The following is a 72089-nucleotide window of genomic DNA, read 5'->3' on the forward strand; positions in this document are numbered from 1 at the left end:
GAGGCCAGTGCTAATATTAAAGTTTTAAGCTGCCACAAGTCTACGGCTTACCATGTCTGCCTGCTTCACAAATTCCGGTGTCCTGCCCCGCTTCTCAGATCTGCTGAGCAAGACCCCAGGCACTGAATGCGAAGGCCGAGAATTTGACCTTGTCCTGAGTGCGCCTGTGATAGGTGCTGTGCATGGTCTTGTTCACAGAGAAAGACTATGTTCTTTGTTCACAACTACATTTATCTTTCTGAGGAATTCACTCCCTTTTTCCCATTCCCACAGCCACATCTGCGACTGTCTCACAACCTAGCCTGGCATCACACTCCCAGAGGCTAGCACAGATTAGGCGTAGGAAGAAGAGGACACGGGAGGACATGTTCTCGGAGCTTATGGGCTGCTCCCGAGCCCAGGCAGCACAGCAGACCCAGTGGCGGGAGAACTTGTCCCAAATGCACCAAGCACACATGGAACGGGAGGAGAGGTGGCGACAGGAAGACCAGCAGGCGACTCAAACTCTGCTTGGACTACTGAGGGAGCAAACGGACACGCTCCGGCGCCTTGTGGATGTTCTGCAGGAACGGAGGCAGGAGGACAGAGCCCCGCTGCAGTCTATCTGTAACCGCCCTCCCCTGCCACCAAGTCCCATATCCCCCTCACCCAAAGTGCAAAGAAGGAGGGGTGGCAGAGTCCGTGCAAACTCTCACTCCACCCCTGCAGAGAGCTCTAGTAGTGGAAGGCTCTCATTCCCCAAAATTTGACAAGTTCTTTCCTTCCCGCCTCACACAAGCCCCCGTCCAAGTTTCACCTCCCAGTTCCATGTGTAGTTGCTAATAAAAAATACGTTTCTGTTAATTACTGTTTCCATCATGTTCTTTTGGAGGAGGGGGGGAAGGGGGTTGGTAATTGGACAGGACAGTCACCTTTGGCAAGCTACATAGGCGGGGGCAGGTCCAGCAGCAGGGCACATACACAGTGCAGTCACTAGTTACCCTGGTCAGTCTGGGAGGTGGTTTTCATGTTCTGTGGTGGGGGGTGGGTTGCTCTGTGACTTTGTGGCGGGGGAGGGCAGTTACAGATCTTATGCGGCGGTCCTTATCCTGGATCACAGAGCCACGCAGCAGGGGATCTGTAACCGTCCTCCCCCTGCCACAAAGTCACATAGCCCCCCCATACACACAGTCCCGATCAGGAGGGGTGACAGGCTCCGTTGAAACAACCAGTCCACCACAGCGGAGCCTGTCAATCCTGGAGTTTAGAAGCGTCATTTGCGTCACTACACTACACCCGCTCCCCACCACAGTCTGCGTCCCAGGTTTAAAACATTCCCGCGAAAACAGTAATAAAGAAAACGGTGTTCATTAACAAAGTAGAAGTGATTTTATTTCTAAACGTGTGTTGGAAGGGGGGGAGAAGGGGGTATGTAACTGGAGAGGATAGTCAACATAAACTGGGTAAAGAAACGGGGGCAGGTTCAGCTTCTCTGTACACTAACTTAAAAATCACAGGTTACCCTGCTCAGTCAGGAACCTAGCTTTCAAAGCCTCCCGGATGCACAGCGCGTCCCGCTGGTCTCTTCTAATCGCCTGGCTGTCTGGCTGGGCGTAATCAGAAGCCAGGCTATTTGCCTCAACCTCCCACCCCGCCATAAAGGTCTCCCCCTTGCTCTCACAGAGATTGTGGAGCACACAGCAAGCTGTTATAACAATGGGGATATTGGTTTCGCTGAGATCACAGCGAGTCAGTAAGCTTCTCCATCTCCCCTTGAGACGGCCAAAAGCACACTCCACCACCATTCTGCACTTGCTCAGCCGGTAGTTGAAGAGTTCTTTTTCACTGTCCAGGGCACCAGTATAGGGCTTCATGAGCCAGGGCATTAGCGGGTAGGCTGGGTCCCCGAGGATGACTATAGGCATCTCCACATCCCCAACAGTTATTTTGTGGTCTGGGAAGTAAATACCTTGCTGCAGCCGTCTAAACAGACCAGAGTTCCTGAAAACACGAGCGTCATGAACCTTGCCCGGCCATCCGACGTAGATGTTCATAAAACATCCCCTGTGGTCCACCAGTGCTTGCAGCACCATGGAAAAGTACCCCTTTCTGTTAATGTACTGGCTGGCCTGGTGGTCCGGTGCCAGGATAGGGATGTGAGTTCCATCTATGGCCCCACCGCAGTTTGGGAATCCCATCGCTGCGAAGCCATCTATGATCGCCTCCACGTTTCCCAGGGTCACTACAGCAGTACATCAACGATTGCCTTGGCTACTTGCATCACAACAACCCCCACGGTAGATTTGCCCACGCCAAAGTGGTTCGCGACTGACCGGTAGCTGTCTGGCGTTGCAAGCTTCCAGAGGGCTATGGCCACTCGCTTCTGGACAGACAGGGCTGCTCGCATCCGGGTGTCATTGCGCTTCAGGGCAGGGAACAGCAACTCACAAAGTTCAAGGAAAGTTCCCTTCCGCATGCGAAAGTTTCGCAGCCACTGGGATTCATCCCAGACCTGCAGCACTATGAGGTCCCACCACTCCGTGCTTGTTTCCCGGGCCCAGAATCGCCGTTCCACGGCATCAACATGACCCATTGCCACCGTGATGTCCTCGGCGCTGGGTCCCATGCTTTCTGAGAGGTCTGTGCTACTCTCAGACTTCAGGCCCTCACCGCGGTGCCGTAGCCTCCTCGCCTGACTTATCTGCATCTGCCTCAGGGAAAGGTGGATGATAAGCTGCGAGGCGTTGAGAACGGCCACAACTGCAGCGATGGTCGCAGCGCGCTTCATGCTCACAGTGCTGTGGCGTCCGCGCTGTCACTGACTAGAAAAGTGCGCGAACTGATTTCCCGCCGGCGCTTTCAGGGAGGGAGGGCGGGAGTGATGGACGGATGACGACAGTTACCCAAAAGCACCCTCGACACATTTTTTTTACCCAGAAGGCATTGGCGGCTCCACCCAGAATTCCAATGGGCGGCGGGGACTGCGAGAACTGTGGGATAGCTGCCCACAGTGCACCGCTTCCAATGTCGACGCTTTCCCCGTTAGTGTGGACTCACAAAGTCGAATTACTATCCTTAGTGTGGACACACACGTTCGACTTTGCAATATCGATTCCAAGAATTCGATTTAAGTAAAATCGAACTACTCTCGTAGTGTAGACAAGGCCTTAGAGACTAACAAAAATATGCATCCGAAGAAGTGGGCTGTAGTCCACGAAAGCTTATGCTCTAATAAATTTGTTAGTCTCTAAGGTGCCACAAGTACTCCTGTTCTTTTTGCCCAAATAAATGTTAGTCTCTAAGGTGCCTCGAGGACTCCTCATTGTTTTTGCTGATATAGACTAACATGGCTACCCCTCTGAAACAAGTGAGACAGTCTCTCTGCACTTACTTCCAGTGACCCACCCAGCAGCCAAGAGGAACAATTGCAGGGAAATTCCTGCTCAGGCCCTGCAGACCAGGGCTGGTGAACGCTCAGTGCTCCCAGATCTGTCTATAATTAGGCCTATAGTTTCCATTGCACTGTAACAACAAGGAGTCTGGTGGCACCTTAAAGACTAACAGATTAATTTGGGCATAAGCTTTCATGGGTAAAAAACCTCACTTCTTCATGAAAGCTTATGCCCAAATAAATCCCTTAGTCTTTAAGGTGCCACCGGACTCCTTGTTCTTTTTGTGGATACAGACTAACATGGCTACCCCCTGATATTGCACTAAAAGCATTCCAAGTTTATTTTGACTGTTTTTTTTTAATCCATGCCATGATGTTGTCTGTGTAAGAAATACACTGAAACCTCTGTTATGATATACAAAACGAGAGGTATTTTCTGAGTAACATTACTACTGCATGCTGAAGAAGAGAGCTGTGTCTCTCTCACCAACAGAAGTTGGTCCAATAAAAGATATTATCTCACCCATCATGTCTCTCTAATATCCTGTGACTGACACCAAGTCTTAAATTCTCAACAATTATTTCCCAGAGGCCCCTCCCATTTGGGGTTTCAGGGTTTAGCCATGTCAGGGGGAGGGGGCTCATGGTGGGGTAACTCTGAGACCTTGAGAGTCCTCTCATCAGAACCCTGTGTATACTTTGCCACAGTAGGACCAAATTTCACAACAACCATCACTACATTTTAAGGCAAGGTTAATTGCCTCGCATCTCTCCCCCTTCCCAAACACACACAGCTATGGCTTATAGCTGAACATGCTTGATGATGAACAATTTGTCCATGCTTATTTTCAGCAATCATTATTTTTAACAATGGGCTTTTTCACTGTGTTCTCCAGTGGGCTCTGCAGTCCCAAGGTTGCTGTGCAGCTCAACTCAGAATCTTTTCCCCCACTCCCATTTCTCTGTCCAAGTGTGTCATGGGTAGTGGGGAGGAGCTTGTAGTCTGCTTCAGTAGTTCATCTTTTCAGTTCCCTGAGTCTCAGCTGTTGTTTTAGTGGATAGAACAGTCTATAGAACAGAGCATGCAGTGTAATCCAATTTAATTCCTCCTGTGAGGAAAGGTGCAAAGTAAGAGGCAGCTGCATGAGGGTCCCACCTGAGCAGGAAGACAGAAAAGAAAATACCAGGTGCCTGGCTGCAGCAAACTAATGAATTCTGCACCAGAAATGCTGAGTTCTGTTCTGTCTTGGGGAAGGTGCCAAATCCCATGGGTGTGGAATGTCAGAATTCATGTAACCATGAGCAAGATGACTGGGACACTTCTTACTTCTCAGAACCATTGTTTCAGCTCCTTCCAGATTGAGAGGGGCATCAATTCGCACTCCGTGCATGTTTACGAGGTTTTCTGCACAACCATAAGGGCTGGGAATGGAATAATATTTTTAAATGAGAGCTGAGATTCTGGAGCCCAACTCTATGGCTAGGGGTGAATTGTGTTGCAAATTCCACAGCTCCAGAATAAAAGGGACTCTGTTCAGTGCCCATCACTATAACATTTCAATGCTACTTCGGGGATCAAAGTGTACAAAAAGACCAAGCTCCAGAATTTAGAAACAGACAGTGGGCAAACTCATGTACTACAAAACCAAGCTCTCTACTCAAAATAGAATTTCTCTTCCAAGTGTAAGTAATTGACTATTACAAAAGATTCTTTTGGCACTGCCTGATGCAAGGTTGATAGAAGCAGAGCAGTTGGGAGTTGGCTATTATGATTGCCAGTAGTGCAATGCCTCTATACTTATAAATAATGTCAAAACAGTCATTCTCTCCTTTCAAGACAGTTATATTATTGTATCCTTTTAATTGAACATATGAAATCAATATCAACTTAACAGGGATCTAAGAATCCATGATTTGAACAGCAGGAATTTGATGTGAACAGCAGGAATTTAATGAATACCCTTTTTAAGGTAGATATCCACAGTTCAAATGTTTTTAAAACAGCATGCAACAAGAGACAAATGCACTTGCGGAAGGTAGAGACAAAAAAGGTCCTGATTATTGCTTTCTTCACTAAACCTCAGGTCCACAATTTTGTACCCATGTGATTGAAATTGCTGTGGAAACTTGTAAGGATAAACAATATTGAAACTTTCAAGCATGATTTAGTGTTACCTAGGTAACCATTTGTAATTAATTTTAAGCACCAGCTGGTTTGTGATGAGCATGAAACCTGACAGGTTCTCAGAAGGATTGTTTCCCATTTCCTTAGCTGCACTAATAAGAGTATTAGAATTTTCTTTCAATGCCACAACAACAAAACAAGCAGTAACCTGTACATTGGTTAACTAATGAGATCAAACAATATTTTCTGCACTAACAAGGTGAAATGTGCAGGGAAAAATTGGCCTTCATGAACCAGAACTAAAAAAAAAATGTACTAGAGTAAGGGACCCTAATATTTAGTCTATTAAATTGTAGTTTGTATTGTGCAAATGTTGTACATCACTTTTAATTCATGATTTATATTTAACTGTATATAGAAATGTTCACCAGGTTAGTTGATATGCAGGTTGTAGAGAATTTGTATTAAATCTTATATGAAAATAGGTATAATTTTTCTTAAAGAAAATGAATCAAAACTCTAAGGCCTAGATCCTCAAAGGTGTTTAGACACTCAACTCCCGCTGATTTCCAAAATACTTTTGGGAATCTGGGCCCAAATCCTTAGTGCTCACTAAGACCTAGAGCCTACAGTCTGATCCCCACACATGGATGCTTGTGCCCACAAAGAGCAGGGTTCACGCAACCACAAGGGTTCAGCTACATGTATCCTATTAAAATATTAGGGCTTGTGTCCAAACTTGGGGTTAGAGTAATTGAAGATGGTGTAGAGAGGTGTCATTTATGCCAGAAGAACCTGCTGACATTTCTCAGGGTTTTTGCTGGGGAGGGCAGCTTTTCATAAGTGGTGAGGTATGCGCTGAATCAGTGTAATCTCTGCTTATGCCTCTTTCCTGGTTTGCATTAGTTACCTACAGCTCCCCAAAAGACAGGAATTTGGAGTACTTTCTACAACTCCATGTCCTTACCCTGGCAAAAGGTATCCTAGATGTAATCTGAATCTAAGCCCCAAATTTACAGATTCACCCAACGTTTAATACATTCTGTAATTCGGAAGCAAACAAGCTTTTCCTCTTTTGCAGTGTCTATTTTCTTTTTATATGAGTGGTCTGACTTGTAAAAATCTTAGGAATCACAATTTTTCAATTTGCACAGCCAACAACATTTTCTGAAACAAATTTAAAGAGAAGTTGTTCTACTCAGAATTCCCTTTTGATATCTCTAAATTCTAAATGACCTCCCTGGTCAGAAAGAAAATTAAGCATGTGTATGCAAGCTTTAAAGAGTAATTAAAACACAGTCTTGTAAAGACAATTTTGCACATGGTATATTATCCTTAGCATAAAGCACTACCTCCTCCCCTCCAAAGAAGGGTCATTGGGGAGAAACACATTTCAGACCTTGGGAAGTATTCACAAAACAATCATACATCAATGTCTTTGCACTGTGTGCTGTTATGTATGTCAGATTTAGTTATGAAGTACATTATAAAATTAGTACAATCAATTATTAAATAAGTGGGTTCAATTTCATTAGGGTGGTGGGTTTTTTTTTATAAGCTAGTTTTCACACATTTTGCTTTCTAACTAATTAATTAGACTCTGGGGATCATCATCTAACCTAGAGGTAATAACTAGCTATTATATACCTATAAATGAAGTTTATGAAAAATTGCAGATTGTTGTGAACCACCTACTCCAGCAAGATACACCTGTCATGCAGAACAGTGGAGAACAAGAAAAAAATACAAAACAGTGTAGGGTTTTTAGCAAAAATGATGTGTGGTTATCCAATCTGAACATCCCTGGCATCCCCAAAAATCCTTTAAATATATTTGTTGAATGAATAGTGTTATTTTTGCATGCATCCAAAGAAGTGGGCATTCACCCATGAAAGCTTATGCTCCAATACATCTGTTAGTCTTAAAGGTGCCACAGGATTCTCTGTTGATTTTTGTTATTGTTACCCACAACTTCTAGGTGCTGCCAATGTGGGCATTTTTATGGAAAAAAATCTAGTTTTCACTCTGATGTACTCTATATAAAATCTGTAAAACACTTATAGATTGTTCTAGCTGTTCAGAGCTATGTAAACATAAGGTTTTAAAGCAGTATTGCCATCCACAAGTGTTCAAAAATGAGTCAGCCCCCCCAAAATCATGAAATTGATTTAAAAGTTACAGGGGGGGTTGGGGAGAGGGGCGGAATTGGGTATTTTTCATCTTCTGGATTTTAAGTTTTACGATGCACTGAGGTCACATTTTCAAGCTTTTCTCCATGAGAGCCAGAAACTCAATTTTTAAAATGAAAGCTGAGATTATTGCGTAATCAGAGGATCCAGCAGCTGGAACTTGAAAAAAAAACACCAAATATTGCAAGAATTAACAATATTTTTAAATCAACTATTTGTAAAGTGTGAGGGCAGGGGAAGGATAAATGCCATATGTGTAGCTTTAGTTAAGATTACATCTAGGATGGATGGTAAACAGCCAAAGCATTAGAAATGGAACACAACATCTTGCTGATCTGTACCTTGGCCATTCTGCTTTCTGAGAGCAAGACTCCATCTGAAAAGCTCGCGTCATTCACATGGCAGGATAACACCGAGTCAAAGCACCAGCAAGCTAGCTTTTCCTTGGCGTTTTTAAAAGGCAAGGTGTTTTAATCCAAAAAAAATCCAATATTTTATGGGAAAATAAATATCCTTTCTTAAATTAAGAAGTTATTAAACTCTAATAAGTAAAGTCACTCAATTTTTCATTTGGTTCTGGTGCTGAACTACTTAATCACACCTGAAGGGTTGAGATTAGTAAAAGCTAAAACATTATTGCTGTTCCAAATGAATGTCTATAGAAAAGAAATTTATTTTCCAATTCTACAAATGCAAGCACTGCTGCATGGTTATATATCCAAGTCACAATTTAAAGCTTTAACTTGCTGTGGGTGAATAGGGCATGCACTTTTTTTTTTTTTAAAAGCCCCATGCAGTAAATATCCCAAGCTGCTTGAGATGGGCCAGATTCTGATCTCTACTACACCAGTATAAATCTGAAATAACTGAAGTCAATTTACTCCAGAATAACAGATCAAAACCTGTCCCATTCATTCAAGGTCTGCATTGACTTTTGCTTGTGCAGACCTTGGAGCAGGGCCCCAGTGGTGGAAAGTCCATTAGGGACATGAGGTGTTGGTATAAAATAAATAGGCACTCACAACCATCCGCTCTGTAGGGGAGCCTACCACCGAACAGTACAGCCCTAAATGTAGCAGTACTGCCCGGGAAGGGGACGTTGTTAAAGTGGTGGTAAATGAGCTGATTCGCCACCTCCCCCAGGCAGTGTTGGCTGGCAGAGCTCCTGACAGACTCACTCGCAGAGATAGAATCAGATGTGCCAGAATGATGCCAGGCAATTCTGAACCAGTTTGTCCTCCCTTTGGTCAACTCCCCACAATGTCCCAGGACCCTGGACTTAGGCTCCATCATTCACCTCAGCCTCTGGCTAGTAACTTTCTTATAAATATGAAACACCACATCCCTCTAACTGCTGGAAGGGAGAAGTTTTGTCTTTTTTTCCCCCTCTTCCAGAGCTGACTAGCTGTTGTGAGGTGGAGATGTTGTCTGCTAATATACTCCTCCCCAGTCCTTCCTTTTTTAATGTTTTATCCTCTTCCCCATCAGTAATGGCAGTGCCTATATTTGTTACAGCTGTTGCTAGTAACTTTCCCAAGCAGCAGCAACAGCAACAGCAGCCTGAAACTAATATGATGATTAAAAGTGTAATGCTCCCCAAAAGGATCTGAATAGCAGTAGCAAAACTGATCAGTTTTCCTAAATTTACTCCGCTGTTAATGACAAAGCTAGGAGCAACAACAGGGGCACAGCACCTATTGATACAAGTAAAAAATCAGCCTGTGCATTTCTGCAGAATTATGCAAGACACCCTTCCAGAAACCCTTTTCAATGCACTCGGGGACTTGGGGCTTGATCCTGCACTGATTGAAGTCAATGGTAATTATTTTTAATGCTGCACGATCAACCCCTTAGAAAATAAATGCAAAATCCACCCTAATGGGGAGAGGCCTGAATGGCTAAGAAGCTGAGTTCATGTGGTACCCATGGTGAAAGAGAACCTTGCAGATGCTCCTCTGCAATTCAAACCTGCTTTTCAAACGCATTCCTGTGTTTCTAAACAAAATCATTTAATGCCTCTTAGCTAATTACAATTATAATCTTGAAGTGTGTGGAAATTTTGCAAATTAGATTTTATGAGTGATTTTTATATCTTTTGTTTTTAGTTTTAGAAGAGCATGGTTCTCATCAGCAAATTAATTTGTTCCCAGAATTAATTCCTGCTACAGCTCTTAAAGTGATATATTATCATAAATTAAGACAAACCAGAAATCTATTATCAGAAGTAAAACGGAGCATCTGCAGGTAGAAATTTCTTACCACTAGAATTGCTTAAGTAGGTGTAATATGCAACATACCTCTCAACATCCAAATATTCTCATGTTTGGAGATATCCATTCATAATGCAGCTAAACCATGTATTGCTGGATTTGCTAACCCTAATAGACTTAAATAGGACATATTATTAGCTGGGGTAAGTCCACATATCTCCACTGATATGGAGCTATGCTGCTTTATACCAGCTGAAGATAAGGCCCTCAATGTTCAGCAGTTGACGATGTGTCTAGTTAACAATGAGATGTGATCAGCACAGTACATGTTATATTTTCTGTAATGTATAATTTTAAAAATTTGGATGGATTGTTAATTATTGGGAATACTCAGCTGCTTGAACCTCAGTGTGAGAATCCATGAGGTTGCTAAACAAAGCATTGAGATACTTCTACAAATTTTGAAGAATAATGTTTGAGGACTCAGAGCATTTGCAGCCTTAGGCTATGCCATGAAACAACCGTGGTATTACTCTGTCTAAAAATCCACAAAACAGTTTTAAAGAATCATTGAGGAAAGTGTGTGTGTGTGTGTGGGGGAACATACTTAGAAGAGTTTTTGTGTTTTCTGAATAATTATAAGATGAAAATATTAAAATAGACTATTACCATACTAAACCAGTTTAGTTTCAGCATTACAAAATCTCTTTGGGTTTCTATAAAAGAAACAGCAATGAAAAGATCTAGGGAAAAGAACACTATTTTAATATTAAAACATCCTTAGAATAGAAAACTAGTTATGGATGATTTTAAATTCAGTAGCATGTCCAAGTACAGTAATAAAGAATCTCTAATAGGTTACTTGCAAGTTTAACGATACATACTTAATAAAATCACATATAGGTAAAACAGAACATTAAGTTTTGTTAGCCAGAATTTTATTTCTGTGTCTCATTAATCCATGTGGCTGAGTTGCATTTTCTTCATAGTTGTGTCTGTTCAGTTTTAAACTGATTCCTGGCAGCATAGTCTCTGTGTCACCCAAGAGGCTTACTTAGAATGATTGCCTCTTAATAGCCCTTGCATTGGAGTTGTTTACTGCCAGCAGTTGAAATTAACCATAGTGCCTGGTAGCCCAAGAGAGACAAAATTTCCAAATTAGAGGCTCAGCACTTTTCATTTCTCAGGGAGCCTTTACATCAAATGTACTCAGAGAGCCAAGTCATTTTAGTAATTTAAATCTGAGTAAAGGATTAACAGAACATCATCAGTGATTTACCACAACAAATAAGACACATAACAAAATCAGTATTAATATTAAGTCCAATATAAGATAACCTACATTAGTATATGTTTGGTGTTTGTATATAAGAAACTAATAAAGCCAATCATAATGTGAGGAGATGCTGTATAAGGTTATTTGTGCAGATTTGCTGATGCTTCTCAATCCTGACATGCACTATGGCTGTTATTACTGTCCTCTGCCTGTCATGAGGAGAGAACAACAGCTGTGCTTGACTGCTTACTGATTGGTGCTGTGAGCAAACCTCTGCTATGGACTGTGCTGGAACAATGGGCTTAATTCTCCTCTAATTTAAACTGATTTTACAACAGTGTAATTCCATTGACTTTGGAGTTGCTCCTGATTTACACCAGCACAGCTAAAATGACAATCAGGCCCTTGAAGCAGTCTTGCTTGCAACCTATTGTCAGTGGAACTGAAACTCTCATCTTCATACATGAAAAGCTAGTGCTTTAATCCATTGTTTTGCTTCCTCTCGAACTCCAATAACTTATTTTAAAGCATATAGAGGAAAAAAGTGCTCTAGGTATATGTATAAAAAAAAGTTAAAAATCAAGTTGAGCAAATATTTACCACCAACCCTTTCATCTAAACAAAGTTGAAATTTTCCTCTTCACCTAGCACCCAGCCTCACTCGGAGAAATCCATGGCAAAATTCCCCTTGACGTTAGTGATGTAGGATCACACTCCAGCAAAAAGATAGATAATATAGATCAGGGGTGGGCAAACTACGGCCCGAGGCCCACATCCGGCCCTCCAGCCTATTTAATCCGTCCCTCGAGCTCCTGCTTGGGAGTGGGGTTTGGGGCTTGCCCTACTCCCACACTCCAGCTGTGGAGCGGGGTTGGAGGCCACTCTGAGCGCAGGTGCCGAGGCTCCCAGAAGCAGCAGCATGTCCCCCCTCTGGCTCCTACATTTTGGGGTAGCCAGGGGGCTCTGCATGCTACCCCAGCCCCAAGCACCACCCCTGCAGCTCCCATTGGCTGGGAACTACAGCTAATGGAAGCTGCAGGGGCAGCGCCGGTGGACGGGGCGGCGCGCGCAGAGCTGCCTGGCCACAACCTCCGCATAGGAGCCAGAGGGTGGACATGCCGCTGCTTCCAAGAGCTGCTTGAGGTAAGCGCCACCCAGAGCCTGCACCCCTGACCCCCTCCCATGCCCCAACCCTCTGACCCAGCCCTGATCCGTCTCCGGCACCCCAGAACCCTGCCCCAGCCTGGAGCCCCCTCCCACATCCTGAACTCCTCATTTCTGGCCCAACCCCAGAGCCTGCACCCCCTTCCTGCACACTAACCCCAATTTTGTGAGCATTCATGTCCCACCATACAATTTCCATACCCACATGTGGCCCTCGGGCCAAAAAGTTTGCCCACCCCTGATATAGACATTCCACCATGCCCTGAAGTTCAGAGAATTTGGGTTCTTGAAAAGCATGAGAAGTGGGCAGTGAATTCTGCAGTCAAGAAAATATGCGAAAGCATCTTACTACTATCTGGCCACTCCTAAATACATATATGGTGTGAAAAAGTACATTGTAGGTAAAGGGTATTTACAAATAAAATCAATCCTCTTAAAGATAGGGCTTTGTTAAGGTTTCTGTTTATGTCAACTAGTCTGTTTTACCTTAACCTACTTAATCTATTATATTTATAAACACAAGTTGTCTTAGTCTCTATACATAGTATATCAACTAAACAAGAAGCCATTTAGATGAGGAACAGAATACTTGGTCATCAAGAAAAGGAGGCATTTTAGTCTGTTCTCTGTCTTAATAATTAGTAGGTACATTGTTTTTCAATACATAATATATAGGCTTACCGGGATATAGTCTGATGGCGTATGTAGCTATGTAAATATATGAAGTTGATGCTATGGGCTAGAATCTGTGTGGGAGACAGAACATTCTTAGGCGGCAGGTCTGAAGCTAAAGAATGGATTTCCCCAGGAACTAAGGACCATCACAAACTTCAACACATCCTATTCCAAGTACAAGGGGCATTTCTTTCACCTTGCCTTCTGTAACATAAATACATAGCATCATGTATATTTATATAACTACCCCCCAAAAAAACAAACAAAAAAATTCCCTACCAAAACAAGACACTTCACTGCACACGCTTCTCCGCCCAGGGAAAGGAGGAGAGAACGAACACATGACAGATGTTAGTCATATTGTTTAATGCACTACTAGAAGGTGCTCAGATATGACTAAGATAAATGTGGTGTAAGAATCCATATAGAATAGAATTATCCTTGAGTTAGAGCAGCTTTTGCACGGTAGGGCGACCAGATAGCAAATGTGAAAAATCGGGACGGGGTGGGGGTAATAGGAGCCAATATAAGAAAAAGACCGAAAAATCGGGACTGTCCCTATAAAATCGGGACATCTGGTCACCCTATTGCATGGATTCATCAGCCCAAGGATGCTGTAAAGCCAACTTTACATGGCCAAAGGATGATTTCCTCTGTATAAAGGGAGGGGAGACCTAGACAGTTCAGTGCTGCCACAGGGTAGGGTTACCATATTTTAATATTCTAAAAGGAGGACACTCCACGGGGCCCCGCCCCTGCCCCCAGCCCCACCCCCAGTCCTGCACCAACTCCGCCCCTTCCCCGCCCGGCCCCTCCTCAACTCCGCCCCTTCCCCAAAGTCCCGCCCAACTCCGCCCCCTCCCCTGAACGCTCCACCCCCCCGCTTTTTCCCCTCCCCTGCTTCCCGCGAATCAAATGTTTGCGGGAAGCCTGAGGCAGGCAGGCAGGCAGGAGGTAAGCTGGGGCTGGGGCGGTGGGGGGCGGGGCGCGAGGAGGCGTGGCCCAGTCTGGCCCCCCTAGCCGAGCGGCTCCCTCCGGTGGCTGGCCCCGGCCAAGAGGCTCTGGCCCCGGCGTCACTGGCCCGGCTCGGGCCCTGGGGCGCTGACCCCAGTTCCGGCCGAGCGGCTCCGGCCCTAGTGACTCCAGCTAGGCTCGGGCCCCCGGGCCCTGGCTGAACGGCACCAGCCAGCGGCCGCACCCCCAGCCCTGGTCCCAGCGGCTCCGGCCCGGCTCGGGCCCTGGGCGAGCGGCGCTGGCCAGTGGCCGAGCACCCCCAGCCCCGGTCCCAGCGGCTCGGGCCCCGGTTCCGGTCGAGCGGCTCCGGCCCGGCCCCGGCCCTGGCTGAGCGGCGCCGGCTGGCGGCCGAGCACGGCCGGCCCCAGTGGCTCAGGGGCTTTTGTGCCAGACCTCTTGGCTGCAGTCAGAACAGAGGGTGTGGCTGGGGAAAATGGGGGCATGGCCTCGGTATTCCTTAGCGCCAGCAATCCCCAGCTACCACAATGATTCCCTAGTAGCATAAGCTACCAGTGCAATTTAGAACAGCCCTCTGACTGCTCTAATCAGTATAGGGGGACTAGCCCAGTGCCGGGAAATACAAAAGTCGTCTCATTTTGTTTTCTGTGCATTGCACCCTTAAATCTAAGGAATTTGCTTGCCTGTCTCCCTGGGTGGGCAAATGGTGTGAGTGAATTGAAAATGAACAGTGAAATTGAATTGAATTTGTAACAGTGTGAGCAACACATATTGCTCCCTAGGGGACTGATACACTGGTCTACAATTTTTGAGAAGTCGTCTGCTTCAGAGATAAAATGTGCTATTTATTATGTATTTTGATGTGCTGAATTCAAATATGACAATTAAACCAACTGATTGGCTACTGTTTCTAAGATATTTAAGTTTTTACATTTTATGTCTATGTATATTGTGTAGATAGAGTTTTAATCATAAATTGTAAACCTAGGTCTTTTCATGTGTTTATGGTTGCTTTACATGATAATATTTCACCTGTCCTGTTTATGTAACACTTTAAAATCAGCAAAAGGGTTATATAAATAAAATGTATTATGAAACAAAAGGCAAAAAACTATTACGTACATAGTTTAGACCTATTCAGTGTCTACTCGGCGCTTCTTGGCTTGTCTCTTGTATTCATTAAATGGAGCATCTCTTGTCACTGTCCAGCAATAGTCTGGAAGCATTGATGGGCTCCATTTGCCCTGATAGCGTTTCTCCATTGTTGCAATGTCCTGGTGAAATCGCTCGCCGTGCTCGTCGCTCACTGCTCCGCAGTTTGGTGGAAAAAAATCTAGATGAGAGTGCAAAAAATGTTGCAACCAAGGCTTTTGTATGCCTTGAGGAGGTTTTCCACCAACAACCTGTAGTTATCTGCCTTGTTGTTTCCGAGAAAATTTATTGCCACTAACTGGAAGGCTTTCTATGCCCTCTTTTCCTTGCCACGCAGTGCATGGTCAAATGCATCATCTCGAAGAAGTTCACGAATCTGAGGACCAACAAAGACACCTTCCTTTATCTTAGCTTCACTGAACCTTGGAAATTTTCCACGGAGGTACTTGAAAGTTGCTTGTGTTTTGTCAATGGCCTTGACAAAGTTCTTCATCAGACCTAGCTTGATGTGTAAGGGTGGTAACAAAATCTTCCTTGATTCAACAAGTGGTGAATGCTGAACACTTTTCCTCCCAGGCTCCAATGACTGTCGGAGTGGCCAATCTTTCTTGATGTAGTGGGAATCTCTTGCATGACTATTCCATTCGCAGAGAAAACAGCAGTACTTTGTGTATCGAGTCTGCAGACCAAGCAAGAGAGCAACAACCTTCAAATCGCCACAAAGCTGCCACTGATGTTGGTCATAGTTTATGCACCTCAAAAGTTGTTTCATGTTGTCATAGGTTTCCTTCATATGGACTGCATGACCAACTGGAATTGATGGCAAAACATTACCATTATGCAGTAAAACAGCTTTAAGACTCGTCTTGGATGAATCAATGAACAGTCTCCACTCATCTGGATCGTGAACGATGTTGAGGGCTGCCATCACACCATCGATGTTGTTGCAGGCTACAAGATCACCTTCCATGAAGAAGAATGGGACAAGATCCTTTTGACGGTCACGGAAGATGGAAACCCTAACAACACCTGCCAGGAGATTCCACTGCTGTAGTCTGGAGCCCAACAGCTCTGCCTTACTCTTGGGTAGTTCCAAATCCCTGACAAGGTCATTCAGTTCACCTTGTGTTATGAGGTGTGGTTCAGAGGAGGAGGATGGGAGAAAATGTGGGTCCTGTGACATTGATGGTTCAGGACCAGAAGTTTCATCCTCTTCCTCTTCCTCGTCTGACTCAAGTGAGAATGATTCTGGTGCATCAGGAACCGGCAGTGCTTCTCCGTGGGGTACTGGGCGTATAGCTGATGGAATGTTTGGATAATGCACAGTCCACTTTTTCTTCTTTGACACACCTTTCCCAACTGGAGGCACCATGCAGAAGTAACAATTGCTGCTATGATCTGTTGGCTCTCTCCAAATGATTGGCACTGCAAAAGGCATAGATTTCCTTTTCCTGTTCAACCACTGGCGAAGATTTGTTGCACAAGTGTTGCAGCATATGTGTGGGGCCCACCTCTTGTCCTGATCTCCAATTTTGCAGCCAAAATAAAGGTGATAGGCTTTCTTAACCATAGTGGTTATACTGCGCTTTTGTGATGCAAAAGTCACTTCACCACAAACAGAGCAGAAGTTATCTGCACTGTTCACACAAGTACGAGGCATCTCTGCTCACTTTGGCTAAACAGAAATGTGTCCCTTTGCAAAATCAAACACTGACAAAGAAGAGAGCATGACACTGTATGATTTCTAGAGCTGATATAGGGCAATTTGTTCAGCAGAGTGATATAAGCTTCGTTATGATTGCATCATCCATGACTTCTAGGAATAACATGATGCAATTCATATCCTGTATGACGCAATACCAGCTTCAGATTGCATCATTCATTGTTTTGCCTAAAAAGCAAGTACTGTCCAAATCCAGTTATAGATTTATTCATAGATCCAGTCAAAGATGTATTTTAGTCATTTCTGGTTTAAATTGAGATCCCTTCCCTTTATAACTCACTTATCCTCCGCCATTCCCAAGTCAAGGGTCGTATATACTGACCCAATAGCATATCTTGAAAACTAGAGCCAATCAACAATTTTAAGCATCATTTTCGTTCTCAGTGACCCAGAATTAGTAAAGTTTGCCTACATTTATTTCAGAAGCATTTTGGCTGTAGAGCAGTGATATTTGTTTGTTCTGTGTTTGTCATTATTTTTACTCTGAAATAAAATCAGCCATTCTATAGGAACCTTTTCCAGGCTTTTGTGGTCCCTGGCCCTTTAACTTTGGGAATGATGAGCAGCTGCTGCCCTAAGGTGCTCATTTTGCATTTGAACTGCTGCAGGCTACACCTTCCTCCCTTCCAGCTGGTGAGTTTTCTTTGCTCCTGTTATAGCTTTCTTTTTTATTTATTCTTGAGGCGCTGGCACATCCTAACAATCTCCGTGTTACCCTAGCAAGCTAAAACATTTGCACTGCATGGGGGACTTGCCACTTCGCTATATGCCAACAACAATGCAGGAAGCAACTGGAGGTGGAAAATTTTTCATTGTGTGGTATTCATCCATTTATGCAGCTGACTGATCGCTTTGAAATGATTTGCATAATCTGGCAGAAGTGGGAGGTATCTTGCAGACATGTAGAAGTGAATCAAAGTTAGCTTGCTGTAAAGGCCTGCTCAAAATGATGTGGTATTCTTAAAGCACAGCGAGAAATACCCAGCTCAAAAGTATTCCATGAATAGTTTCTTTCTTTCAATACAATCCTTGAAATTTAAAGTGTCCAGTCTTTCTGGCCTGAAGTTTGAGTGTCCATCAAACAAAATCCATCTAGCCAATTCAAAATAAAACAGAGCGGTCAAACAAGCTCAAGGACCTTTAGATATTATATTCTTAAACTCAAAAGCAGGACTTGAGAAATTAAAGCACAGATTGTGTTCAAAGATTTTGTAAAGTAGTGTGTTTGTGTTATGTTTTCAGGTGTTCTCAAAAATGACATGATGATAAGGATCATGCATTGTATGAGTATTCTCAGGTATTTGTTGTTATCATGATTATTTGTACAAGCTAGCACCTCAAGGCCCCATTGAGCTAGATGGTGTACAAAAACGTAGTCAGAGACAGCCTCTGCCCCATTTGCTTACAATCTAAGTAGTGAGTGGGGGAAGGAAGTGGTTTTTATCCCTCATTTTACAGATGGGAACTGCAGCATAGAGAAACTAAAGGTCAGATTTTTCAAATGGGCTTTGCATCCACATTCAAGGTAAGATTTAAAAAAAAAAAAAAACCTCTGCTCCCATTAGGCAGCAAAATAAATGGCCAAATATTAGGTATTGAGCTGTTCTGAAAATCCGATCCTAAGTGGCTTATATAAGATCACACCAGCAATATTGGCAGAGCCTGGAACTGAAGCTAGATCCGTTGAGTCCCCGTCCAGTATATCCGTCACAAGAGCATACTTCCTCTCATACAATTTTGGATGGGAAGGGGAAAGTGATCCTGAATCTTTACTTTACGACAGAGAATTTTATTCAGAAACTGAAAAATAAGTGTGCCTGGTTAAGATGTATATGAAACAATAATAATGTTTTCAGTAGTATCTAGGGCTGTCTGGGACCAAAATACTTAACCCACTTGGCTGCATGATCATCATATGATTTGTCTGTTACCTGGGAGGAAAAGAGCAGGTGGGGAGACCTTGCTAACTTTTAAAAATGGCTTTGATCTATTTTTACACCTATTATGCTCACTAGTTTTAGTTGCTGTTAAGGTGATTCAGGAGACCTTTTGGTCTTTTGTTAACTTTCCCTTTTATAGTTCTTAGATGTTCATCTGCTCAAAAAAGTCTCTAAAGCTGCTAGTAAAAATAATACCTGAATATCTACCGTGCAAAGGTTCAATGTGGGATGATAATAATTTGCCACTTACAAGCATACAACACTTTTCATCTGATGATCTCAGCATACAATGCAGTATTAAAGAGCTATCATCTTACCCTTTAAAATTGCTCTTTTCCTTGCAAGTGATGTTCCATAGGCTCGCAGTATGTTGACAATACATCTGAAACTGAGAGTAGTGAGTCAAGAAGACGGGAATAGTAGAATCTAGTTTTGTTGTTTAAATATATCTGAAAATTCTAACTCACTGCTTTGCCTTATAGATGTCTCTGTGTGTGTGCAATTCTTTATATATAATATTATTTGCTACTTTCGTTTAATTTTTTTAAATATTAAAAAAAGAAGAGAATTTAATATCTAAGCTTCCCCACATGGGGGTGGGGGAGAAGCTTAGAGTCTCTCAACCATGCAAGTATATTTGGGGTGGGGTAGAAATGGTAAGATTCTCAATTATGTTTTCAATGGGGCTCCCCAAAACAGATTGTTCATGTTCATCCTTTCTCTAATATGTTTCCTACTAGATGCTAAGGTGTTGGCCTTCAAAAAGAGATCTGACCTGCATTAGTTCGTGCCATGCATGAAAAACTATGGAATGCATCATCTACCCACAAAAAACTAAACTCTTCAAAAATTAAACTAAGTTCCTTAAGTTTCCTGTGATGGTGCTTTAAAAACAGAGTGATTCTGGCAATGTGAGGCTGCTCTAGAAATGATAGCGAATAACTGGACTTTAGAAAGAGATAATATTCTTTTCATGCTTAACAAAGTAATGCACCTGGAGATTTATTTCTCATCTCTAATGCAGTTTTGACAGAATAACAGCACATTTGGTATCTGCTCTTTTGCTTTTATCAATTTCCTAGAGCATAGCATGAACATAGACTGATACAAAAACAAGTGCCAAAGCACCCTTAGAATTTAAATTTCACTGTTCCCTCTCTATAAAGCAGGCCTTGCCCAGCCACACACTTTGGGAGAAGTCTTTGCTGTAAAAGAGGCATTCTACAAAGGACTACAGTGGAGTTAGAAGTCAGAGAGCACTAGTAGCCTTATTGAAGGGAAAAGTTGCAGATAAAATGAAGGAGCATTGCAATTCAATCCGGAAGAGACTGTGAGAGAGGCACAGTCTGTTTCAGTCTTTTACTCTCTTGGCATGGTACAGGACTGTGAATAAGAATAAGGAAATGGAAATAACCACTCTATCCTGATTTCCACTCAAGGGAGAGACTGGAGCACTGATCATTAAGAGATCTCTGCAACTGCTTCCACCTGGGTATATTTATAAAGAAAAATTGTTACATGCAGGAGAGAGAGCATCGTAATGTTATGAATTCCTAACAGCTCGCGGTGAGCTGAAAGGCAAAATGTCTGGTAGAAAAGAGAAGCCTAGAGTCCCTTTGCAGCAACAATATGGTAGCATTGAGAGAGACAAAGAATAAGCTTACTGTAGATTGTATAGAGGTATAAATGAGAGACTTTCTCATCCCTCCCACCCACCAAAAATAATAGTGTAGACAAATGTATCCTTATTTAGTTGCTTAATAGGTCTAGAAATATATTCCTACTTTCAAAGATAAATGAACACAAAGTGCGTGTGAATCTTACTGTATCATATACACTTTTTTTTTTTTTTTGAAGAAACATCTGCCAATTTTCCCAGCTATTAGCAAAAATGCATGTGGAGCTGTAGCATTTCAAAGTGCCTGGGGAAATCCTAGAACCTGCATATAGTTTGTGTATATTGGCTGTAAAGAAGAGTGATCTATTAAGGATTTGGGATGTGGGGAAGGAACTAAATGTTCCCCTTTATCCCCACCAGTTCCAATTGTCCCTAAATATCATGCCCTAAACATAGCCAGGTGTGCTGGAGCGGAACATACACGGGATCCATAACCTCTTTCTAGGCTTCTTAGAACCTGTCCCCTCTTCTGTGCAATAAGAAATACACTGGTTTTGGAAACATGGGTTCAGATGAGAATCTAGGCCATGCAGAGACGTAATATTTTTGGCCTATCTGAAAGAGGTTGCTCTTTTAGTAATTCTATAGGTCCAGATTGTTAAAAGTGCTCATTGAGCAAAATTCCCATTTAGGCGTCTTAAAAATAATAATAAAAAAAAATGGCCAGGTTTCTAAAGTGCTCATCAGCACCCAACGTGGGTTTTTGGAAAATCTGGTCCATAAAATTCATTTTGTCTCAACTGTACTGAAGAATCATTAAATAATTCTATTGTATAATATACTCTTGTAAGATCTAGTTCACTTTCTCTGAGTTTCCATTTGAGCAGACCTTCCCCATGGTGAAACAGAATCTAAATTAGACCAAAATCTCCCTAGGATTCTTACCAACTTCCCTGCAGTATGAGGATGAATGTCTGTAAATTGCTTTGATGATGAAAAGTGACCTAGTATATAAGTACTAAGTATTTTTATTAATATTATAGTTATATCTATGTATCTATAGAGACAGCTCCTTCTTCCCTCATGCACATAATCCTATTGAATTCAGTGAATCTTCTTGTGTGAGTAAGGTGTGGAGGATTTGGCCCATAGCAGTTTTTTTTTTTTTTTAAAGAATTTATGGATATGTGGAGTAATTTTGATTGATACAGCTTATTAAATAAGGATGGAGCTCAGCTTGTAGTCCTGGCATCTGAAATGCTGGTAAGAAGATGACACTGTTCTCTAGAATTAATTAATATTTTGTTTATTATTGCTACAGTTCCACATAGATTTACATGGTGCTTTACAGACAGAGAAAAGAGGTGACACTCTAAACCCCAGTGTTTTGGACTGAAATCCCCGTGGCACAAGGTTGAGCCCATGCAGGTCTGGAACCTAAGCTATAGCATGGCTAAGGGTGGAAAATAAAGTAGAAGGGGATATGGGAAAGAGGACACCTTTAACCATACAAATCACAGGATATCCTTTGATTGGTTTCTCTTTTTTCATTGTTTTGATACATGATGGGTGAGACCTTCAAGACGGCACAGCACTGGCCTACCTCTGCTCCTACCGTTTTCTTTGGGAGCAGAACTGAGCCATGTCACGGGGTGTACAGACCGTGTGCTGTCTCAGCTGCTAAAGGGTTAATAGGAAAACTGACTGCCAGCTCCATTATGGCTGATTGGCAGACTCACAACAGCTGCAGAGATGAAAGGACTGCAGAGCAGAAGGGCAGGGTGGCTGCCAGAGAGGCTGAGGAGCCACAGAAAGTGGTAGTCTTCACTAGGAGGGGGCACCTAAGATCGAGGGTGACTGCTAAGAGGTCAGCACTGAGCACTTTAGTAAATCTTACACTATGTTTCTAGTCTGAGGGGAAATGAAGCAGGAATGATGGAGCAGAGGTCAGTATTGCAAGACTAGCCAAAAAGATATCTTGAGTGATTTGAAGGAATAAAAATAAGTATCATGGGACATAATAGGACAGCAATAGGACATGGTGTGGAGAAAAGGTACTGATTGCTTACTGAGAAAGAGACCGGGGAGCAGCCTGGCATGTTGATCTGACAGAGCCTATGGTGTGAGTGGAAGAGTAATTGGAGATAATATTTTTATGTATGACAGAAGAGATGTAGGAAATAGAGGATGAAATACCTGAGAAGGAGATTGGAAACCAGTATAAAGGTCCAGGGATAAAATCAGAGTGGGAAGCAAAGGAGACTATTTTTAACAGCAGAATGTCAGATGGATTGGAGGAGTGCAGAAGAGAGAATCGGAGAGGCCTGAAAGAAGGTGAGAGATGATTAGGGCATGGACCAAAGGTTTAGTATCAGGGATAAAGGAGGAGGATCCAATTTTGGAGATACTTTAGAGGACATAACAGCCTGCTTATGGCAGGAAGAGAAACAATAGTTAAGGTTATGAAGCTGCGTCTCTGGGGAGAGGGTGAAATTATTGATAAGGAAGAAAAGACAGTGTGGAGGTGAGAGGGGTAAGATAAGGAGTCCCCCCACTGCCTGGTCCAATTTGAATTGGCTGGGAACAGCTGTTGGAAAGAGAGCTGGACATGCAGGACTGGGTGTGTGGGGAGAAAGGTTAAATACATTAGATACACAGGACCAAATTCAGAATTAGCCTACGGCCCACTTGTATCAGCTAGGCAGATGTAAACACTCTGTAAAATATCTCCAGCACAGGGAACCGCTATGCCAGACACACAGCTGCTTCTCAGAGGCATTCGAGAACGTGGCTGGAGGTGGTCGGAGGAGGAGCCGTACCGAGAGCTGGTACTGCACCTCAGCAATTCCCTAATTCGGCAAATCCCATACAAGCTATGGCAACACAGAACACAAATCAAGGCATCCCTCAGGGCTTTCTTAGCCTATGGGGGTGGACAAACTAGTCCCTGGATTAAGCTGTCTCCAATCTCTCTGAGTCAGCATTACAACTGGTATAGGGATGAATTTGCCCTATAGTGCTTGGGCAGGCGGTGCAATGGGATGGGGACCAATAAAGGAGCCGTGAGGCAATGTAATGGAGAGTTTCTGGATACTACTATTTCCAACCAAGGAAGGCTCTAAAGACGTGATTGAAGAAGTAGGAGATCTAGTCAAGCCAAGGACCACAGATGGAGGTGAAGGGGTATAAGGAGAAGGACATGATTCATCATGTCACAGGAGAATGATAATAGAGCTGGGATCCTGGACTTGGTCATGAGAATCATTAGTGTCAACAGTGAGAGTATGGCCAGTAAATCGGTGAGAGCAGAAGTAAGATTGCAGAGAGTCCAGGAAAGTATTAGAGGAGAGGAAAATCCTGGCAGTAGAAGCTAGTGGTATAGGAAGGGAAGGAGTACTCAAGGAAGGAATTTTTCAGATAGACTATAATGTAGCATGTTTAAAAGCAGAGGGAAAGGACCGGAAGAAAGAGAGCAATTTCTATTGAAAACAGGGGAGTTTTTAGTGGGAGTGAAAGAAAAGGGCAGGAGCCAGAGGAAAGAGCAAGGTAAAAGAGGAGGTTTTTTCTTAGCATCCATTTTCCCTGAAAGAAATAGATGAAGTATCATTCTGTACATATTAATTTATACTCCAGGGGCTACCTCTAAACAATAATATATTCATATGCTGATGCCAATCAAGACAGAAAATCCTCCTTCTGTAGACCAAAAACAGTAATTTAATGTTTTACTGTATTCTCCTGACATTTTGGAATATATTGTAGATAATGAATCATGACCAAGAATGATAAGACTATAAAAGTTTTAGATGGGCCACTCTGCAGGAAACATTTTATTCTGCATTTGCTGTAACTATTTCTTGCTGCTGATATGTTCTAAAGTCTGTTTACAAATAGTGTCAAAATAATGAGGAACTGAGAAGTCAAAAAAACCCTGTACAGCTGATTCTTAAGCTTTAGTTTTGAAGTATATATTTTTCATCGTCACTGCATTTTTTCCCCTGAGCTTCAGCCCAAACCCAAATGCCTACACTGCAATTTTATAGCCCCACAGCCTAAGCCATGCAAACCCCAGTCAGCTGACCTGGGCTCTGAGACTCAGTGCCATGATTTTTTTTAATTGCAGTGTAAACATACTCTTAGTCTCTCCGTTCCTCCGTTCCCCATCTGTAAAATGGGCATAATAGCACTGCCCTATCCCACAGGGGTTGTTCTGAGGATAATTTCATTAAAGACTGATGTGCTCAGACAGTATGCAATGGGGAGGACATATAAGTAACTTACTTTCTATTCTATTCCACACTGTAAACAAACCTAACATATGACCAATTAATCCAAAGGGTTTATTCAAGTTAAACACTTTTCTAGATCGGGGCTTATCTCCTGTGTAGTCCTGTTGACTCCAATAGAGTTGCACAGATGTAACTGAGGGCAGAATTTTGCTGCTAATGTTTCATTTCAGCAATAGGACATGACAGGCAGAGCATTTCTGGAGAATTTAAATTGTTGCCAAAGGCGAAGTGACTTTTACCTCCTAGAAAGCTTAACAAAAGAAAACCTAAAAGAAAACCGTGCTTTAGTATGAAAAGGACATTTTAAAATATCATGGAATTAGTACAGTTTCCCTGAACTTTAAGCTGTTGTCAGATTCATATAACCATTGACATCCCAATAGTTCTTTTGGTCATCTTCAATTATTTCCCAGCCCTCCCGTCCCTTTGCCATGGTCTCCATTGGCACAACTATTCTCCAGGCATTTTTTAAAAGGATAGATTCACAAAATGACAGTGAGGAGAAAGAGGTGCCACCCTTTTAACTTCTAATACAGTGGTTAGGGCACTCCCTTGTGCTCTGGTACAGGGATTTGAACTTGGATACCCCACTTCCCACGAGAGTGCTCTAAACTACTAGGCTATGGGCATTCTGAAGTCACGCTGTCTCTGTCTGTCCTGTTGAAGCTGTTCCACTTTGTATAAATAATTAAATATTCCGCGGATCAGGGACTTGAATTTGGGTTTCCCACCTCCCAAGTTATAGAGTAATTCTCCCTCTGTGTGTGTGACAATGACTAGTTAACTGTTCCGCACACAGCAGAACAGCTTCAATAGGAAAGATTGAGAGAGACCCATCCCAGAATAGCCCATAGCCTGGTGGTTGGGGTACTATTCTAGGAATGGGGAGAAAGAATAGTCTGACCCATCACTGAAGAAACCCACCCTGGATACATCAGTTCACTCAGTGTCAAACTGCTATTCCTGAGCAAGCTCTTTAGAGAAGCTAACCAAAGGCCAAATGTTAATGTAATAGAAACTAATATCTTTGACCAATATAATCTGTATTCAGGCCAAGACACAGAACTGAAACCTCTCTAGTGGCTCTGATGGATGATATCCTGCTGATCATTTATAGATGATCCATTCCCATCTTCCTGGATCTCTGTGCAGCATTCAACACTTGACCATAAATTACTGTTCTGCCTGAGTAAGGTGACAGGGTCCTGGGTAATGCACTAAAATAGTTTAAGTCTTTCTTGGAGGTACATAACCAATGAGTAGTGATGGGAAACTACACCTCCATCCACTAGACACTTCTCTTGTGGAGTCTTACAAGAATCTATCCTCCATTCCTATTCAACATCTACATACAGCACGTAGGTGAACTGGTCAGATGACCTGGATTCAAGTGCCAGCAATATGCAAATGATACACAGCTCCATCTGTCTTTCAGTACTTATGACCATACCACAACTACTAGATGGCCCAGTGATTGGACAAAATCAGCTCATGGATGAAGGCCAGCTAGTTGAAGCTAACCCAGAGCAAGGCAGAGGTGATGCTATGGGCAGAGGAAAGCATTTGGAAGAGTTTGCAGCCACACTACAATTCCCTTTGGATGAAGGTGCACACGCCTGCAATCTGTCAGTTCAAGTCCATAGCTTAGGACTGTCATGTATTCCTCACTGATGCTAAGCTCCAACATAGTGATATCCGCAAGTAAATACTTTCTATCATTTTTACTTTGTTAGGAGACTCTGTCCCATCCTGGCAATGCAGTGTATCTGGGCATGAAGCCTTCAGTGCCTAGAAAACTCCAGCTGGTACAGAACCCTGGAGTATATCTCCTCAGCAACACTGGCTACTGCAAGCATTGAAATGCGTTCTCTCCCTATGCCAGCTTCCCATAGAACATTGGTTCTCAAACTTGAGTAACCCGAGGACCCACATTTTGATTTAAAATGTTACTTCGGACCCCCAGACCTCAATCCACCCCTTCCCCAAAGACCCCATCCCACGTCTTTCCACCCCCGCTCCACCCCTGGCCCTCCTTTTCCCCACTTCTTTTTGCCCTCTCCCCCGAGCACCCCTCATCCCCCCTCCTGACCCTCCTTCCCAGCGCCTCCTGCACGCCGGGGAACAGCAGTTCTGCAGCATGCAGGAGGCACTTGGAGGGAGGCGGAGGAGTTGATCAGTGGGGCTGGTGGCCCCAGACATGATTCCACCCCCTCCCCCAAGCACGTCCCATCTCCGCTCCTCTCCCTGCCTCCCAGCGCATCCTGCCCACAGGGGAACAGCTGTTCTATAGCATGCATGCAGGAGGCACTGGGAGGGAGGGAGGAGGAATTGGACCTTTTGGAGTATCCTCGCGGACCCCCAGTTTGAGAAACGCTGCCGTAGAATATCTAATCAAGTTTATCTTGCCCTCCTGTGTCTTCAAGCTGTTTAAACCACTTAAGAATACCAGTGCAATAGTTTAGAACAATAAAAACAATATTTTACTCTCCCAATAAACATATGAGCTAAATTTGAAAATAAAATAATTAATGAGTTGTTATAGCAATAACTTCCTATGAAAAATCCTTTGCCACAAGTCATAACGCTTAAAGTCATAGACCTTTACTTACCACTAAGCTGTTGACTTATCCCCATCTATCATTTCTTCCCTGACCTCAGTTCCCTTAGAAAATATCCAGTCACTACATTTGGTTTCTGTCATGGTTCCTCAGGGTGCACAGTCACCATGGATAATCCCTCTGCTTAAGCAAAAGAGACACTTCCTGATGCTTAACTGGGTGTCGGCTCCCTGGCACCACCATTTTGTTAGCCACCCAAACAATTTCTTCAGAGCTCTTATTTTGCATTGCAGGTTAGCAATAGGTGCATCACAGTCCCTTAGCCCCTCAAACAGTATCCACCTGTAGTATCCAGCCTCTGATGTTGGACACTCACAGTAATCACAAGGTTTCCAGTTCCCAGGCGAACAGTATACACACAGCTTGATTGGTACAATTCAGAATCAGGTCCTTTAGAGTATTGCAACACTTGGATATATTTATAGTGAAACAATCATACATTTATTATCAAAGGTTAAAATTTATGAGATACTGAGTAAGGATAATGAAAATAGAAATGGTTACATATAAAACAAAAAGGATAACATGCTTTTCAGAGTCTAAACTTAATTTCAATAGGCTAAAATCCTTGTCTAAAGTAGTTTTTCTCCTAAAGCATTCTCCCAGTGTCACCAACCTACATGGCTGGAGTCCACCGTTCTTGGATGAAAAACCACTGTCTGGTTGCTCTCTCCATGATGGATAGAGATGTGTCCTTTTGCCTTTCCCTTATATTCCCCAAAGTCGTCATTTTTGTTCCCAGAGTCAGGGGAAAAAAACCTAATCTTTATTCTCTGTGCCTGGTGACTTTAAGTTGACTTCACATCCTCATGTTGATGTCATATGCAAATAGGCTTCCTGTGTGTTGACTTACAATGCTTAATTTACATTTGATAGAGAGATACACAACTTATCTGTTGTCTGAAATAAACTTGTTTGTCAGCTCTACCTTGGATACCGGATTTAAAAGATATGTTTAATACACATACACAGCTTCTTAAATACCATATGTCACACAGGTTATAAGGATAAATGTGATCCTGGCCATCATCTGAGATCTCAGATGACATTCTTTATAGATAAATACTATGACATCAATATGTTAAATGTAATGAGTTTGTAAGGCCTGATAGGAGAAGTTGTTATAGAACAGTGAAGCCTTTACCAGTTGTTATTGAGCAGCCCTTATGGTCACAATCTTCAATCCAAATGTTTAACTAAATCAGAATAATCATCAAGTGTATTTAATCACAAATTAAGAGATTTTTGATTCTGCATAAGTATTGATTTAATGATGCAAGGCAGCTATGAATGGTATTATGCAAAGTGTTGAGAAGGAATAATTGATGCAAAGTGAATCTTGTTCTTTACAATAATTTTATTTTTGGTAGAAATATCTCTCTTTTGATTGCAGGATGTTGCTGAAAGGTTTGAACAATCTTCCATTAAAGTGTAAATTCATAGAATCATAGAATATCAGGGTTGGAAGGGACTTCAGGGAGGTCATCTAGTCCAACCCCCTGCTCAAAGCAGGACCAATCCCCAACTAAATCATCCCAGCCAGGGCTTTGTCAAGCCTGACCTTAACAACCTCTACAGAAGGAGATTCCACCACCTCCCTAGGTAATTCCAGTGCTTCATCATCCTCCTAGTGAAAAAGATTTTCCTAATATCCAACCTAAATCTCCCCCACTGCAACTTGAAACCATTACTCTTTGTTCTGTCATCTGCTACCACTGAGAACAGTCTAGAGCCATCCTCTTTGGAACCCCCTTTCAGGTAATTGAAAGCAGCTATCAAATCCCCCCTCATTCTTCTCTTCTGCACACTAAATAATCCCAGTTCCCTCAGCCTCTCCTCATAAATCATATGCTCCAGCCCCTAATCATTTTTGTTGCCCTCCGCTGGACTCTTTCCAATTTTTCCACATCCTTCTGGACACAGAACTCCTGATGAGGCCTCCCAATGTCGAATAGAGGGGAATGATCACGTTCCTCGATCTGCTGGCAATGCCCCTACTTATACAGCCCAAAATGCCATTAGTCTTCTTGGCAACAAGGGCACACTGTTGACTCATATCCAGCTTCTTGTCCACTGTAACCCCTAGCTCCTTTTCTGCAGAACTGCTTCCCAGCCATTTGGTCCCTAGATTCTTCCATCCTAAGTGCAGGACTCTGCACTTGTCCTTGTTGAACCTCATCAGATTTCTTTTGGCCCAATCCTCTAATTTGTCTAATTCTATATTCTCAGAGAGTTAAAAAAAAACAACAACAACAACCGGGACTTGAGCTCATCCGATGATAGTTAAGTCACATTGTTCTCATTGACCAAACACTTGCATCCCTAGGGAGTCCAGATATTCAATGAAAGAATAGTGCAATCAGTTATAGGTCAAAAAATCAACAGGCTACCTTTCAGCTACACACCTACTTAACATTCTATTTAGCATCCCTTTCGTGGTCTTTAGAACAATTACATTGTATTTTGGCATTTCACTCCCATTAATTTTATTTAAGGAGGCTTGAAACTGGACCGTTGAGTTTGTCCCCCACCTTCTTACTGTCTTCTGTCTGGTGGAAGAAAAGAGAAATAATTAAGCTTGGAGTTTGTAAATATCATTGCATATGCAAGTATAATGACTTAAAGGCAGTTGATTACTTTTGATTTAATGTTGATATGAAACTTAATTTTATTGGTTACTGTGTAGTACAAAAAAGAGCATTTGCATTTGTTCTTCTAGCACTTCGTCACTGTTTTTATTATAACTTTTCCTGTCACCCAAGCAGCTGCCAAAATCTTTGATTAAATTGAAAAGGTGGGATACAGGCAAATTTATCTGATATTATTATAAGATCCTGTTAACTGAAATGCCTATTTCCCTGATCTAAATCCACATTTTAATGTTTAATTATTATAATTCAAAGTGGTGTATTTCTTCAGTTTTGAGCGGAACCAAAGTTTAATGTACTTACTGGAAAAAGCAGGTATTATCCAATCATTATAAAATTGTGTCTAAGAAAAAAAACAGAATTATAAGTGCAGGAATATTCTTAATTAGAATAACTTGTATTTCTGTTAGGCCATAATCTGGTATATAGGCACCGAGTTTATAATCTGACAGGGGTGTGCTCACCCCTGGCTCTGCCCAGACCCCGCCCCCACTCCACCCCTTCCCTCAATGCCCCACTCCCACCCTTCTTCTTCCCACCCTTGCTCTGCCCCTTCCCCACCCCTTCCCTGCCTCTTCCTGCCCCTGCCCACAGTTCCACCTCCCCCACCCCAGCACCTCCTGATGCCACAAAACAGCTGTTCCATGGTGGGCAGGAGCCTCTGGGAGGGAGGGGGAGGCACTGATCTATGGGGCCTCAGGTAGGTGGGAGGCACTGGGAGGGGGTGGGGAGATACTGGACGGGGGATGTGGGTGGGTGCTAACCACCCACCATTTTTTTCCATTGGTGCTCCAGCCCCGGAGCACCCACAGAATCTGTGCCTATGATCTGGTATGTAGCTGGTGAAATAATACCAAAGTGATATTTATTTTAAATCTTTCAGTTTAAGTAGTTTTCCAATAGCTAAGACATTTTAAATTGTTTAAATACCATATTTGCATAGAATTGGCATTGACGGGAACGCATATTTGGTCCTTAATAGTGAATCTATTCAGAAAATCTTTACTGAACAAAAGTGTAGGCAACACATTCTCAAACATCCATAAAAGTGATTGTTGCAACTATCAAAGAACAACTTCCTTCTAGCGTCTGCATTGCTTTGATGTTGCTGTTTAGAGAAAGTATCATAGGTACCTAAATTTAATAGCACATTTTTCAACAAATTAAAGATGGGCAGGATTTACATTATCTGACTCCAGGTGATTAACACTTCTGCATCTACTAATCCCATCCTGCTGTTTGATTCCAAAAGGTGGTAATTCCAAGAGTGATGTGAAAACATGGCAGCATTATATTGATATTAAATTACTTAATTATTCTGTATTGCTCAGTTAATGCGATGCAGTTGAACATGATATGTTTTATTAAAAGATGGAAGTGCCTTTGGGGGAGGAGAGTTTGTAAATAAGACACAGCATATTTCAAAGTAAAATGATACTAAATACAGCATCGTATAGATGAAAATAATTTGCGTCTATGAATTACCTATTATGCAGCATTGTTGCTATTCTTACCAGCCATCTTTTTGCCACATAGACACTGGGTTTTATTTCAGCTAGCCATGGGGTATACTGTATAATCAAATTTGTAATTTCATATAAAATGTATTGTTTGACAGCATCTTGTGAAAAGGACCGAAATCATTTATTCACCTTTGACACAAAAACTGCTAAGCCATCTTGGGTGAGGGGAAAGGGGGAGGAAGTCATGTAACACTGTGCTGCATCCTGCAATAGTAGATGCTCTTAGAAAACATATGTCTCCAACTAAGGCCTTGTCTACACTACAGAGTTTTGTCAACAAAACAATGAATGCGTACACACTGTGATGCGACTTTTGGTGGCAAAAATGCCCTGTTTTGGCAACAAAATAAAATCACCCTGACGAGAGACATAAGGCTTTTTGTGCAAAAATTTTATCAACAAAGTGCCAGTGTGGACACCATGCTTGATTTTATCACTTTAATTAGCCTCCAGGAGGTGTCCCACAATGCCCATCCTGACTGCTCTGGTCAGCAGTTTGAACTCCACTGCCCTGCAACCAGGTAAACAGCCATCTGCCCCTCCCCCTTAGAAGTCCCGGGAATTTTTGAAATTCCATTTCCTGTTGGCTTGGCGTGCAGAGGTCTCATTACATCTTCCCAGGTGACCATGGTGGCTTATCACAGCAAGCACTCTCCTGCTTGGACCACTGCGGAGCTGCTGGATCTGCTTAGTATATTGGCGAGAGGAGGCTGTGCAGTCCCAGCTGTGCTTGAACCATAGGAATTTTGATACCTATGGGCAGATTTCTGGAGGCTTGTGTGAAAAGGGCTATGATTGGGACATGCTGCAGTGCAGACCTAAGATAAAGGAGCTGAGGCATGCGTACCTTAAGCCGAAGGAGGCAAACTGTCGTTCCGGTGCTGCACCCAAGATCTGCCAGTTCTACAAGGATTTGGGTGTTGTCCTCAGTGGCTACTGCACCTCTACCACCAACAGCCCTGTGGATACTTCGGCAGGCCTGGAGGCAGCAGAAAGAGGACCTAACCTGGAGGACGAAGTCATCGATGAAGAGGTGGAGTTAGACAACAATGTGGAGCTCCCAGTGGGGTCGCCTGGTGGGGCAGACAGCCAGGAACTGTTCACCACTCCCGAGGTGTCTAGCCAGTCTCAGCAGTTGCTCTCTGGCGAGCAAGAAGCAGGAGAGGAGACGCCTGGTAAGTGGTTGTGGTTTGTGTAGTGCGGAGATGGGTTCAGGGTATAGAAATGTACAAGGCTGGCTGTGTTTCTGTGTGCTGGACATTCCCCTGTGCAGCTAAGCAGTATGGCGGAACAGGGTGTTGATGCACACCGAGCTCTCATGGGAATCCTCCAGAGAGATCTCTAGGAAAGTTTCCTGGAGGTACTCAGCAATCCTCTGCCAAAGGTTCCTTGGCAGAGCAGCTTTGTTCCTTCCCCCATTGTAGGAAACTTTCCTGTGCCATTAGGCAATCACTTGTATAGGGATCAGAGCGGCACACAGGCAAGTAGCACAGGGACTAGGGCAGAAGCCACAAGTATGTAGTAGATGTGCCCTTGCTTCCCTGCTTACCCTCAGAGATATGTGCTACAGTGACCCCCGCCTATGGAAAAGTGTGGGAGAATTTTAGAATTTTTTCCCTAGTTGGCTGGAATACAACCTTTGCAGAGAGCTCAATGTTATGTGTGAGCATAACGATCATGCTTCTGTGCATTGTTCCTTCTGCTTCGGCAGATGTGGCCTTCAGGAACACTCCCCATGCACCGGCCAAGCATCTCTGCTAGATAAGAAAGTGCCCAAGATAGATAAAAGAAGACATGTTCTTTGTCTTCTCCAATGCAGAGAAAAGGGAACACAGGGAGTGGAGGGAACCCAAATGGCAGGACAGAAAAGAAAATCAGGAGTTTGCTCAGGACGCTACTGAGCGGATGATTAAAGTAATGGAGGAGCAAACACAGATGCTGAAGTCCTTAATAATGCTGCAGACTGAGCAGATGCGTGCCCGCCCTCCCCTGAATCACATTCAGAACTCTTTTCCGTCACCCCAGCCCTCCCCACCCTCCCCCTGCCCCAAAAAAAACCCTCTGCCAGCACAGTCCTTTCAGCTTTCCAGGACTTCTCGGTTTCCCCTTCACCCCCTTGGACAACTTTCAAAATGATAGCTGGACCTACACACAGCTCTGAATGTCTGTCTTTCCCTTATACCTCCTTTCCCACCAAGCATCTTTGTGTGGTGTGTGTTTTCTTCTGCAATAAAAGTTTTTGAATGGTAACTCAGCTTTATTTGTTTCTTACAAATTGAGTTAGCAGGCACTACCAATACATAAACAAGCAGTTTAATCATTTGCTTACTGGAATGTAAGGCCCCAAATTTCTCCATTGCTTACACTGGTCTACAATTTTTGAGAACTCATCTGCTTCAGAGATAAAATGTGCTATTTATTATGTATTTTGATGTGCTGAATTCAAATATGGCAATTAAAACAACTGATTGGCTACTGTTTCTAAGATATTTAAGTTTTTACATTTTATGTCTATGTATATTGTGTAGATAGAGTTTTAATCATAAATTGTAAACCTAGGTCTTTTCATGCGTTTATGGTTGCTTTACATGATACTTCACCTGTCCTGTTTATGTAACACTTTAAAAATCAGCAAAAGGGTTATATAAATAAAATTTATTATGAAACAAAAGGCAAAAAACTATTATGTACATAGTTTAGTCCTATTCAGTGTCTACTCGGCGCTTCTTGGCTTGTCTCTTGTATTCATTAAATGGAGCATCTCTTGTCACTGTCCAGCAATAGTCTGGAAGCATTGATAGGCTCCATTTGCCCTGATAGCGTTTCTCCATTGTTGCAATGTCCTGGTGAAATCGCTCGCCGTGCTTGTCGCTCACTGCTCCACAGTTCGGTGGAAAAAAATCTAGATGAGAGTGCAAAAAATGTCTCTTTAGTGACATGTTGCAACCAAGGCTTTTGTATGCCTTGAGGAGGTTTTCCACCAACAACCTGTAGTTGTCTGCCTTGTTGTTTCCGAGAAAATTTATTGCCACTAACTGGAAGGCTTTCCATGCCGTCTTTTCCTTGCCACGCAGTGCATGGTCAATGCATCATCTCGAAGAAGTTCATGAATCTGAGGACCAGCAAAGACACCTTCCTTTATCTTAGCTTCACTTAACTTTGGAAATTTTCCACGGAGGTACTTGAAAGCTGCTTGTGTTTTATCAATGGCCTTGACAAAGTTCTTCATCAGACCCAGCTTGATGTATAAGGGTGGTAACAAAATCTTCCTTGATTCAACAAGTGGTGGATGCTGAACACTTTTCCTCCCAGGCTCCAATGACTGTCGGAGTGGCCAATCTTTCTTGATGTAGTGGGAATCTCTTGCACGACTATCCCATTCACAGAGAAAACAGCAGTACTTTGTGTATCCAGTCTGCAGACCAAGCAAGAGAGCAGCAACCTTCAAATCGCCACAAAGCTGCCACTGATGTTGGTCATAGTTTATGCACCTCAAAAGTTGTTTCATGTTGTCATAGGTTTCCTTCATATGGATTGCATGACCAACTGGAATTGATGGCAAAACATTGCCATTATGCAGTAAAACAGCTTTAAGACTCGTCTTGGATGAATCAATGAACAGTCTCCACTCAACTGGATCGTGAATGATGTGCAGGGCTGCCATCACACCATCGATGTTGTTGCAGGCTACAAGATCACCTTCCATGAAGAAGAATGGGACAAGATCCTTTTGACGGTCACGGAAGATGGAAACCCTAACATCACCTGCCAGGAGATTCCACTGCTGTAGTCTGGAGCCCAACAGCTCTGCCTTACTCTTGGGTAGTTCCAAATCCCTGACAAGGTCATTCAGTTCACCTTGTGTTATGAGGTGTGGTTAAGAGGAGGAGGATGGGAGAAAATGTGGGTCCTGTGACATTGATGGTTCAGGACCAGAAGTTTCATCCTCTTCCTCTTCCTCGTCTGACTCAAGTAAGAATGATTCTGGTGCATCAGGAACCGGCAGCCCTTCTCCATGGGGTACTGGGCGTATAGCTGATGGATAATGCAGAGTCCACTTTTTCTTCTTTGACACACCTTTCCCAACTGGAGGCACCATGCAGAAGTAACAATTGCTGGTATGATCTATTGGCTCTCTCCAAATCATCGGCACTGCAAAAGGCATAGATTTCCTTTTCCTGTTCAACCACTGGCAAAGATTTGTTGCACAAGTGTTGCAGCGTATGTGTGGGGCCCACCTCTTGTCCTGATCTCCAATTTTGCAGCCAAAATAAAGGTGATAGGCTTTCTTAACCATAATGGTTATACTGCGCTTTTGTGATGCAAAAGTCACTTCACCACAAACAGAGCAGAAGTTATCTGCACTGTTCACACAAGTACGAGGCATCTCTGCTCACTTTGGCTAAACAGAAATGTGTCCCTTTGCAAAATCAAACACTGACAAATCAGAGAGCACGACACGGTATGATTTCTAGAGCTGATATAGGGCAATTTGTTCAGCAGAGTGATGTAAGCTTCGTTATGATTGCATCATCCATGACTTCTAGGAATAACATGATGCAATTCATATCATGTATGACGCAATACCGGCTTCAGATTGCATCATTCATTGTTTTGCCTAAAAAGCAAGTACTGTCCAAATCCAGTTATAGATTTATTTATAGATCCAGTCAAAGATGTATTTTAGTCATTTCTGGTTTAAATTGAGATCCCTTCCCTTTATAACTCACTTATCCTCCGCCATTCCCAAGTCAAGGGTCGTATATACTGACCCAATAGCATATCTTGAAAACTAGAGCCAATCAACAATTTTAAGCATCATTTTCGTTCTCAGTGACCCAGAATTAGTAAAGTTTGCCTACATTTATTTCAGAAGCATTTTGGCCGTAGAGCAGTGTTATTAGGAAAACTACATGTAATGTAATGTAGCACCAATCACAATACATTACTGGTTCTCATTTTCAAAATGTTGCCTCAAAGCCTCCCTGATTTGAATTGCCCCCCTCTCTAGGCCCTTGTGATAGCCCTTATATCTGGCTGCTCAAAATCAGCAGCAAAGCGGTCTGCCCCCTGAGCTAACCTTTCACCCTTAGCTTTACAAAGATTATGCAGCGTACAACACACGGCTATGACCATGGGAATATTAATAGAATTATAGAAGATTAGGATTGTAAGAGACCTCAGGAGGTCCTCTAGTCCAACTCCTGGCTCAAAGCAGAACCAACCCCAACTAAATCATCCCAGCCAGGGGTTTGTCAAGCTGAGCCTTAAAAACCTTTAAGGATGGAGATTCCACCACCTCCCTTGGTAACCCATTCCAGTGCTTCATCACCCTCCTAGTGAAATAGTTTTTCCTAATATCCAACCTAGACCTCCCACACTGCAACTTGAGACCATTGCTCCTTATTCTGTCATCTGCCTCCACTGAGAACAGCCTAGCTCCATCCTCTTTGGATATTATCCTCATTGAGGTCTAACCTGCCATAAAGATATCGCCAGCATGCCTTTAATCTGCCTAAGGCACATTCCACTGTCATCTGGCACCTACTCAGCCTGTTGTTGAAGCGCTCCTTACTGCTGTCCAGGTTTCCCGTAAACAGAAGAACAGGAGTACTTGTGGCACCTTAGAGACTAACAAATTTATTAGAGCATAAACTTTCGTGGACTACAGCCCACTTCTTCGGATGCATATAGAATGGAACATATATTGAGGAGTATATTATATATACTCAATATAGGAGTATATATTACAGTTTCCCGTGTAAGGTTTCATGAGCCATAGCTGTAAGGGGTACGCTAGGTCTCCCAAGATCGCTATGGGCATTTCAACATCCCCCACTGTAATCTTCTGGTCTGGAAAGAAAGTCCCCACTTGTAGCTTTCTATACAGGCCCCGTTGCTGAAGATGCATGTGTCATGCACTTTCCTGGTCCACCCCATGTTGATGTCAGTGAAACACCCATCGTGATCCACAAGCACCTGCAACACCATGGAGAAGTACCTCTTCCTATTGATGTACTCCATCTCAAGGCAGTCTGGTGTCAAAACTGGAACATGTGTGCCATCTATCTCCTCTCCACAGTTAGGGAAATCCATTTCTGCAAAGACGTCCATTATTTCACGCACATTTCCCAGAGTCACAGCCCTTCATAGGAGGATGCGATTAATTGCCATGCACACTTGCATTAACGCAGCACCAATGGTCGACTTACCAATTCCAAATGGATTTGCAACTGACCGGTAGCAGTCTGGAGTTGCCAGCTTCCACACAGCAATCACCACATGCGTCTCCAATGATAGGGCAGCTCTCATTCTGGTGTCTTTGCACTGTAGTGCTGGGTGAGCTCCGCACACAGTTCCAGGAAGGTGGCTATCCGCATCCAAAAGTTCTGTAGCCACTGCTCATCATCCCCGACCTGCATGGGGATATGATTCCACCATTCAGTGCTTGCTTCCCAAGTCCAAAAGTGACAGTCCACAATCTGCAGCTGTTCCATGAATGCCAAAAGCAATCTAAAGTTGCTCCTATCCATATGGGATATGAGTCAACAGTGTGTCCTTGTTGCCAAGAAGGCTAACGGCATTTTGGACTGTATAAGTAGGGGTATTGCCAGCAGATCGAGGGACGTGATAATTCCCCTCTATTCGACATTGGTTAGGCCTCATCAGGAGCACTGTATCCAGTTTTGGGCCCCACACTACAAGAAGGATGTGGAAAAATTGGAAAGAGTCCAGCGGAGGGCAACAAAAATGATTAGGGGCTAGAGCATTTGACTTATGAGGAGAGGCTGAGGGAACTGGGATTATTTAGTCTGCAGAAGAGAAGAATGAGGGGGGATTTGATAGCTGCTTTCAACTACCTGAAGGGGGTTCCAAAAAAGATGGATCTAGACTGTTCTCAGTGGTAGCAGATGACAGAACAAGGAGCAATGGTCTCAAGTTGCAATGTGGGAGGTTTAGGTTGGATATTAGGAACATCTTTTTCACTAGGAGGGTGGTGAAATACTGAAATGGGTTACCTATGGAGGTGGTGGAATCTCCTTCCTTAGAGGTTTTCAATGTCAGGCTTGACAAAGCCCTGGCTGAGATGATTTAGTTGGGGATTGGTCCTGCTTTGAGCAGGGGGTTGGACTAGATGACCTCCTGAGGTCCCTTCCAACCCTGATATTCTATGATTCTATGGTATCACCCAGCATTTCAGGCAACTGGGAGTCTTATTCAGTTAGGAACTTCATGATTAACTGAACTGCCATCCGGGATGTCTTCATGACAGTTATCAGAGCATAGGAGAGCAGTGTGGGATCCATCCCTTCACACAGAGATGGTGGGGTGAACAGCAAACAAGGGCCATTGAAAAATGCCGTGAAAGAAAGCCGGAAGCCCATGGAATGCTGGGACAGAAAACAATGCATCATGGGACATTGAGCCCAGTCCCAAGATGTACCGCAATCCGCTCTGCCTTCCCACAAGACGTAGCAGCAGAAGGTGTCGAGCTGGACTGTGGGATAGGTATTCACAATGCATTGCTCACACTGTCAATGATAGTGCCCAACTGTGGATGCGCTCTGCTGACAGAGTATGAACATGCATTACCGATTTTTATTATAGTGCTTTTTGAATGTTGAAATAACTTTTGTCGACAAAACTCGGTATTGTAGACAAGGCCTAATATTTTAGGGCTTTCTACTGCCACTGACCACTGTAACATCTAAACACCTTTCACATAAAATAGTGACTGCTGGACTTCATGGAATCTCTGACTTCACTTCTTTCTCAGGTTTTAGGAGGCTCTGTTTCCAATGTCTGTGCGTCTGTGTGTTTTAAGGTTGATGACTGTGGATAAAATAGGTGTTATGTTTAAACATCTTGTTTTAAATGTTCAACAGAGCTGTTCTTGCTATATCCAGAAGCTGGGTTGATTTTTGGTGTATTCTGTATTAATAACCCACCAAGAATTTTATGGTAGATGTATTTTATAAATTATTTAAAAATAATTGATTACCTCATCACAGATGTGCTGCATATTGTGTAGTATGCATCCTTTGTGCAGTTGCTCTGAGAAATGATGTATGCTCTGCTGTGGAAATTAACACTTCTGTTTCTGAAGCCTATTGTGGTAGCAGGATGTAATGCAGCTAGACTATGAGGAAGACTTTTTCTAGATTGGTAGTGGTAAGCATTGACATGGTAAACTTGCAATTTTGAAATCCTGAAGTACTAATTGTTATCCTTTGAATTGCTAAGCAAGCTGAATAATGCAAGGTCACTGCAACTCTTGTGGAAATTATCTTAAATTATCCTTTCATTCTTTGTGTTTCAAGACTTGAGAACTTGCCTTTCATAGTGGTTGTGACACCCAACGCAGCCAGCAGTAAAAATAATTGAAAATGTCTCTCCAGAGCACTTAGTATTATATTAGAGTGTACAAGCTGTTTAGCTAAAATCATAGAGTTCAGTCCTGCAACATTCTCAACAGTCCAGTCCAATCAAGCACTTAAGCATATGTTAAACTTTGACTTCAGCAAGACTACTCACTTGTTTAAAGTTAATGGGATATTTTAGTTTAAATCAGTGGGTAAAATTGTGGCCCCCATTAAAGTCAATAGCAATCTCCTGTTTACTTAAATGGGGCAAGATTTTCACCCAATATTTAAAAACATCTAATTTAGAGTATATAGGTCACTTATTCCTAAAAATCCAGAAATAACTGGGATGGGGGTCAACTGACCAACATTAAGAGTCTTACTACCCTCATTTAGTACCATCCCTGTGACACTATAGCCCTCCTTTTGCAGTTTTTCTCACCCCTTCTTTTGTCATCTAGCTTTTAGTTCCTCCTTTCATCTTTTCACTTTCTTTCCTCCCCCAGTGGCTCTTTCTTAGATAATGTAATGCACATGATACTATATATACTTTGGTTTATGAATAATAATATCCTAAAACCCTATGTTTTAACTATGTTAAAAGAACATCAAGTTGCAAAATCAAGCACTCAAAAGTTAGGAAATGCCAGAATTCAGGTTGCCCATGCAACCTTAATTTGGCCTCTCTCTATGCATTATAATCGTCTTCAATTAAATGATCATATGTGGAAAAAAAATAACAGGTTCCCTGACTTGTTCAGTCACTGGGTAATTAGGTATTCAATATTCTTTTATTCTCCTCATTCAATGTGTCCCCCAAGGCCTTTTTTAATACCCACCATCCAAGTTCTGCACTGAATATAAAATTATTGATATCTTCCTGGGCATTTCTATAGTGATAGTCCCATAATAGCTGATCGCTTCTAAACATTAATGAATTTATCTTCATAATGTCTCACCATGTGAGATTAGATGTCATCATTATTCCCTTTTTACAGCTCAGGAGCTGAGGAACAGAAAGAATAACGGCAAAATAGTCAGAAGTCTACACCAATTGTGGGGGCCCAACTTGAGAGAGATAGGACATGATTTTTCAGAGTACTTAACATTTTTATAACAAGTTACATAGTCAAAGCAGGGCTCCAGTCAACTTCAGTTGCCATTTTAAGTGTGTGGCACTCCTGCAAATTTGATCCCAGGTGTCTTACATAGGGCTCCCAGAAACAAGGGAACACACAATCTGTGAAATGTTTTAAGTGACTTGCCCAGCATCATATAGGAACTCTGTGGCAAAGGCAGAGATAGACACCAGTTCTCTAGGTTGACATTAAACATCCTTACCTTTTCTCTTCTTGTGAGCCCTTGCCTCGTTTTCTACACACCTTTCTGTTTGTGCAACAAATGAGGCAGAGGTACAATAGATCAGTGTTTTTCAAAGTACGGGTCATGACCCAGTACTGGGTCGTGGAATGTTAGGCACTGGGTCACCTTGCTGATTCAAATTATAAGGATCGTTGGCGCGCAGCAGCTCTAAAGGGCCGTGCAGCAGGGACCTGGAGAGGAGAGAGGGGTGGGCGGGAACTGGGGAGGGGAGCAAGTTGGGGCTTGCAGGGCTGCTGTGGACCTCTCCCCCGGACCCAGAGCTCGCTGCCTGCTGGCAGGGAGAGAGAGAGGTCCCTCCCCAGGAGCTAGCTGCTGCCAGTGGGGAGAGGGCTGGGAGGAGTCCTCTGGCCCAAGCCCTGGAGCAGCCTGCCTGCACCCCATACTCCTCATCCCTGGCCCCGCCCCAGAGCCTACACCCCCAGCCAGAGTCCCTACCCCCGCATCCCAACCCTCTGCCCTAGCCCTGAGCCCCCTCCTGCACCCTGAACCCCTCATCCGCAGCCCAACCCCACAGCCCTCACCTGTGCATCCCAACCCTCTGCCCCAGCCGTGAGTCCCCTCCTGCACCTTGAACCCCTCATCCCCAGCTCCATCCTAGAGCCTTCACCCCCAGACAGAGCCCGCACCTCACCCTCTGCCCTACCCAGGCCACCTCCCACACTCTGAACCCCTCAACCCCATCCCATTAATTTTGTTATGTGCACCAATATGTTTGTCACACATCACCTCCATATTGGTGCACATAACAAGATTCATTCTGCACACGAGTGGGAAAAATTAGAGGGAACACTAATTACAACACCATTAGAATAACATTACAATTATACATGCATAACATCGTGCTTCTGGTATTTGCACAGAGTTGCATTTTACACCTACTACGTATTACACACTACACACGTGGACAATGCAGTTTGCATATTATCTCCTAAACTGGTTTTCCGATCAACCCACTGCTGTGTGGAGACTAAGATTTTTGCATGATTTTTGATAACCACCAAAAAAGCTGGAAAATATGGATCATTTTGTAATAAGAAAAAGAAGTTTGGAAACACAACCATCAAATCCATCAACATCTGTGAAAGTGTAAGTACGCCATGCACAACAGAAAAGTCTAGCAGTAAAAATGAACAGGCTGCTTCCACCTCATCTGAACAGCCAACTAAAAAGAAAAAATCATGTCCAAGGAAGTACAGTATTGATTCTTGAAATATGGCTTCATCAGTTGTGCTAAAGCAAACCAAGAACCAAAGCTCCAATGTGTTATTTGCACCAAAGTGCTTGCAAACGAGAGTTTAAAACCGTCAAAGTTGAGGAGACATTTAGAAACAAAACATACAGAACTCATGGATAAACCATTGGGCTATTTTCTAAGGAAGCAATGGGAACTTAACTTATCAGGTCAGGTTCTCAGCAGGTCAACCCCTTGAATGATAAAGCACAACTGGCATCGTATTTGGTTTCATATCATGTGGCAAAAGCGAAAATGGCCCAGACAGTTGCTGAAAAAGTTATTCTTCCAGCATCTGTGGATATGGTGTGGACAATTTTTGTGGAGAAGTCTGCTGAAAAATTGAAAGGTATTCCTCTCAGTGATAACACAGTGTCTCAGCGAATACATGATATTGCAGAGAATTTGGAAGCTCAACTTGTAGTGTGGTTACAGTCAGTCGGGGATTTTGCTATACAACTTGACGAAAGTACTGTTATTTTGGATTGCGCAATGCTGTTAGTTTATGCGAGGTACGTATGGCAAGATGATTTTAAGGAGGATTTGCTGTGTTGTCTGACCCTACCAACAAATACAAAGGGGGCACAGATATTTGACGCACTGAATGACTGCATAGTTGGAAAATACAAACTGGAATGGGATAACTGAAAGGAATAACAAGTGACGGTGCAGCAAATATGACTGGAAAGAACAGGAGTTGTGAAAAAAATCTGCGAGGCAGCTGGCAATGACATTGTTTGGAATCGTTTCATTCACCGCGAAGCTTTGGCGTCCAGGAGTATTCTTTCTGATCTTATGGCAGTACTGAATGAAGCAATCAAAATCGTAAACTTCATTAAAGGGAGCTCACTTAACAGCAGGCTTTTAGAAGTGCTATGCTCAGACATGGGAGCAGAACACATGCATTTACTGTTTCACACTGAAGTAAGGTGGCTGTCAGGGGGCAGAGTGCTTCCCAGGGTGTACAAACTCAGGAAAGAGATTCATGTTTTTTTGGTGGTGAAAGTGTCTAACTTGGCAACTTTGTTTGATGATGACAGTTGGTTAATAAATTTGTCATATCTTGCTGACATTTTCTCGATTTTAAATGAACTAAACTTACTAAAGTTACAAAGAAGATGCAATGATTGGTTTCGACATTGTGTAATTAAAAGTCATTGGCACTGTGGCAAGCACGTCTGAAAAGTAATCAGCCCAGCTACTACATGTTCCCAACACTGTTACAACGCATTGAGGAGAACACCACCAGTGAGGAAAAAGTGAATGAAATGAAAACTATTATACAGTTGCATCTCGCTGCTCCATCTGATAGTTTTAGTTGCAATTTCCCAATAAAGGACTTTGAATATTTGAATGAAAAATGCTGGATGAAAGATCCTTTTGCTTTCAAAAACTGAGGCAACAATGGAGCTAAATCTGACACCTTAGCAAGAGAATGAACTGCTGCATCTCACCTGTGATAACACTCTGAAAACACGGCACAAGTCAATAAACTTGTCATCATTTCCAAAGAAAATCCACTGCTAAGTAAAGTAAGTGTGCTCTTGTTGCTGCCTTTCACAACAACCTACATGTGTGAAGTGGGATTTTCAACTATGACAAGACTGAAAACCAAAAAAGGGAACCGACTGAACAGTGGATCTGATATGCGGGTAGCCCTTTCATCCTGTGATTCTGATTGGAACGAGATCATGATGAACAAACAGGCCCACTAGTCACATTAAGTAAGTGAAACTCAACCTGATCGCCTTTATAGTGTTTTGTTTAAAAGTAATGGCTTTGTCTAGTGTTATGTAAAATGGATTAGGCTGGAATGTATTGCATTATTAAGATGTTATGAAAACTCTAGTCAAAAGATATACGGTAATTATGTTGGATCATGGACATCAACAGTTTTCTTCAATTGGGTCACGAGAAAAAAAGTTTGAAAACCAGTGCTATAGATAATAGCTTCATTTGTTCCCAAAGCATTGCCAATCCTGTGCACTGAATGAGACAAGGGTCCTGTGGAAAAAATAGTGTGCGTCAATGTACTTAAAGAAGGTATTATAATGCAAATGCACAAAGGGGGCCAATTAAGATTGCACAGTCAACCTTAATTCCAGTATTTCCTAACTTTTGAGAGCTGGACCTTGCAACTTGAATAATGTTCTTTTAACATCCAGTTTGCGTAAATGTAATTTTCTAAGTTTTTTAAAAAACAGACTAAAAATAGAAATTCCATGGTGGAACTGTATTGGTATGCAACTTGTGTCAGCAGCAAGATTTGGACCTTTACATCCACAGCACAGACCCCTACCACTTGTTATCCTCAGTGAACCAGCCATTAAAGGGGGAGGAGGTGCACACATCTCCAGTGGGTTTCACAGCTATTTGCTGGCAGTGGAGGAATGTAGGATTCCAGGTTTTGAAAGGAAGTGTACCACAGTGGTAATACACTCTTCTGTCCTGTCTATAGTCCCCACCAGATCCTGTCCATAGCCCCTCTGCTGTCCCCCCATCAGTTCCTCCCTCTCTGCTCTCCTACCATCCACTGTTCCCCTCATCCCTCTGCATTCCTGTCAGCCCATATCCTCCTCCTCCTTGCAGCCTGAGTGTCAGCAGGATGGGCACTGAAAAGAGCACAGGATAGAAAGTCTTCCTGCTCTCAGTTCCTGTGCCTAGCACCACCGTGGCAACTGGGAGGAGCAATTGCAGGAAAGTCCTGCTCAGGCCCTGCAGTTCCAGAATGGCACATGCTCAATGCAGACAATCTTCAGCGAATTGAAGTGCTAAATTTTAACATGTGTCTACTGCGCATTGGTGAATTGAGATGATTTGGCCAAATGTTGGCAAATTTTCACAGGCCCAGCAAAAGGCATATACTGACGCGAAGGTGAACCCTCTATGCCAAATTTCAAGTCCCTGATCCAAAGCATGGAGATGCTACAACTTCTCAACAGAATAAAATTTATTTTTTAAACATGGGTGAAACAATGTGTTTTTTCTGTGATCTTATTCTTGGAACCATTTTAGCTAAAACTTACAAAAACAAAACATAAAAAAATCAAACCTACAACAAACCAGCAAGGAAATGTTTTACCTGAACAATCAAAAATCTGACAAATTTATAAGTAACTGGAAATACAGTATTATAATGGAAAGTGTCAGGCAACCCTAATTGTATTAATTATTTATTCTGAACACATTACATTTTCCATACCCTTATGCCAAAAAAGCTAACAACCAGTGTTAGTAAACAGAAATGTATGTGAGATTGCTTTCAGTGCTATCGTTTTTGTATAATCATAACCTTTTACGTTGAATTAGGATCCACATCCTTCATTCAGTTGAGACCCAGATTTCTCCCCATCTTATTGCCATAAAAACAGAGTTGAAAATTTGTTTTGTTCCTGCTCCTCCCCGTCAACACTTCAGGATGTATACAGTAGTTCTTAGGTATGCATTCTTTTCTTTCTTTTTCCTTACTGTGTAATAAACCATGCTGTATCGAAGGATAACACATACTTTTAGCTATCTGAATCCTTTCAGCTATTCTTCATTCTAGCTCAAAAGTATTTAAAAACATGTTATAGAATCTTCCTTCATCGGCTTCCTCCCTTTCCTTTTCTGAAAGAGAAACTATTAAACAAGTATTATTACTGAATGAAAGTAACCCCTCTAACCATTAAGGTCATTTTTCTAAATCCTTGTAAGCTACCTTTCTGTTTGATAGCTTTTCTTTTCAAAGAAGTCTAGTATGTGATTAAGAAATAGGGTGATGTTTCTGGATATGTAGACTTTCTAAATAAATACTAAAAATTGAACCATGTGAGGAGGGGGCGATTGCAAAGTGAGCAAATTCTTTCCCCTTGGTTAAATCCATTCAAGTTTCCAATCAATGAGGATTACATATGTGGAGGAAGTGAAGAGGAAAAATCATAATGATGAGAAAAAAACATACTACATTTCATTTGATATTATGTGCTTTCCCACTCAAAAGCCAACCTACATTAAGCTAGTGTCATATAGAATGTTATTTAGTGGAATAGCACTGGCACACAATACACATTTTCCAGAAAGTGTATTTCATTTTTCGTTCAGGACTCATGTACTTTTTTAGCTAGTCACATTTTAGAAGGGACTCCCACAGCCCAGCCATTGTCTAGAGAGAGAGAAAGTCCATTAAGATAGTAACTAGTGATGAGTGGAGGAAGTGGTGTTCAAAGCTATATGCAGTTTAGGCTAGGCTTTGAACTGGAGCCTGAAAATAGAACCCTTCTTTTGGATTTTGAAAGTGTCTCAGAATGAAAACTGTAGGGACAGGTTTGATTCTGGGCATTGGAATCTAAACCCTTTCCTCCCCAGCCATCCTTGCCCCTGAATTGGAAGAGTCAATGTTCCAGTTTTGGCTCATCTCCTCCACTAATCAGAATTATGTTAAATTCTTAATTTGGAATTTTAAAAAATGTTGTGCTCTGACATGCATATTTTTTATAAATCTCTGAAAGTGTACACAGCCTGAATTTGTCTTTTTTACCGATGAAACCTCTTTATGAAATGCAAAAATTATGAAAGAGGTAGGCCTCAAACCAAATAATTAGGAAGAAAAAAGTTTTCTGAAGAATTTTGTGCCACTTGTTTAGTCTACTAACTTGTGCTTCTGGAAGTTCGGGAAACGTATTGCAATTCCATCCTGAGCAAACTACTGGCCAAAAGGATGCTGCAAGATAATGCAGTAGCCATTCCATGGCAAGATGGAGTTATGCTGAACTGTTCATTTGTCTACCTAGACCAAGGGACATCCAGATAGTCAAGATAAGACCTGCCAAAAGTAACTGGCAATTGGTGAGAGGACAAGACTTCCAGAGAGGGCACCAGTCTTAGCAGGCCTTGGATTAATGTATGCATGTAGAGTTTTGGGTGGAAACCATGTGAGGCGTAGTGTTTTTGTCATAGTTTGAACTTAAAACTGCTTAAAAGTGACAATTCTCACTGAGTTTGTGTTAATAACTCTCACAATTTTATCTTGGCTCAAGTCTAGCATTATTTGGTGTTTTGGAGTCATGTAACTGTGAGAACCTTGGCTTGTCTTTTTTTTTTTTTTTAATTAAATGTCTACATTTATAGTTGCCAAAACTTTTGGAAATGTGAACACACAAGACTCAAGCACCAGGAGACAGACATAAAGAATTCCAAACTTGCACTTTAAAATATCTTGGTTTTGTTGTTGTTGTTGTTGTTTTGTTTTATTATTTTTTGTTTGGAAGCGGCTGACTCATAAATTTTGAATCCTTGGAGATTTTTGAATTCATTTGAATTTTGATACTAGCGATTGGCCTGAATTGCCGCCTTCTCCTAGATCCAAATGCCCTCTAACTCGGGGGGGGGGGGGGGGGGGGGAGAGAGGATATCAAATCCAACCCCTGATTTGGATCTGAATTTTGTGGCTTAGAGACTCTAGAATAGGACAAACTGAAACCTGGATGATGATGTTTGATATCCAGATGTAGGTATGGATTAAGATGTTGCAGCACAGACCCTTCTCTATCAAAACTTCGTGCCGGGCAAATAATGCAGTACATTAGCTCTGACTATTCATTTGGATTTTTAACTGAATTCACTTGGGCCATGTTTCATCATCCTCTTTTGGTGTTCTCTTTGTGTTATCATTTGTGTAATTTGTTGCACAAATGTTAATGAAAGAAAGTTTCAAAGTCACATGAGTGAAGTATACACTGACACTAGATTTTAAATTCACACATGCAAATATTAGCTCCTGAAGTGCTTGAAAGCTTACATATTCAGGGGGCAGGAACACTATAAGGTGACTTCCAGCTGACCAATTGTAACTAAGTATATAGTTTGTGTATTGACTGAGAATATATGTTTGTATGTGCATATTATATTCATTATTCAGTATTCACCTTAAATGTGTGTGTACATATTATCTGTGTACACACACACCTATTTTAAATGTGAATACTGAAATCAGTCAAGAAAATTTAGTAACGAGAAATAGGATAAATGTATTGGATAAATTTTATTTGCTAAGAATTACGCATTCAGCTCTCACCTACCAAAAAGGAAGACATAATGAGGCAAAGGCTGTAACCAAATGAACCCACACTGGGGAAAAAAATGGCACAAAACCTCTCCAAATAAAAATGTTCAAGGTTTGCACAACTCAGGCTTGAACCATGGTTTGTCAGCAGTGTAACTGACAAATGCAGAACTGTTATTGATGATGCAGATGCCTTGGTTATTTAAGCGTACATCTTTTAAGTCAATGTTGAAAATATACATTATGTTTCCATTGCTCTCAACAGTTGTTTAATATTCAGCATTAATAGTCTGGTCAAGGAGAAGGTAAAGGCCTCTGTGGTTTTGCTAAAAATATTGAAATCTTTTATCTTTTCAACAACATATTGAATAGAAAACTATTAATAAGATATGTTTCATTATATTCTGTATGGTACTCTAAACTAGTACTAAGAACTCATTCATGTTGATTTGAAGTTAACTGATTCTTCTCTGACTTTGGAAAGACTGTTTTCAGTACCTACTGTAAGTGTACTAGATAAGGCTAAGCTTAAGTTTAAAATATGTAGGTTATGCATCATCAATTTTACATTTTTTGTGTGCAAGGTACTTTTATGTTGTATGTAATAAACATACCATCAAAGTAACAAGTTGCAAAAGATAGCAAATAGCTATCTGATTTACTGCTGAGATCTGTTGCAGGACTTTATCATCACTCAAACTTTATTTCCAAAATGAACAACTTGTACCAATATTTTGATTAGTCTTTTTTGAAGTTTAGGTATTGAAAACATCATTGTTTAATGTATGAGAGATCAAATTCAATGGAGATAACTTTGTAATGAGATTTTTCACTAGTTTCATTTTATATACAAGGACCTCTATAATAATAAATGACACCTTGATATTTCTCACATGTTGATTTAGAATGAGGCAGACTATAGTCTTCTATCTAACAATATACCACCTCTTCTAGTACAAAAATGTAAAGTGAAGTTAGTCAAGGGCTGTTCTCTTATATGCTTTAAGTAGAGTTGCCTACAGATTCTGATGAGCTGTGCTTTAAGTATAAAATGAAAAAATTGTGGGAGCACTTCTTGGCCTAAAAACATTACTAGCTGCTATTATTTATATATTACAATAAAGATATGCTGGATATAGATAACGCTAAACAGATTGGGGCCCAGGAAGGATTCATCACCTCACATAGAGGAGTGGTATGTGGTTGAAAACCAGGCGATTCTTCACTGGATCAGAATGGTAGCATAAGTACAGCGTTTTCTTCCTATGGGGAAGGATGACAGATGGGGGTGATAGTCATACAGTGTGTAATCTAGGCACTGATATAGCCCTCCTTATCCATTATCTGAATGCCACCATAATCAGTAATGGATCTTATGCTTGAAACACCCTGTTGGGTATATATGGGAAGCTGAGGAACAAACTAGATTGCACCCAAAGTCACACAGGAAGTTTGTGGCTGAGCTGGGAGTCAAACCCAGAGTTCCAGTCCTGTGCCCTCTCCACTAAACCATCTTTCCTATTCTAGTCTCATATTTCTTTACAAGTTGGAAAGCAGCTACCTGAGTGCCTTGCCCTTTGTGGAGCTCTGTATTTTGAGGGAGAAGGGCATTTTTGACTAGTTGCATGAGAAGCCAGCCAGCCCTATTTCAGTCTGTGCAGGGTGGCTTAAATCGGGGGTTCTCAAACTGGGGGTCGGGACTCCTCGGGGGTCACGAGATTATTACATGGGCGGTCACGAGCTGTCAGCCTCCACCCCAAACCCGACTTTGCCTCCAGCATTTCTAATGGTGTTAAATATATTTTAAAGTGTTTTTAATTTATAAGAGGGGGTCACACTCAGAGGCTTGTTATGTGAAAGGGGTCACCAATACAAAAGTTTGAGAACCATTGTTTTCGATTAACTACAGTTACTGTAGGTAGTCTAGTAAGCCAACCCTCCACAAAGATGAATATTTAAACTAATTCTCAGGAATATTCTGGGCCAACCTTTCAAAAGCATCTTCTTAACTATATCGATTTTGTGTGTGTGCAATGTTCACCTGACATATGCATATATTTGTGTATGCAAAATCATGTCTGCAACTTTAAGGGGGCTGGATTGAGACCCTGTTACGTCATATTACTAAAACAAATATTGGAGTCAGTTTTGCATTTTTGGAAGAATAGAAGAAGTCAGAACACATTCTTAGCTAGACTGATAGATTTTTATTATTTTATACTAGACATATTTAGAAAGTATTTAATTAAGAACAGTCATGTTTATATTTACATTTAGAACTGAAGAGGGATAAACAGATTGTAAAAGCATTCTAGTGGCTGTGAACCTGGACAGGTGTTTAAAGAACCGTGACTGGATATGTTTGTACAATTAATCTCTTTTCAACAGTGGTGGATGCCACAAGGGTTTGACACTATTTTTAGAAGTACTGTACTAGTCTGCAAGCAGTACTTCTGGGAATGACATTACAGTTCTACAGCTCAGTGATCCGCCATGTAAAGATATTTTCATTACCAAACAGTGTTTGGATTTTTTAGTCCACATTTAATTTGGATTTGTGCATTGCAATAGAGTTATAACATAGCTTTACAATAGAATCCATTCTCTAACTTGAATTAGTTCAGTACATGATATTACCCTATGGTAGAAAAATTTACTGCTATATACCTTGTAGTCTAATTTAATATTGTTGTCACATTACAATCTGTTAACCCAGCTGAATTCTTTTTCATGAATAAGAACTAAAAATTTTTAGTTAGGCTCTTGGGATGGTGTGTAGCTAGAGTGATCGTTTGGAGAACATTAAATTGTAACTAGTTACAGTTTAAAGTGGAAATAATTTACAAAACAAATAAAGTAGACAGGAAATGTTGTTTACAATTATGATTTAAGTTTTAAAAAAACCCAAAATCCTTTTCTACATTTTTCTCCAAGAGATAGCAGAAAAGGGGTTTTCTGTATATTTCCCATACATTTTATTGCATATATGCACAAACGTTAGGTGAAAATGATACCACTAATTTGCAGCAGTTTGCAGCACACAGTCCTAATGAGATTTTTTTTTATTTTATTTTTTACATTTTTCATTCAGGAGAGCTATAATGCAGACTCATGATAGACTTACAAATACACCAATGGGGATGTGCATGAATATTCATCTCTGAACCCTGTTGAATGTTCAAGGTCACCCTATTTACATCTGATATGTGATTCACCACTGAAAATAAGATCAACTGAGGTAGTTATATTTGCATAATGTGCCTTTTTTTTCTGGCAGGACTGAGGCACAGAAAAAGTATATGGAATTCCAGCGTGAGAACAATTTCTTTTTGACTTTTTGTTGTTTTGTTTTTGTTACAAGTAGGGAGCAGCCGGATATTGCCATTTGACTGTAACCTTTAAAGAGTCCTCACCTCAAATTATTTCCTGCAGCCTGTTCCCCTGCCTTGATTTCACTGTCTTGTTCTGTTTTAGGTTGGAGACACTAATAACATTTGGTAAGTCCTCTTTACATATTACCTTCACCCGCTGAAGACTTTGGCCACATGCTCATTATTCCTTTCTCCAACAAAACTCTGAGGATATGAATCAAGTTTTCTGTCCATGTTAAATTAGTGGAGATATCCTATCTCCTAGAACTGGAAGGGACCTTGAAAGGTTAAGGAGTCCAGCACCCTGCCTTCACTAGTAGGACCAAGTACTGATTTTGCCCCAGATCCCTAAGTGGCCCCCTCAAGGATTGAACCCTAGGTTTAGCAGGCCAATGCTCAAACCACTGAGCTATCCCTCCTCCCTAAATAATGTTGCAAACTGTTGCTGAAGTCCCATTATAATTCTATTTAAAGGAAATCAGTTATTCTCAGTAGTAATCATGAATAATGTTTCATCACCCAAATAATACAGTGAAACATATGTATGTGGACCTTAATCACACTTTAATCAGTCTCAGGTAACCAAGGGCTGGATTCAAAGTTCATTCGAATTGAAAAACTCTCACTTGATTTGAGTGGTCTTTGGGCGAGGCTCCAGATACATGTACAGTGAAAAGGGCAATGCAGAGATAAGTAAAACCTCAGCAGTTCTCTCAAACTAAGCCAGTAATGAATAGAAATAATTGGGATGAAGAGTGTTTATGAAATTACTAAAAATTAATTATGCTGTAAAATATGCACTTACCTTGTTCAACTCAATGGAAGTTTTGCCCTTAACGTCAGTGGATCCAGGAATGCACTCTGAGGGTATGTCTACACTATGGGATTAATCCGAATTTACAGATTTCGATTTTTGACAACTGATTATATAAATTCGAGTGTATGCAGCCAACAGTCTTTAGTAAGATCCTTAAGACTTGTAGCACTTTAAAGCACTTCTTCTGCTTTGAAGCTATTGGCATCAGTAGGAGTCTGTGAGAGAGATTCCTTATACATTAAAAAGGAAAATATCACTGCAAACAAAATATTCTAGGATGCATTTCAAATAGAAGAAACTTCTTAAGTGCAATAATGTATACTTGCAGTTCTGTGAGATGCTATCAGGAGAAGTCATGTGAAGAATAACATACCCATAGCACCATTTAATTATGTACTTTTGACTAAGGCCCCAGTCCAGCAAAGAACTTAAGTATGAGTGTAACTTTAAGCCTGTGGTTGCACCATTGACTTCTCATTGCTGGATCAGGGCCTAAATGCTATGCTTATTAAAGGAATTGTTTGATGCAACATTTTCTCAACTGTTACATTTAATACTGTAAAATCAAAAATATTAAAAGGTTAAATTCATCAATATCAAGTTAACTGAAATCTCAGGAATTCTGGTATTAAGAAAATTGATTTTCTATCAGTAACTCCTGTCATGACAGTTCACAAATTACAATTAAAGGTATTAAGACTCTGAAGCTCTTTAAGAGTTCCCCAATGAAAAATAATTCAAACAGTTTCAGCTGCATAAAAAAATTGCAACATTTTACAGTGATACACTGGAAGGCTGCAGCATTAACTAAAGATGCAAAAGTGACTGGAACCTTTGGGTTGATTTTTCCTGAATTACTAGCATGTTGTGGGGAAAATCCCAGTTATCATTTACCAGGCTACTTGTTTGACCATAAAAAGTATCCTTAAGAGTTGCATGACTTTAGTAAACTTAGACATCCCAGCAAGTATAGAAAGGGAGAAGGGCTAACACTCTTTTTTCACTCTTTATAGGTCCTTAAAAGTTTTTAGGTACCTATCACGTTCACAGTTAAACTTAGCAAATAATAGATTTTTCAGTTTCTGGCAATTCTTTGCCCCTCCCCCCGCCCCACAAAAATAATTTTGAACAAATTGTTGTTGTTGTTGTTATTTTCTTTTATTATTTAGCTAATTGAAAATTTTAGAAAAATTCAAATTGAGTCCAATTTATGACCTAATATGAAAAACTTCATTTAAATTTGGGGCATTTTGATTAAAGCTAAAGAGGACTAGATTCACAAAACTCAAAGGGAGAAGACTTTCCTTATAACCTTTAGCCCCACTGATTATGGTATTCTTCTGGGATGTGGAAGACCAGGATGTGGCAAAGTGGTTTGAACTTATGTTTCCTGCATTACAGGAAAGTGCCCTACCCACTGAACTATGGGATTTCCTGGTTTCTTAATCTCTCCTGTTGAAGCTGTTCTTAGTCATTAGAGTAGGGACTTGATCCTGGGTCTCCCATGTACTGAGTGAGTTCCCTAACTGCCAGGTTATACAGTCATTCTCAGTCACTGGGCCAGGTAAAGAGAATATCTGTTGTCATCGTGAATGACTATGAATTGCCACTATGAATGATAACAGATAGTCATTGGGGCAGGGACAGAGATTGTGAATGCCTCTGTACCCTGATCCTATCTATTTGTCTTTTGATGAGATTTTTACAAAATTCTGCCTCCTAGTGGGTGCTCCTTTTAGATTTTCCTGAGGAAAAAAAAGTAGAGGTGGAAATTTGAACTGAAAATCTCATTCCAGCATCATCAGATGATTTGTGACGACAACTGGAGCATGGATCCAAAGACAGTGAACCCCAAGGAGGTAGTTCAGCCATATTCAAGGAGAAGTTTCTCTGAGAAGTCTGAGTATGGAGAGGAGGTTTTATTTTACAACTCTCCAGTATAATTCACAATAATATTATATTTATATTTCCTATAGGTTGAGCTTTATATTTTTTTAAAATTGAGAGTTTAGGAGATTGATTGGGCAGTTTCGGCTCCTTTCACATTTACTGACTCTTCTAGTTTGTTCCACTCTGAAAGACCCAGTTACTGAAATCATATTTTACTTTGTAATTAACTTTCAATTTTAACCTTTTGTTCTTTTTATTTATTTTAAATCCATGATGTTCTATAGAGCAGAGGTGGGCAAACTTTTTGGGCTGAGGGCCACATCTGGGTGGGGAAATTGTATGCAGGGCCGGGGCAGGGGGTTGGGGTGCATAAGGGAGTGCAGGGTGTGGGAGAAGGTGTGGTGTGCAGGAAGGGGCTCAGGGCAAGGTACTGGAGCAGAGGAGGGGTGCGGTGTGTATGAGGGGCCTGAGGGAAGGGGGTTGGGGTGCAGGAGGGATGTGGGGTGCAGCAGGGGGTTCAGGGCGGGAGGGTGCACAGGGGTGAAGGGTGCAGCAGGGAGCTCAGGGCAGGGGGTTGGGGTGCAGGAGGGGTGTGGGGTGCAGGAGGGGGCTCAGGGCAGGGAGTAGAGGTGCAGGATGGGTACAAGGTGCAGGCAGGGGGCTTAGGGCAGGGAGTTGGGGAGCGGGGAGCAGGAGGGGTTTGGGCTCCGGCCTGGCGCCGCTTACTTAAAGCGGCTCCGGGGTGGCAGTGGCATGCATCGGGGCCAGGGCAGGCTTCCTGCATGCCTGCCCTGGCTCCACGCCGCATCACTCCAGGAAGCTCTTTGGCCCCGTGGAAGGGGAGGGGGCAGAGGGCTCCACATGTGCTGCCCTTGCCGCGCCTCCAGGTACCTCCCCCGAAGCTCCCATTGGCCGTGGTTCCCCGTTCCCAGCCAATGGGAACTGTAGGAGGCAGTGCCTGGAGGCATAGGCAATGCACGGCGCCCTCTGCCCCACTGGCCGGGGGCCACAGGGAAGTGGTGCCAGCTGCTTCTGCAGAGCGGCACGGGGCCCGCGGCGCAAGGAGGCGCGGCGCAAAGCCCTGAGGGGCCGGATCCAGCCCACAGGCCGTAGTTTGCCCACCCCTGCTATAGAGGGAAAGACCATAAAAACTGAAAGGTAGTAGGAAAATAGGAGTTCTCATACTGGGCCAGATGACTAGTCCAACTAATTTGGAATCTTGCCTCTTACTGTACTTGATGCTTTAGATCAGTGGCTCTCAACCTTTCCAGACTACTGTACCCTTTCAGGAGTCTTATTTGTCTTGTGTACCCCCAAGTTTCACCTCACTTAAAAACTACTTACTTACAAAATCAGATCTAAAAATACAAAAGTGTCACAGCACACTATTAGGGCAGGTCTTCACTACAGGGGGGGTCGATTTAAGATACGCAAATTCAGCTACGCGAATAGCGTAGCTGAATTCGACGTATCGGAGCTGACTTACCCCGCTGTGAGGACGGCGGCAAAATCGACCTCCGCGGCTCCCCGTCGACGGCGCTTACCCCCACCTCCGCTGGTGGAGTAAGAGCGTCGATTTGGGGATCGATTGTCACGTCACGACGAGACTCGATAATTTGATCCCCGAGAGATCGATTTCTACCCGCCGATTCAGGCGGGTAGTGTAGACCTAGCCTTACATAAAAATTGTTTACTTTCTCATTTTTACCATATAATTATCAAATTAATCAATTGGAATATAAATATTGTACTTACATTTCAGTGTATAGTATATAGAGCAGTAGAAACAAGTCATTGAATTAAATTGTAGTTTGTACTGACTTTGCTAGTAGCCTATTGTAAAACTAGGCAAATATCTAGATTAGTTGATGTACTGTGGAAGACCTCTGAGTACTACCAGGTGTACTTGTACCTCTGGTTGAGAACCGTTGCTTTATATCTAAAGACCCAAACCTGCACCTGTATCCATGTGTGTAGATCTCCATACTCACAGTTTCCCATTGACTTTAATGGGGCCTCATATATGTACAGGGATTTACCCATATGTTGCATGGTGCAGGATCCACACTTAAGGCACTAAATATCTGTATATGGAGGAAAAAATTCCTTCCTGACTACAGAGAGATGATCATTTTATGGCCTAAAACTTGAGACTTGATTACCCTTATTATTTTAGTGTGTAGTGACAAATGTTATTTGTCATAAAATTAGCCACCCCCTTTAAAGTCTGCTAGTTGACAACTTGAGACAATGTATTTCCCAGGTTGACCATATGATGCATGCAGCAGTATTTCTTTTTATTGATTCTGAATTTATTATCCTCTTAATTATTGTAGGATCCTGTTTCTTGTTATGATATAAGAGGGCAAAAAAGGACTGATCAGTTTTCACAATCTTCTGAATTTCATATTTCTCAGTGAAGTCTCTTCAAGCACTTCTCTTTCCCAGGCTGAACAATCCTACTGTTTGCAGCCATTGATATGTTTTGCATCCCAACATACCCCTGGCAATCTCTGAAAAGTTTCACAGAACAGCATCAATCTACAATACATTTCTTAAGGTAAAAGGACCAAAATTGTAAATGAGGGTACCATAGTTCAGAATCATTTCATCATAATATTATCTAAATTGTTTTCTATTTGTTTTTCAGTCTACACAACCATTGAACTTTATTTTCATAAACTGCTGATATACATTAGGGAGACCTCTTCACTACTTAAAATGATTCCTGATCCATAGCCTATTGAATTAATTGGGGTCCTTCCATAGACTTTAATGGGCTCTGGTTAGCCCCAAATCTTTCCTCGGAGGAACATGTTTTTTTTTTTTAATTTAACCTCTTACACAAAAATCAAATCAGAATAATTCTGCAAGCACCAAATCTCAGTCCTTTGAAGTCCCCTAAATTCTCTGACCTAGGAGTATGTCAAAAATAGAATGGCAACTTCAAAAAACATTACTAATGTAGAATCAGGAAAGAAACAGTTTTTATGGAGTTTAAAATCCTTTTTCTTCAATTCTATTGTCTGTGCTCCTTTCATGTAGGCTAAGAACCATTTCTTTGAAATGACTTCAAATGCTTTTTGTGTACCGCACAGAAATAATGGGAAACATTTGTTTTAGTGAAAATCATCTGCCTGGCATTTCAAGCAGTGCTATTTATCTATGTCTTGTTACATGCTATCAGCAGAGGTTTATATAGCTGAAAGAGATACTGATTGGTTTTATGCTCCCTTGTGCAAGATAGCCCCAATCTGTGGTTACATTTGTGCACATTGCACCTTCTCAGTAGCTGTAATTTTATTTAGCATACTTAATTAGCTTGAAGTATTCTGGGAGACTACCTTATTCGCTAATGCTCTGCAGTAAGGACAAGGGAGGAGGAGGCTGTGGGGAGCCTTCAAAGTAAATATGTTTGTATTTAGTCTATAACTCTTCCTGTGTCTTGTATTTAAACAAAAAGAGGGCACCCTTGTCTGCAAGACTTTTTAAAATTCCAATAAATAAGGGAAACCTGCATTTCCATCATATGGGTATTTTCTATTGCCAGTTTTTCTGCATAGTCACATGGTCAGATTTGGTGGAATCCTTTCACAAATGTGCAGTGGTGGAAGGATGTCTATAGATGGAGCTTCCACCACACCCCTTTATGTGGCCTGCATAAGAACCAGGCTGAATTGAAGACTCTCTGCTCAGAGCAGCACAGTGGCTGCTTGCTCCTTAATTCCGTGGGGGCGGACTGTACTCTAAAGAGAGCAGGGAGATGAGAGCTCTTTCTTGCAAAGAGTTCTGCATTGCAGTTCAGACTGGCCACAAACTGTCCTCCAATAGTCTTGATGTGTTTAGCTTCCTCTGAATCTGTATCAGTGCATTACCAGCATTCTCAATGTTGTAAGTGTTAGAGAGACAAGGCAAGGAAAGGTAGTGTCGTCTACTGGACCAAGTTCTGTTGGTGAAAGAGATAAGCTTTCAAGCTTAAACAGAACTCTTCTTCAGGGCTTGTCTCTCTAATATCCTGGGACCAACACAGCTACAACACTGTTGTGAGTGCAGTGATTTGGGGCCAATTTGAGGGAAATCTCATGAGAAAAATAAGCTCAGCTTATGAATTTTGACTGAACTGCTTCAGTGACTAGAGAGACTACTGTCGCAGTTGTGCTCCAGGCATCTGGTTCACTCTGGGTGGAGCACAGCCCTGAAGCAGGTGCAGCTTTGAAACTGCAGCCTCACCAAAGTGCAGGAAGGGGGAATTAATGGTAAGGACCCAGGAGAAGCCCCATTTTCTGCAGGCTGGAAATAGAGGGAAGCTGCTAAAGCCTGCTGTGGGGAACAAAGGGAAGGATGGGGGCCTGGCAGCAGGGCCGGCACAACCCATTAGGCAACCTAGGCGGTCGCCTAAGGTGCTATGATTTGGGGGGCAGCGACTGTGGCAGTATTTCCGCGGCGGGACCTTCCGCCGCCTCTGTGGGGGGGTGGCAGCATTTCGGGGCGGGACCTTCTGCCACACTAGGGTGGCGGAAAACCTGGCGGCGCTCCTGCCTGCCAGGGCAGAAATGGATCTTGAAGGAGTGGGGGACTGAGGGAGCCTGTCAGTGGGGAGCTGGGGAGTGAGGATGACTCTGTGTAGTGGAAGGAAGGGGAGGAAAGTGGGGAGTCAGGGAGCAGGTGCATGGAGGAGCCAGAGCCAGCACTTTTATTCACACATTTGATAAGCTTTATGGTTCAGTAGTAACTGCCATGCATGCATTGGATTGAGGGCAGGGGAAGATTAAAAAAAAAAACAGAGGACAGAACAAAAATGGGTTATTTTTAAACCCCTCATGACTTTTTGGGGTGGCTCTGACTCATAGTTTTTGAATGTTTGGAGTTAGCAAATATAGCTGTATGGAAAATGTAATTCTATTTTGCAGAGAATTTCGATATTTTGAAATTTGGAACTGTTCCAGTTTGGGAAAAACCCCCAAAACATTATGATATTCCATGAGAGAATGGAAGCCTGGCTCTGGGCAGTCTACCTGGTGGGCTCCCTCAGAGCCACACATTCTGGGAGCCTAAGGCTGCCAAGAAGCCATGAGGCTGGGAGCTTGCTGGCTAGCACTCCCAGGCTTCCAGTCATCCTGCCCAGTGGACTGATGGGGAGCTGGGAAGCCCTTAGAGCCCCTCTGTATGGTAGCCCATACAGGCAAATTCCCAAGGAGTTTGTGAGCTCAGGCTTCTAGGTTCTCAGCTCTCTAGTAGCCCATCAGGTGGGCTCCTGAAGAGCCAGGAGCCTGGAAGTTTGGGCTTCCCAGCAGCCTGTCAGGCATGCTGCCGAGGAGCTGGGTGGACAAGCAGGCAGGACACAAGGCAGGTTTTAAAAGCTGCCTGGTAGGAGGATTCCATCACAACTTTGTCAAAATTGAATAGTCTCCAAAAAGATGTTTTGATTCTGATGAATATGCATTCGTCAATGGAAAATTAAATGTTCTGTTGGAGAATTTCTGACCAATTCTATTGGCAATACTAGTATTGTCTTTTCCCATAGCCATCGCCTGGCCTGCCTGCAGTTCATATCTTGGTGATACATGTATATTGGATGAGTTTTCCTTTTGCTGCTTTGGGTTTGAAATCTGTCCTCTTCCAGTAGGCATTGGACTTTTTTTTTTCTGTTTCTTTTTTTGACACCTTTAAATTTCTTTTTCAAATGCTGGGAAATCTTAGTCTCTTCCTGGGTGGGGATTCATACACACATCTGCTGCTGTAAATGATCTGTGATACAGTCTTACTTCCTGAGACTTTGCCTGCTGGGACTACAACTTGCATAACTTCAGTGTACACACACATTGCACATTATCTTCCATATTTAGGGCTCTGACTCTGTTAGTTCCATGGTTCATCCAATATCCCAAAGTCTGTTCAATGTAAGTTCTGACTCATTAAGAACTATTCTGCAATGCTCTGCTGATGAAAAATGGGATTATGGTTGACCCTGCACATCTCCCTGAAGTCTCTTTGAGATGGCTTCTTAGAAGAGAGGGCATGTATTTTGATTGAGCTTATACACTTCTTATCTTTAAATGCACTGTGCCCTTGTCGTAAGATTATAATGGGCCTATTTGTTTGTCTTTCTTTTCTGAAGATGCTTGTCCTTATCACCAAGTACAAGAGGGGAAATACAGGTACTCAATAGTCACTCAGAATGACCAGTCTGTTTAGTGGGAGATTGTCACGTTTATCTTTAAAAAAGTCTCCAGCTGGTGCTACCTGTAATTAAGGGGGGAAATATTACTCAAATAAATTAAGCTTGGAGTTCAAATTAAGTTTTATGAGCTGTGTTGCAATATTGGAATTTTGTCTTTCTCCTATAAGGTTGGGTACAAGCAGGGCCAGCTCACAACATTTTGGCACCTGAGGCGGGGAGCTCAAATAATGCCTCCATGTCCCCTCGCTTGGGCTAAAACTTTGAAAGGTCTCAATTCTGCCTTCTTCCTGTTCTACTCCTCTCATGGTACTGCTCTGCTGCCTACCCCAATAAAGGAGAACTAACAACTTAAAATGCCTTGTTCAAAAATGTTAAGTAACACTTAACTTTCAAATGCCTGACCAGCAAATGTAACTTTTCTTGTCTGCATAGTAAACACTGGCATTTTTATCTGTTTGAATAATCAAAGCGGTGCTTTCCGTGCCTTCTTGGTTGCAAAGATTTGAACTGCTTCCTGAAGGTCCACAGTCTGGGCCAGCTCATGCTCTATTGAGATGGTTGCAAGGCCGACCAGCCTCTCCTGTGTCATTGTGGAGCGTAGATGTGTTTTTATTAACTTCAGCTTGGAGAAGCTGCTTTCTCCCCTGGCAACTGTTACAGCAAGTATTAGAAGTATGCGCAGAGCAACAAAAGCATTTGGAAAGAGGGTGGTCATCTTATTTGTGCACACATATTCCAGAACAGCCTTTGGAGTTGATCCTGCTGAAATGTATCTTGAAATGGCTTTCAGTTCATCACCTAAATCACTCACATCAATATCGCGCATGTCATCATGTGTCAACACTGTCTCTACTGCCCGGCATTGCTGGTGTAGGTCTTCTTCAGGTATAGTGGAGAGTTTTGGAATATCATACAACATCCCAAATATACTGCTGTATTCCTTGAGCTGCATGAAACGTTCTTCAACTGACTGTATTGCACAATCTAGCACCTGGTTAAAGAATTCAACTTTGAATTGTTGTTTGGGGTCTCTTATGGGATTATCCCGTGCCTCGTAATCAAAATGTCTTCTTCTTCGGTGACTCTTGTATTCTTGAATGGGTGGGAAAATAGCTTCAGTGTGCAGTTCCTCTGCCAACTTCTGTGCACTCTTCAGAACGTTTTGAAATCCCTCATCTGACCGGTAAGGCTGTAGGTATGACTTTGTTTTGTCCAGTTGTTCCATTGTTCCAGATATATCAAGGTCAACACCTTGGAGTCTCTTGCTTACAACATTTATTTCAAACAGTATGTCATGCCACAACACTAAGCCACACAGAAATTTGAAGTTGTGTATGTTTCTGGTGATTCCATTTCCTTCTGCTACTGTTCTCCCACGAAGATTTCCTCTCATAGCATTATCCTCTATAATGGCAACTATGGCATCATCTATTTTCCCAATTTGGTGTTTGATAGGCTTTATCGCCTCCACTCGACTTTCCCATCATGTGGCACTCAGTGGTTTCAGTGTCAGAGAGGATGTTCCCAGATGTTGCTTCAAAATTTGCCATCGATGAGTTGATGCAGAGAAAAATACATAGATGCTTTGAATTACATTAAAAAATTCAGCAGCCTCACTAAAAGCTGATGCTGCATCACTGACCACCAAGTTCAATGAATGAGAACTGCATGGGACAAAAAAAGCTTGTGGGTTTAATTCTCGGATCCGTGTCTACACTCCTCTGTTCTTTCCTCTCATGTTGGCACCATTATCATAGCCCTGACCTCTCATGTCAGCTATCGCAATTCCCGTATCTTCCAGCTTTTTAAGAAGCACATTTGCCATACCAGTTCCTGTAGTATTGTCAATGTCAATACACTCTAGAAAATGCTCTCTGTCAGTCACCATTGCAGAGATATTTTCACTAAGTTCTGTTGTTATTACAAAACACACCATTAAAGTCATTTGTTCCGTATGGCTCATGTCAGGTGTGCAGTCCAAAATAACAGAGTCATATCTTGCTGACTTCAGATCTGCCACAATCTTCTGTTTAACTTTTGTTGCCAGTAACTGTATGATCTCATTTTGAATTGTTTTTCCAAGTTAGTGGTGTGTGTACATTTCTTGGGTGGTGACTCTTCTTAGATGCTCCTGGAGTACAGCATCAAACTCAGCCATCAGCTCCACAATTTTAAGAAGTTTCCATTGTTTGGCACATACAGCTGATCTGAAGTGCCACACAGTGCTAGGTTTTGGGTAGCAAGCATTCTCACAATGGCAATGAGCCTTTTCAGAACATTTTGCCAATAAAGAGACTTTGATGCAATCTTCTCTTGATCCTGATCATCTATGGTGGCCTTTAACCTTCTCTCATCTCAAGCTCTTTCCACCTATGGATGCTCTCTGGTGATTTGCTGCCCTCTCATGGCATGCCAGATTTCTAGCCAGATTTTTCCAGTCCTTTGTTCCTGTAGAACTCAATGTGGCTGGAACATTAGACTTGAAGAGTTTGCAACAAAAACAGTATGCAGCATTCAGAGTTTTTGAGTACATAAGCCATGGCCTCTCCACTTTGATACCACTGGGGATTTCACGCCAGTAATGTGTTGGATGGAAACTTCTATTTTCATTTTCTTTGGGGAACATGAAGTTTTTCACTTGCTGTGGCCCATGCGATACAAGGAAGACCCTCAGGCTACTGCTCAAGTGGGTCCACAGTCCTGGATCATCTAGATTTAAGGAACTAAACTCAGCAGCAGCTGTTTCTTGCGCCTCCATCACACACTTCTCTGATCTACACTTTACTTCAGGAATGTGCATGTTACATCCATTTGAGATGGAGATATGGATGCTGCGGTAGCTGCCAGGTCACCTGCACTCTGACTAACTGGAAGATCAGGCATCTCCTCACCACTCACATTCTCACTGGGGCCGGAAGGCTCACCGTGAACATTTGTCTATATATCTCAGGAGAGCTTCTTCCTGCTTAGATAGAAAAGCTTCCTTTGCTTGCTTGCTTTTTCGGAATGCTGCCCCAAAGGGATGTTTTCTTCTTTCACTCATGACTGCTGTTCTGTGCCAGCTATAGTGGCTCTCAACACTCAGTTGAAGGGGACAAATAAGCAGGCTCGTAGCAAGGCCTGAGTGAGAGAAGATATCAATATCTTAAGGGCCTAACTGGCTCCTACTATTTTAGTTGACTGCCTGTTCTCCTCACGTGGGTTCAGGGAAGCAGCAGGAAACAGGAAGCTCCCTGAGAAGCTAGTGTTAATCAGTCCAGGCTCCTGGGGGTGCTATAGAGGTACATAAAAGGCTCCTCCTCCTCTTTCTCCCTGCAGCTCCTGGTGCTTTCTGTTATTCCCTCTCACCTTTTCTCCTTCCTGCCTGTTATATCTCTTGTGCCCTCCTTCCACCAGCACAGCACTCCACCATCTCTGTGCATCTAGAGCAGAGAGAATACATATGCACCAGCAGCAGACACAGTTTTATACACTCTGGGTCTTTGTGGCACCGCCACACAGTCTGGAACCTGAGGCAGCCGCCTCAGTTCACCTCATGGTAAGGCCAGCCCTGGGTACAAGTAGCTGAAAGGGTTCCAAGAACTAACAAAGTCGAGTTCCTATGAGTTCTTATTACTGTGCTGCTGTGTCAGAAGAGAACATGGTATATCAATACACTATTAAAAAGTGGAGCAGTGACAGCAGAGCATTGTCTGTATTCTTGCTGTGCACTGGGCTGCGATTTTTCATTTCATGCATCGTCATTCACAGCTTGCTGGAATAATTCCATGAAGTCAGTACATATCCTTAACAAAAAGAAGAAAGAGCAATACATTTTTGTTGTTGTTGTTGTTTTGAAAGCTGGACACATTTGCATAGATTTCATTTTTCATTTTTTACCTGCTGGTAAAGTCTGTTGGAAAAACTTAAGTTATTTAGAGTATTTTTCTCCATTATTAATTTGTTACACATTTTTTTTCATTATATTTTTTTTGTCCCTTCAGTCAAGAACAAAAGTAGCCCTGTCTTCAAAGTAGGGTCTTATGGTAGTCCATCTGAAATCACTGGGCTGGGCCTCATCCAGTATGAAAAATGTAAACAAAGTAAATTGCCCATCAAATGTCAATGATGACCTGTATCAGAGGGGTAGCCATGTTAGTCTGAATCTGTAAAAAGCAACAGAGGGTCCTGTGGCACCTTTAGTCTTAAAGACCCTCTGTTGCTTTTTACAGATTCAGACAAACACGGCTACCCCTCTGATACTTGGCACCATGCAAGGCACTGCATTTAGCCGTGTAGAATGGAAATCTATCAACCTCATGAAGAAACTTACACAAATACAGACAGATATCATCTTCCTTTCCAAATGCAAACGGATGGACATTCTGTTAGTCTTAAAGGTGCCACAGGACCCTCTGTTGCTTTTTAATGATGACCTGTAAATTCTTCTTAAACTTTGGAGAAGTTTGGATCCAGAGGTGCCATGGAACTTCTGCACATGTTGGCCCATAGTCTCTCTTGTAATCCAGCCCCTTTATGCTGCTCAGGCAGCACCGAGGGACCAGAAACTAGCCAGCTGTCCTTAGCTGAGAAGTCTTCCGGTGTGGTAAGTCATCAGTTAGTGCAGAATGGTCATAGCTTTTGTCTTCACTTGTTCAGCAATTGCATCTCTTCCTGTAAAACAGAATATGGAAAGGCACTCTAAGCTGGCCACAGACGCTTATGTAAATGAAAAAATTTACATCCTTTTTCCAGGTTCAATGACATTGCTTCACTAACATACCATAGACAGAATGGATTCTACCCTTCCACCTAGTCATGAAATAAATCCCTGTAAAGATGTTCCTAAGAAATTCAGGATACTGTGTTGTCCTCTGTGACCTCTCATGACAAAATGTGTTTCTCAGGGAGCATCAAAGCAGGCAAAAAGACTAGTGGACCAAAAATTTAATTTGTTTCTACAGTATATTGGTAGAAGGATATTTCTATTAAAAAGGACTGTGTTAGGAACTGGGAATTCATCCATAGCCCTATTTTTATTTTGAGCTGTACTTGATGTATAGAGAGTATAGCTTTAGTGTTGTTTGCCTTGCTACTGGTGGCAATATAATAGATATCTTTTCATGACAATATATCTGAATGGGATGCAGGAGCTCAGCACTTCTGAAAATATCCCATTTATTTAGGTGCCCAGATATGGATTTAGGAGCCCAATGATGGTGGTCTGCTAGTTAAAAAAATTGCATTTTGGGCAAGGTTGAGAAGGTGATGGCAGGAAAATGTATTCGGCAGTATCCAGAGCTCCATGATTTCCTTATTCCTTTCATTCTGGTTTGTGCTGGCCCCTTTGGTTGAAGGCGTCTTTTGTGTGATGGACGGAGATTGTTGTTTTGTTTTAAAATCTATCAGCACTCTCTGATACTCTTGACTGGGGTGGTTTAATTGACTGGAGACTGTAGGCCCCAGAGAATGGAATTACTTTTTGTCTTTTTTTTTTTCTGTCAGTGACATCCCAAAGAATATGGTGGGTAATGGCTCCTCAGTCTGCAATAATCTCTTGAAAAGTTATACATAATATGATTGTCACCCTTTTTGCCCAGCTCTTCTGTCCCCGCAAACATGCATGTATGACTGTTGGGGAGTCAGCGGGACTATTTGCTCTGAAGTGGCATCACTATGTTCTGATAACACTTAGATACATGTCTTTGTTTCATTGGAACTAGACAGTACAATGTGTCTACTTTTCTAGCGTCTTGTCAAGACATGGAACTAGATAAAAAGGAGACTTAATACTGAGACATAAACACTGCTAATTGGTTGAGGGAAGTAACCAGAGATAATTGCAGAAATGGTGCTTGCTCCAGTTACTTAGGGTTCAGTTGAGCCGTGTACTAGATTTCAATTGCTCCCAGAGCCTCAGTCCACTGTGGTGGACAAGTTAGTGTATTCTCCGTCTGCACTTGGCTCCCTGGTTATATGCATTTTTTCTCAGATGTGGACCTTGCCACTGCCATGCATGGCTTTGTGATTCCCCACTGGCCCTCCCCTCTTCTCCCCAGGATTGCATTATGGTAACATGCTATATGGGGCTGCTGCTTTCCCTGAAGACCACTCAGAATCTGGGGCCTGTGCAAAACAGAACAAATTACACATGCCCTCTGTATATTGCACTAGCTGCAATTCAAGCCAATTATATTAATCTTTTAAAGCTTTCCCTGCCTGGGAAGGTCTCTCATGCCATGCACTGGGGTGATGGATCTTCACTAAATCGTCTCTAGATTTGAATATCTGTAGCTGCTCGTTGGACATTCTCAGTGTAGGTCTCTTGACCTTCTATGCTGGTCTGGGATCTGAGTTTGTTGGCCTACAGGGTGTGATGCAAGGTATATCTGCTTACTCATTGCAGTGTAGTAGGTTTATTATTGGGTGGAAATTCCATTCCTCCCATATCTTTATCATGTACCTTTTAAATTGACTTACATAAAGCTACGACAATCTACAACAGCTGAGGATCTGCCCCTTACAGTAGTAATGGATGCATTCTTTAAGTGGCAAAATTAATAAAAGTGCTACTTATTCTCCCTGGAGGTCATCTGGAGCCATTATGTTTTTAGCTGAGGAATCCAATGTTTTTTATTAACTGGCCACAGACTTGCTACAGTGTGAAAGAAGCACATCTTTCTCTTCTTCTTCAGAGGATAAGCTACCTTCATAAGAATGCTGGCTTCTAGAGCGAGATGGAGCAGGACAAGAAATTGAATTTGTCTGCCATATGTCACAACCGTCCTTATCTTAGCAATAGTGGGAGGCTCATAAAAATGACACTAATGAAAAGTGACATTTAAAATTAGCTATTGTCTTTAGCAAGACCAAACTACTGCCCAAACTACTGCCATAACACTAAATCTTAGTGAACTAAAACTTTATTTCATTACCTGAGTGTCAATTAATTTAACACTCATGACAAACTGATGATTTGACATTCGGTTTCCTTGGAAAAATAGAAGTGAAATATTTAATGTGTGTTACATTTCTGTCTTAAACATGAAAGCTATCTCCTTAATACTCTGACTTGTAAGGAAAATCAATTTTTATTAGGAGACATAGGATCTGGCTCAAGTGATGATATGAAGTGTACATAGTCCGCTTCCAAAGAAATATAATCCTATTCTCTAAAGGTTCCCCCCTTTTATTTTTTTAGTGAGAAGCTTCTATTTATATTATATTCTATTTATATGACATTTTTACTTGAATGTACAGTATTTGTAATTGGTGTTGTTTGAGCATGGAAGAAATATGACATGTAACATTTTTAGTAGAATGCCACACAATAAAAATATGCAACTGAATTCCATTTATAGCACTTATTTCTTCAGGGTTATTTAAGTAAAAATACTTTGGTAATACTTTATATTCAACCATAAGAAAGCAAGCACAAGCAAGTCTGAAAAATATAGTCCAAATTCAGCCCTCTGTAATTATACATTAGTATAAATGTAGAGGAATTTAATTGAAACCAATTGTTACTCCTGATTTACACCAGTATAAGTGATGATAGAATTTGGCTTCAGCTAACCACAAAGGGATATGCCCTTTTATTGCTCATTTAACATCTTCTGTTTCATTACCATAATAACTTAATTAAAGCTAATTGTCCTACACTGCATTTATATACAGTATTGTTCTATCTTTTCTTAGTAGTACAAAAGACACTCTGGTCATTTGGGCATATACAATATTATATGTTCAGTGAAATTTTGCAATATATTCAGATGATAAAACATAAATAGTCCCAAAGGTCATTCACTGAAGTTTGAAATAAAAGCTTTAAATTTTGTTTCCTTAAATGATTAGTTAAAATGCAAATTTTGGAACTCTAGGAAATTTAATAAGAAAGGCAACTGGATCTATCCTGAGGCCTTTCATTTAAGAACTCTGTTTCAAATCATTTGGCAAATCATTAGAGTGTTAAAAACATGCAACATAAATTTAAAACAATTAGGTCACATTTGTAAAATCCAAGCACTAACTTTTACAGGTTACAGCAATTTATGATAATCTATCTTCACAGAAGTCATAACATCGTTGCTGTCAAAAGCTTTCTAAGTGTGTATCATTTGGATGAAAAGTCCTTGTTGTAAATCTTATCTTCAATATTACCACAGAGTTTTTCAGTTCTCCGGTGGTAATAGGGCAACTAGTTATGATAATGGCACAATGACACAAATGCCATTATGTTGAGAACATGATAAAAATGATTGTTACATCTTATGAATAAGAAGACATTTGTATCAGTTGAATGTATATTTAGGATACCAAACACCCTATAATTCTTATTTTTATTTCAGTAAGATGACTACTGCTAACAATCAAGGGATATAGACCTTACTATGGCAGATGTGTCTAGCATCTGATCCAGTGATGAGCAGACCTTAGATGATTAATATGGCACACCTTGTATTGGTATAGTGAGCTCATGGTACCAAAGTCACAAGGACACTACTGCTGATCATATTCTCCTGTGAACATGTCCAGAATCTCTTTCAGTTTGGCATAATGTTTTCTTACAGAGGCTTTTAAAAACCTAGCTGTGTGTTTGAAGTTGCCCTGTTTGACCGTTAAGAAGAGAATAACACTTTCCAACAGAGAAATCTCTAGGTAGTTTGGGGGATGTAAAAAGTTTCAGTTTGTGTCTCCAATAATCTCTCAATGGAAATCAAGTTGCAAGGCAAAGACAGAGGAGACACAGATCCTCTTCTCATTCATCCTTACAACTCATGTACTTTGAACGGAAAACAAATTTTGAATGCACCCAACTTGCTGAAACTCAGTGGTTTCTTTACTCTAATGGTGGGCAGGAGCCTTCTGTTCTATTGCTAATGGCTTCCCATTGCAAGATGAATATAACATGAAATTGTGTGCATTCAGTTCAAAATCAGGAGTGTGTGGGGACTCAAAAATTAACCTAAAGGGTATCTTTCTAAAAACGGTAGCACTTAAGATATTTACTTTTTTATTTTATTGTAAGAATTATTTTGCAGTGCCATATAGTAGAAGTCTGAATATAACTGACTTGTTGTTCAGTAAGCCACTGCTTTAGCTGGGCAATAACCGACCTATAAAAAACTGTCCAAAACACCAGTGCACTTTATACAATGCTGGCTGTTGTAGAAGTTATTTAGATTAGCTCTGCTATGAAAGGATTCTCACCTTGTCAACACCGTAGCTTGGCTGGTAGCATTCTGCACTCTCGGAGCCCAATCAACTCCAGTTGTGAGGGTGCTCTGAATTCACAGGAATTGGGACATCGATGTGGAAAACAAATTTTCAACTTCATTTCCCCTGTGTCCATGGCAGACAAACAGATAAGATGACTACCCCCCTGAGGGCACAATTCTGTTCCCAATGACAACAGTGGAAGTTTTGCCATTGATTTCAATAGGAAGAAGATCAGGCCCCAGGAGAGCGGACAGCCTGGATGTAGTGGAGAATCTGACCCAGCTTCTGCTGGACACAGCAGAGCAAAAGGGCTGTCAGGAAGCAAATAATAGCTCCCTGATTCTCTGCCCTAGCCCCACCCAAAGTATAGGGTTGAACAGCACAGGGTATTCTATAACTTGTGCCAGGTGAGGATAGTCCTCTTGGAATCATGCACCAGCTATGAATCATGCATCAGCTAGGGATATCCAGAATGCACCCTGATCTGGCCACTCCTCTTCCTGCCCCAACACATACCGCTAATACTTTTGTCATGTTGGAAGCTCTCACATCCCTCCCCCATGCCTTTGCACCAAATAACTAGCCCTGTGTCATTTACACTGTGTTCAAAGTGGGTGTAAAAATGCTGCCAGATCATAGTGATAGGGTTTTTCATCCATTTATCATAGCTGTGACAACACAAGGTAACAGGCAGTGTTGAATTGGGCCTAGTGGTGTTGCACCTGTTTAATACTTGTGTAACTGAGATTCAGATTGGACCATTGTGTGTGAAACATGACTCCCAATGCTTGTTATTTTCTATTCTATGAATTTAGGCTATGTCTACAATTGCACTTTTGTTGGTAAAACATTTGTCAGTCGGGTGTGAAAAAACACACCCTTGACGGATAAAAATTTCACAGACAAAAGTGTCAGTGGGGACAGTGCTACGTTGGTGGGAGATGCTTTCCTGCAAACACAGCTACCGCTGTTCGCTAGGGCTGTTTTAATTATTCCAGTAGAAGAGCTCTCTCCGCATTGGCATAGCTACTTCTCTCAGGGCTGTGAACAATCCACACCCCCGAGAGACATAGTTATGCCAACCTAATACCCGGTTTAGACCATGCTAGGTCAATGGAAAAGTTCTTTTGACCTAACTACTGCCTGTCTGGGAGGTGGATTACCTACAGTAATGGGAGAACCCCTCCCATCGGCATAGGTAGTTTCTACACTGAAGCGCTACAGTGGAACAGCTGCAGTGTATGTAACAGACATACCCTTAACTTTGTCTTTACTGGCAGCTCATCTGTTTTCAGGTTAAAATACATATTCGAACTGACATTGTTTGAGTCTGGTATTTTTGTAGACCTTTAGATTTAACCAACTATCAACTGGTTTTGTTGGGTTAGTTATTTATAATTCTTTGGTCTGTGCAAAGGAAACTGACTTGTTACAAATAACTTGCAGTTCTGCTAACTGTTATGGCCTGGGACATAATTGGTCTGGCCTAATGGTCAGAGCAGGAGTCATGTCTAATGGGCGGTGCAGGTATCCAGGTTGGGAAACAAAGCCAGGGGTTGACACCAGAGTCAACTGCCAGTTGCCAGAGTCAGAAACAGGAGTCAGAGATGAAGGTCAGAGCTGAGGTCAGATATCAAATGCCAGGGCCAGTTTCAAGCAGGGGCCAGGTCAGAAGTCAGAGGCTGGGGTCAGAGCCAGGACAGGTCACTGAGGATTAGAGGTAAGGTGCAAGGAAAGGATGAAAGGAAAGGATCAAGCACAGAGCAGGAGCATGGTTGGAACAAGAGCAAAGACAGGAATAAGGCAGGAACCAAGAACACGGTTGGGTGCCGGAGGCAGGCATGAGTAGGGTCTAATGCTACCACAACCCTTGTTGCTCGGACGAACTACTTGTTCCCCCACTGGCTTACATAGTTTAGTTGGACCAGTCAGCAGAGCTGGGCAATCCTCCAATCAGAGCTTCCTTGGGTGGTGCCTTGGCTGGGGCTATACCCCTAGTAGCTTCCCAGCCCATCTGGTTTCAGTAGCCATTGGGTGGGGATATGGCAGTTGCATGGGGACTCCCAAGTCTGGCTTCAAGACCCTGAACATCACATCAACACACTAAAGAATTGCATTTC

General features: G+C 42.0%; 1 pseudogene; it reads left to right on the top strand.

Moving 5' to 3' along the window:
• The first annotated feature begins 42584 nt into the window (after positions 1–42584).
• On the top strand, positions 42585–44193 carry LOC128842459 (protein FAM200A-like; annotated as a pseudogene).
• The last annotated feature ends 27896 nt before the right edge of the window (positions 44194–72089 follow it).

This window comes from Malaclemys terrapin, chromosome 8 (assembly GCF_027887155.1).
Source record: "Malaclemys terrapin pileata isolate rMalTer1 chromosome 8, rMalTer1.hap1, whole genome shotgun sequence".
NCBI classification, from domain to species: Eukaryota; Metazoa; Chordata; order Testudines; family Emydidae; genus Malaclemys; species Malaclemys terrapin.